General features: G+C 29.0%; 3 protein-coding genes across 5 annotated transcripts in view; 1 reads left to right on the forward strand and 2 right to left on the reverse strand.

Annotated features, from left to right (window-relative positions):
- LOC111632727 overlaps nucleotides 1-1,768 on the reverse strand; it is a 3,574-nt gene extending 1,806 nt beyond the window's left edge. Inside the window, exon 1 of the mRNA XM_023377235.1 lies at nucleotides 1,762-1,768. The gene's annotated coding sequence lies outside the window, so the exon portion shown is untranslated. The remainder of the gene's footprint in view (nucleotides 1-1,761) is intronic.
- Nucleotides 1,769-5,978: 4,210 nt separating this feature from the next.
- Nucleotides 5,979-46,348, forward strand: LOC111632717 (S1 RNA-binding domain-containing protein 1-like). The gene is made up of 19 exons (XM_023377224.1): nucleotides 5,979-6,227; nucleotides 17,324-17,419; nucleotides 17,500-17,717; nucleotides 20,892-21,009; nucleotides 21,093-21,237; nucleotides 21,313-21,409; nucleotides 23,211-23,367; nucleotides 25,755-25,963; nucleotides 26,030-26,187; nucleotides 30,232-30,325; nucleotides 30,447-30,554; nucleotides 33,192-33,283; nucleotides 37,119-37,201; nucleotides 42,351-42,457; nucleotides 42,528-42,713; nucleotides 45,524-45,670; nucleotides 45,736-45,821; nucleotides 45,890-45,988; nucleotides 46,062-46,348. The coding sequence occupies exons 1-19, from the start codon at nucleotides 6,195-6,197 to the stop codon at nucleotides 46,319-46,321; spliced, it is 2,493 nt and encodes an 830-aa protein (XP_023232992.1). The 5' UTR covers nucleotides 5,979-6,194; the 3' UTR covers nucleotides 46,322-46,348.
- Nucleotides 46,349-56,001: 9,653 nt separating this feature from the next.
- Nucleotides 56,002-72,089, reverse strand: part of LOC111632713 (secernin-2-like) — a 22,104-nt gene continuing 6,016 nt past the window's right edge. For 2 of the 3 annotated variants that reach the window (XM_023377220.1, XM_023377219.1), the window contains exons 2-8: nucleotides 65,075-65,273; nucleotides 64,811-64,998; nucleotides 64,535-64,734; nucleotides 64,246-64,455; nucleotides 58,949-59,046; nucleotides 57,284-57,451; nucleotides 56,969-57,217 (exon numbers count right to left, since the gene is read on the reverse strand). In XM_023377220.1, coding sequence (XP_023232988.1) covers nucleotides 56,969-57,217; nucleotides 57,284-57,451; nucleotides 58,949-59,046; nucleotides 64,246-64,455; nucleotides 64,535-64,734; nucleotides 64,811-64,998; nucleotides 65,075-65,254 — 1,293 coding nt within the window. In that variant the 5' untranslated portion in view covers nucleotides 65,255-65,273. Of the gene's footprint in view, nucleotides 57,218-57,283; nucleotides 57,452-58,948; nucleotides 59,047-64,245; nucleotides 64,456-64,534; nucleotides 64,735-64,810; nucleotides 64,999-65,074; nucleotides 65,274-72,089 lie in introns of all 3 variants that reach the window. The other variant, XM_023377221.1, reaches the window with a different exon arrangement.

Genomic DNA, 72,089 nt, shown 5'->3' on the forward strand with positions numbered 1-72,089 from the left:
TACAGCGGTAGGAAGTGCTTGACCGCCCTTCACTTTGGTAGCTACCCTTCCGTCCATTGACGTCATGTTATTGTTCTTGACTTCTTCCTCTGAGGTTATGTAAAGTCCCTTGTGTACGCAACACCTGTAGGAACAGTTCATGAGCTTACGGAGCGCATCTTTACAGCATTTAATACCATCAGAGGGGAGCGTGGCATCTTACAGAGAGTCGGACAAAACATGGTTCGTCGTTGCACATTATGTAACGAAGTTGGTGGTCGTCACATTGAACATTTACTCTAAAGTAGTGCAGCCACTGATTCGATGTACAGTTTGATTGTACTCTACTGTTTTGTCAATAAAACTTGTCATAAATACTGTATTCTGCTGTTTCATTCAGCATACTGACTGCAAAGTGCTGTAGAAACTTTATATCACATTTCCGGCTATGGGTTCCTTATATCAAAACGTTCAAAATTTCATCCTCTACAATCCCTCAAATTTTTAAATCGTCATTCTGATACACCTTATATATACTTAATATAATGAATTTATTCGAAATGCATTATATTAAGAAACTATTAACAGAAACTAATTAAAAAGTATATTTAGGAATACCATACACTTGCATTTATGATTTAATTGTCATTAAGAAAGACATCCTTATACATAATCTCAGTGTTAAGTCAATAATCTCACAATTTGAGAATTCGTTTCTGAAAATCAATGTTAACTACATCACTAATACACACAGAGTAATATTGATCAAAAAATACTACACTTAAGTGTGATATTATTCTATTGCGTCTGTATTAAATATTCCACAGGGTGTTCATAACTTCATGAAACATTTTAAAATTTATTACTCATAAACTTCACATCATATACTATATTTTTTAACATTCAAATAAAGGTAAACTTTCCAACTTTTTTAAATATGAGTCACAAATGTTCAATGTGTCCACTTTTGCTGATGCGGCGGATAACCACCCGATAATCCATTTCTTTCTCACAGTATATCGTGTCAGTATATCACGGTCGACCAATGCCACAGCCACAATGATACGGTCGCGCAGTTCCTGAAGATCACGACAGAGTGAAGGCACAAAGACAGTATCCTTAACGAATCTCCATAAAAAAGAAGGTTAGCCACAGTTTGTTTGTTTGGAAACAAGACAGTTTGTTTGTTCCGGTCCAGAACCTCTAGGACGAAGAGCTGTGTACAGACAGCCTTCATCCCTGAATTTCACATACCATTTCAGGATAGTGTTGTACACAAGTGGCTCCTTATGGAATTCGGCTAAAAATCATAGCTGTACAGAAACAGACGAGGTACCGGTACGTATTCCAACACACAAAATGACTTCTCACATTCAGTTAGCACCGTATTTGCTAGTATTACCTCCTAGCGACAAATCGCAGCAACTACACGCGCGTATTATTCCTGGAAAAAATTTGGAAAATTTACCTTTATTTCGATATTTAAAAATGTAGTATCTGTTATGGAGTTTATGAATATTAAACTTTAAAATGTTTCATGGACTTATGACAGACCTAGTGGAAAATTCATGTCATTCATAAATACGGGGGTCCATTACAAAGCAAACGGGCGTAAAGAAAGACTTACTTTATATTGAAAATATTTAAAAAATGAAACGTGACTCAAACAGATTTTGAGATGATTGATATAACTAAGATATATTTTCATTAATTAATAAGCCTAATTAATAGAATAGTTTAAAAAGTTTTTAAATATATTTAAACAAGTTATCTTTGGCGTACTTATGGGGTAATGTGGGTATTGATCTCCAGAGGCTTTAGGAATAAAATTTAAACTAAGAAAAATTTGTCTTAAACAACAAATCTAAAATTACATTTTATTAATGAATAATTCAATATCAATCAATTATTTCATTTCTTAACATAATAAAAAATAATAATAAATTCTCAACGAGCAATTATTTTATTGTGACATCGTCACAATGCCAGGATGCAATTTTTAATCATATTTTTATTTCTTCACCTCAAATTAGCAGTGTCTTACTCCTGTACCGTACTGTACATCATACTTTTCCTGTTAGCAATGGACCCGTGCCGGTCATCTAACTCCTTTCGGGGGAAAATTTTTAAATTGAAATAACGTGACTTTGGGTGCAAACCGATGGTCTCCTGCCCCTAATGTTTCCACGTCTTGTCTCGATTTTCATCAATCTAACTCTGTTCTCGAAATTATGAAAGAAAAGATAAGAAATTCCCACTGTTGTCTGTCTGTAGACAGTGGGGATTTATAGGTCTACGATTTTTTCAAATTGAAGTCCAATTATCAATTGCTTACTTATACAATGTGACTGTGGATATATCTATAAGATCATAGTTTGGATATCGAGTTTGTTCTCATGTTTTCTTCGTGAACATTCTAGAAGATTTGTCTAACTGGTATATAAGGGGCGCTTAATATTTCTTCATTCTGATTGTACTTTTTAGATCATCCAGATCCAACGTCCAGAACAAAATCTTAGTTACGCCATTGCTTATTATTAATTATAAGTCCTTGCTTTTCGATCATTTCATATAAATAATAATTAGTATATATTTAGTAAAATATCTATCATATTTTAAAGAAACTATATTCGTAACTTATATTAATTTGACAATAAACGTTTTATAAATTACCTACAGTAAAGCTCTTGGATTATATTAATTACTTTTATTGAGGACAGAGGGCGCATTTTTAAAATTTTTTTTTTATTATCGTCTGCTTTTAATTGCAGGAAATAAAAAAATTTTAATGTTATGTTAGTTTGCAAATTAATAACATTTTTTGTATTGTTAACGTTTTTTTAAATTAATATATTAAAACTAAAATTTTAAACTAATGTAATTTATTTCGTAATTTCTTATTCTATTACGTCTAAGCTCATAACTTTTATACTATCATTAGAAACAGTTTCGAACTTAAGATTCTATTTTGCAAATATTAAATAAGATACAGTATAACCTCCAATAAAGTCCACTTTAAAGAACAATCTGTACAATCGTTAATAGAAACGTTGTTCTATTATACGTAAAAGCAGAGTCGGTAGATTAATCTACCGACTCTGGTAAAAGTTAAATATATTCATAGGAAAGTCAATAATGCTTCGCATAGTTTCTTACAGCTATTAAAAAAACCGAATGTAAATTATGTTTTTTTTGGTTAAGAAAACGTTATCTAAGTTCTTTAATCCAAATAGTAATTAATTTTGAAAGATTTTTATATAATACATTTATTAATTTATCTTAACCTATATTTAAATATTGTAAATTTTTACAGTGGTAAGTGAATAAATATTCATTTTCAAATGGCGAAGCTTCAAATAATTTATTATACATAGTTAGGATTAAAGTTGAAGTTACGCTTTACCAATCTTGCTTCATTTATAACTAAAATATTAACATCATAAAGAACAGTATGTTACATTTGAAATTTTTTAACTGGTACTCGAGAGTCGTTGGACAAAAAATTAAGGTACTTCGAAGACAGTCAAATACATTTAACTCGACGATCTTTTCATTTCAAGATGAGAATAAAGATTACTTATTGGAATTCAGCGATCAAGCTAATGTTATTGATTTAATATGTGCAGTGCCTCGTCTAAAATTTATTCAATTACTACCTTCATAAAAGAAAAAATCCAATAAAGAGTCAAGTGGGATTATTAACATTGACATTAAATAACAAAGAAATTAAATCATGATTTAAAGTAAAAAACAAAACAAAAAGCAAAAATAGAAAAACTGAAATTGCGATTTTTTTTTCATTCAATAAACTTTTTCTACTTCTTTCTATGAAAATAAATTATGATTAAAAATATAAAACGGCAGGCAAACTGTCGAGCAACGGTGTTTCATATAAAGGTATCTGTGTTGTGCCACTGCGCTAAAATTTATAAACCCTTTTAATAATAACAACAATAAATTACATGCGAATACTAATATTTAAATGTTCTCTGTTTCTAAACGGATTTAAAAAAAACAAAGGAAAATTTTTTTTCCAGATATAGAGGAGAAGGTGGTATTATGGAACCCCTCCATTTCAGATAATAGAGGATTTCAGATAACTAATAATAGAGGCGAACTCTAGCAAATTGTGGCTTAACCGCACTAGGCAGACATCGATAGCAAGGGGAGGATGTCTTCCGCTTCAGTTATGCGGTTGGACCAGTGAAACAGGACGTTTGTGTTTTTCGCAATTCCAAACTTTTGAATGGTAAGTGAATTTAATTACAGTATTTCTAAAATATAAATCATGTAGTTTTAGGTTCACTGGTGCATGTGTCCCGTTTTAGAAGCTTAGGAGTACATGTTAGTCTATCTGATGTTCACGTTTTTAGAGTTTGGTGTGGACAGAAATTAATTTAACCCAAGATGGCGATGCGTAAAATACGGATCCCATTGGTGCTTTTAATATGGAATGTGACTCCTTTAGGGTTCCGTATTACCCACAAATTCAAACCATGGAATCATTTTTGTGAAAGTATGTGGTGAATGAATGAAAAAATAGAGGAAATGAAAAAATTAGAAATAGATACCTGAAACTATAAATAAGTAGATCTAGCTAAATTCTGAATTTAATTTAAAAATGTTCTGGATAGATAGGTGTTATTTTAAACTGATTTTTTTTTTTTTTTTAGTTTTCAGATGCCTAGAGCCAAACTGAACAAGCCAAAGAAAAACCCGAAGAGACAAACATGGAGCCAGAAAAAAAATAGTAGAGGCAGTGAGTATGGTAAGGGACAAGAAAATGCGGCTGAAGAAAGCTGAAAAATTGTACAAGGGGCCAAAAACTACTTTGAGAACTTTCTCTTTGAAAGCAAACATTCTTCTAGAGCAATTTGTGAAAAAGACACTAGGTAGAAGCCAGTTCTTCCTAAGAATATTGAAAAAGAGCTGGTGAAATATATATTGTTGATGGAGGTCCTATTTTTCTATTATTAAAGATGAAACAAAGATGAATTGTAAGTACCGTACTGTACGTTAGTTAAATTAGCGATAACACTTTCTAAGTAATGAACTCGTTATATCGTTATTTCCTAGAAATTTACTATGGTTATGAACATTTTGATTTTATATTTGATTTCACTGTTTTAGAAATTCAAAAAATTTTAAGCATAGAAAACATATACAGAAAATAAAACTCACTGCAATGTGATTTCTAAACTTTGTGGTGGTACACCAATTTATTTTTTGTTATATTTTTATATATATATATATATATATATATATATGATTTTCTATCTTTCCTTCTTTCTTTGTTCTGTGTTCCTTTGTCTATACTTTCTGGAGCTTTTGTCCAAGTGTGGGTGGTCGGTAGACAAAGGATTAGAAATAGCCCAGAGGGTAAGTGAGAGACTAAGTGAGTACTTTTGGCTTTGGACCTAGAAGAGGGAAGATCGTCAGAGAGAGGTCTTAGCCCCCACCAGTGGGCGAGTGGTCTCCGTTGCCGCTCATCGTAGTGGTGACCAGACCCTAAAGACTGGGAGGTTCGTCGTGGGTTCGCGCCACGGTCGGACAGGCTGGCTGCTTGGAGTTTTCCGGGTTTTCTCCTTGCCTATAACGACTGAATAGGAGGCCAGTTCCCCATAAAAGTCCTCCCGGAAGGCATTTATTTCCCGCGCGTACGTATGGCTGTTCGATACAGCCGGCTAATCGGTCGCCTAGCGATCATACACATACACAAGTCTACTCGGAGAAAGAGCCTACATTGAGCTAAAATCTCCATATAAACACCATCGAAGAAGAAGAGAGAGAGAGGTCTCCAGGTCGGTGTTGCTTCGACTGAAAGAGTCACGAAGAGCACGTAAGAAAGAAGTACCGCTATTTTTTTTACTACTTAAATTATATATATTTTACGTTTTTATCATTTTAAATATAAATACATTACTGTATAGATAATTGTATTACAGTAAAAATAAAAATTGTAAAAGATCTGGCAACACTGATTAACAAACGTATGAAAGTGTTTCGAAGATACAGTTGTTTTGGTATTCGACGCGTTTGAGTACAATCAATAATATAATTTCAGTTCGGTTTAATAATAATTTTATTATTATAAAAAATAAAACGTTTCGAATTCGTTTGAAATTCGTATTAAAATTTCAAAATACTGAAAATTTGTATTGTTTATAACAACAAATTACGAATTATTCGTATTTTTATCTTGTTATAGAAGACGAATGAGAAGTGTACTGTTGATTTTGAAATCAAAGGTTTTTTTTTCTTTTTAAATAAATATTCTTATAATGTACCATAAATATTAATCAAAAGACAAGTTCATATCAAATATATAATGACATTTTGATTGAATATTTTATGGAAAGATTTCATATTTTATGAAGTTATGAGAAGAGTATAACATAATAGTTAAATGAGATAAAAAGTTACAAAACATAACATCAATATTGTTATTGATTCAGTTCAAGCTGTGTATTGGCTCATCTCGCAGCTGGCAAAGGCCTCTTTCAATTGTTTTCATTGCTGCTCGCAGTTGTGCAATCTTAAGTATTGTCGAGATGGGGGAATTACCTCGTTTCTGTCTCTCCTTTGTTGGCCAAGATTTCTTTTGTCGTACGTGGGGTACATGAATTGATAGTTTGTCCCGCCAATAGTGTTTTCGCACTAATGTACGACCCTTATCTCTTTTAAGGATTTTGAGAATGTTTTTGTTTTCTCTCATAGTAGTGGCTTGGACTTTATTTCTTGATATTCCTCTCATGTTCCTCTATTACTCCTTAGTAAGTTTGGACTCATTTTGTTTATTTTGGTGTTAAGCATCGAGTTTGAGTGAAGCTTAGGTAGGAATGGCTAGCAAGGCCTTATCCAGGAGGAATGCGTGGTGCTGCAGAACCTTTTGATACCAAAACAATCGGTTTTGTTACTTTAAAATAAAAATAAATATAATAATGAATATTGCGTGATTTCAGTTGGGTAAGATTAGGTAACTAAAGTAATTATAAGGTAATTGAGTAACATTCTCAAAAAAAAAAAAAACAACAACAACAACAGAGCATATGCCTTGATCATCTCTGAATCAGTCTTGAGCAACATCCATATTCTCAAAATCCAGGATACACCACTGGTAGTCAGTATGACTATTGAATATTTTACCTTGAAGTTGAAAGGATCAAAGATTTTTTTGCATCTAGTTTTTCATGTTTTAATAGTTTTTTGACAATTCTGAATTCAGTTTCCTTGTCTGATCTTATTGTTGAATAAACAATTTGTCTTAAGTGTTTAAAATGTTCTATATAATTTATTGTATAATTGTCTTATTTTAATGGCTGGAGTGTATGGTTTGTCATGATATTTGATTTTTTTTTAATCAGCCCTGATGGAAACAGGGAAGGTATAGTTGTAGCAGCAGGAACCAAAACCTTATTGTTTTTGCCTTAGTGAATTTCTTTGTTTCTTTGCAAGGACATACGCTGTGGTGTATAACCCTGCTCATGCCAGTTTCAAGTTCAGATGCAAAAAGAGGAGGGAGGAATAAACACCTCGTTAAAAAAACTGGGTACAACTGGTCTGGCTATTTGCCCACCAGTAAGGGCTCCCACCAGAGATTACTGGTAAAGTAGAAGATGGCAGATAAACCTATAAGGAAGGTCAATGGCTCTTCTACAACCACAACTACAAGTAACGTCTGCCAACTATGTGAGGTTTGGCAGCAAAAGGTGTCTGCTCCATGTCAGAAGTGACCTTTACGATGGAGGAAGATGGTAGATGGCATGGTCCCTCTGGCTAGGCAACCATGACTGACCAATACCATCCCTGGAAGACAGAATTTATTGGAATTCTCCCTTGAACTCGTCTCTTTCATTTGTGAATGAACATGGAATCCCTTTTGCTTAATAAATAACATAAACTTTGATGGTACTATGGAGGATAACCAAACCATGGTTACAGATGTGAGGACCATTGGCAGCATAAATGAAAGGCAACCATAGAACACCTCAATTGCCTAATACTCCCAGAGGAAACATAAAGAGAAAGCCTTTAGGTAAAACTTTCAGATTATGCCAGTTAAATGTAGAAGGTCTTATCCATGCCAAAGCAGAAATCCTACGTAAAATGTGCATAAATTACAGTATTGACATTATATGCATCCAAGAAACCCATGTTTTCAAAGATAAACTCAATCCAATACATATTCCCAACTTCAACTTAATCATAGCCTAAAATCATCTAAAATATGGACTTGCTATTTATGCAAGAAACAGCATAAAAGAACAAACTATCTCTACCAAACGTGGCACATTCTACATTGGCATCATCTTTTCAAAGAAAAAATATAGAAAAATTACAAATAAAATACAATGTAGGTAATAAAATAAATTTTGATTTGGACTTGGTTCACTTTAGAATTCAACCTTCCATATATTTCTTATGGTATACATACTAAATCAAAAACTTCAATAAATTTTTGAGTTTATACAAATTTTGAAAACTTATTTTACTGTAGAATCATGCTATATAAGAAACAAAATTCTGGTATGTCTTAAACGTCAAATAAAATTAAATTATTTTAACTAAATATAAAAACTGTTGTTAAATATTAATTTTTTTTCTAAAAATTTTCATAGACAAGTAGTGTTATTGATATAGTTCGTATTNAAGCAATGGAAACACCACAGTTTGCCACCACCAAAGAAGGCAAAGACAGTTCCATCAGCGGGGAAAGTGATGGCCTCGGTTTTTTGGGATGCTAAAAGCATCATCTTTATTGACTACCTAGAAAGAGGAAAGACCATTAATGCTGTCTATTACTGTGAACTTTTGGAAAAACTGAAGAAAGAAATTGAAGAAAAGAGGCTACACAAGAAAAAGGTTCTGTTTCACCACGATAATGCACCTGCACATTCTGCCAGAATCACTGAACAAAAGATAAACGAACTTTGCTTCCAATTAGTTCCACATCCACCATACTTACCTGATTTGGCTCCCAGTGACTTCCACCTTTTTCCAAACCTAAAAAAATTCTTGGCTGGAAAGGGATTCCACTCATCTCTGAAGTGAATGAGTATTTTGCACACCTTGACAAATCGACCTATTGTGATGGCATAAAAAAGCTAGAACATCGCTGGAATAAGTGCTACATTGAAAAAGGAGACTACATTGAAAAATAAAAAATGTTTTAACATTATTTTGTTTGTTGTTCTATTTGAGGCTGTAAACTTTCCGAACAGCCCTCGTAGAGGGTGTATTAACATTTTTTACTGTAAACTGAATCATTGATTATGTCATTAAGTTTTATCTACTGCTTTTGAATCACTCTGTATATCTGAATTTCTTTCATTATCTTTTTGAACACCACCAGAATGGCTGAATGCGTTATCTGTTTTAGAAATATTTATTGTAAAACTTAAAAAGAAACAAAAGAAAAAACATTCTTTATACTAAAGTCTATATAGAGAAATTCAGATATAAAAAAAAATGTCTAGTTCAAAAATTACTAGTTATGCTAATTAACTGTAATTAATTAGCATAACTTGGTTAAAATTACTAGCTAATTATTAATGTTATTCTTAACATTATATTTCTAATAATGTTAAGTATAACAACAATAAAATATCTCAGTAATAACATTTTTAAATATAATAATTAACAACAAATTTGTTACAAAAACACATGAAATATGTTATGAGATTCCTAAAATATCCAGGAAAAAACTTAAAACATGTTTCAGTAAAAGAATGGATCTGTTTTAATTTGTAGTTGGCAGGGGCGCCGCTAGCTGTTTGAACGCCCGTGTGCAATACCGATTATGCCGCCCCCTGTTTAACTACGACTACCTACTCTGAGCTTGCCAGAAAGGCTCTTTAGTGTTATCTCCTAAGGGTGTGAAAAAAGAAAAGAAATACTAATTATTATTACTAAGTTATTTTTGTTTACTTAAATGTAAAACCATATAAATAATTATCTACAGAAATTGAACTCTTCTTGCCTTTATGTTTGCGAAATCTGATATCAATTAACTTGTATCCAAGCTGTCTAAGATTTCGTGTTCAATTGAAACTATAGCTAAATTACTTAGTCTTTGCTGGTGCATTGTTGATCTTAAATAGTTTTTTATAATTTTTAACTTTGAAAAGGACCTTTCACCAAATGCAACTGAAACCGGCAATGTAAGTACATTCCTAGTGCTATTGCTATGTTCGGAAATGTTGAAATTAAGTCATTAGTAAAAAGATATTGTAATAGGGTTTGTGGATCATTAGACTGGTTTTCTGGAAAATGCAACTTTAAAGTATTGATTTCATTAAATAAATCAATACCGTCAATGTTTGTTTCACTACTTGAATTAAGCTTCAGATTTAAATCCTTTCCAAGTTAAAATACAGTATCATTAATTATATTTAGACCCATGTCAGAAAAATTATTAACAAAATAATTGCAATTTGATATGCGATAGAATTGTTCGAATGCGTACAACTACAAATTGAGAAGGAAGGTCTGTGAGGATTCCCTATTTTCGCCAGCCTGTCAAGTCCTGTCATAGTGCACGACTATGGGTACTTGGCTTTCGGGCGCTGCCGGATAATTCAACCTGCGGACAGATGTTTCGCATTTCATCTTAATTCTGATAAATGCCAATAGAGGCGCTGTTAACGCTATAATATAAATAAGAATATAGTAACTGTGCGCCGGTCGGATTTTTTTTCTCCATGCGAAGACATTTCTTATGCTATAAGTAGAATGGGTATTATGACAATGACTTTGAATATTACGTGACCGATGGCTCGATTTTCCGCCCCCTGGACGTGCCGCCCACGTGCGGTGCACGCCTTGCACGCCCGCTTACGGCGGGCCTGGTAGTTGGTGATAATTTGTATACTTGGAGTAAGGAGTAAGCAATATATGTCATATTTTGCTTCTCATTCTGTTGTTCAGTAGCATACAATATTATACGTAAAAACTTCAAAAATAGCTTATTTTGTTTCTTATTTTAAGGTTTTCATAAGAAAATACTTGACTACTACTATTTCCTACAAATAAATCTTTACATTTCCATTACCCCACATTTAAATATGAAAAAGTTTACCTAAAATCCAAATCTATAACAAAGAATTAAAGAAGAGGAGGATATCCATACACTGTGGTGCATTCATATTCTATGATACTTGGTTAATCACATTAATTTTTGAATCAACAGATAATAGTTTCTATCAATAAATTATTATTTGATTTTAAATTTCTGCCAATAGCTAAATTAACAGACAAATGATAAGAAATATATTCAACATACTGTTTTTGCATGACTGGAAGATTATTTTTGTCTGAAATAAAAATTCTGTCTTGGAATTCTCTTGTCCTTAATTGTGACATGCATGAAAGAAATCTTTTGACATTATATTTGAATCAGCAGGGCACTGAATAAAGCTCTCTGAATTGTGGATTATATAAGAACTATGACATCTGCAATATTAAACCATATTGTCAAACACAAAAGCATATTGTCAAACACAAAACACACATAACCATATTGTCAAACACAAAAGCATGCTCTTATAGATCAAAATCAACACTATCTTTCACAAAATACCAAAAAATTAAGCAATGAGTTTGAGTAACTTCCCTGGCTAAACTTTAAGATTGTGTATGGTGTCATCTGTTGAGATTTTATTTTTAAAACTTTTTATATTATTAATTATTATACAATGGTAAAATCTTAATTTTTGAGGGTACAAGTAGTTTTATAAAAAAAAATTGCAAATGAAAATAATGAGTAAAGTCCAATCCACTTGAGATATGACAAATAACCCTCCTCTATCTCCCACCACCTTGACATTTAACCACCAAAATTTAATAGTATCAATCACCTGATACACAAACCTCATTACAAAATTTCAGAAATTTTCAACAAAAGGCACAGGAGTTAAGCTTCAGAGTGGATAAACAAAATTGTCCCAAACACACATACATTAACATCCATTCATACAGAAAAACCTGTAAAATTTTTTTGCACTTCAATGTTTCAAGGTCCTGGTCCAAAAATTAAAATTCTTGGGGATTATTTTTTGATTAATCATCTTACTTTCCCTTTATTATATACAACTGAGAAAGTAAAATTCACTATCTTTAAAAAAAAAACTTATAGTATTAGAAGAATTTTTTGTTTTTAATAATGTGACTACAGAGATATCACTGAATAATTACTAGTGGCATGCCATCCATGGAAGCTGTGGAAGTGCCACTTCCCTTGTGATTTCTAAACTATAAATACATATTGTGTGATTATTTTCATATTTTAACGTATTTTGGATTACTTAAAATTAATATTTTATTATAACCATATTATATATTGTATTACAAATTTTTATACATGTGAAAAACAATGATAAGATTGCTATTGTACATTCGAATATAATTTGTATGGTCTAAGATTTCGTGTTCAATTGAAACTATAGCTGAATACGGGACAGCTTCCACAGCAAAAATATTTGAATCGTGTAAAGCAGCCAGATTACAAGCATTTGCACATGCACTTTACAGAGCACCAATCTCTCACAGTTTAGCTCATGGATGCTACACACCAAAATATTGTATAATGCTTCCAATGATTCCATCCATTAGCCATTCGTAGGCAACTATTTGACTAAGTGCATTGTTTTAAGATTTAAAAAGTAAAGAATATTTTATGTTATTTTTATGTATGTTTCTTTACACTCATGGATGCTACACACCAAAATATTGTATAATGCTTCCAATGATTCCATCCATTAGCCATTCGTAGGCAACTATTTGACTAAGTGCATTGTTTTAAGATTTAAAAAGTAAAGAATATTTTATGTTATTTTTATGTATGTTTCTTTACAAAGGTGTATTTAATTGTAATTATATTGACCGGTTTTCAGACATAAAATCTTTAGAATTTTTATCACTTTTAGATGTTAATAATTTTAAATATTATGAAAAACACTTTTTCAAAGTGAGTTTTAATTCTTTAAATTTATGTAAATTTTATGGATTTTTTGATTTATCTAAATTACATAGTGAATTGCAATATTTATATTCATGTCCGGACTATATTTACGGTACCATCTACGAGTTCAGTTTTTCAATTATGAAGCAAATTTATACATTTGCAAGGAACATTTAGTCAGAGGAAAGATTGTCATGACTAGCATTGCTTTCAATAGAAAAAGAGCTTTTAAATGGAATCAACAAGCAATTTTTATGATAAAGTAATTAACAACTTTGCAGAAAAAATTGCTGAATAGAGTTAGTTTATAAAAAATAATAAAAACAAGTTTTTATATTTTTGTTTCGTGTCAATTATCTATTTTAGAATTAAAATAAATAAACTTATTTTTGTTATTTCCAGTATTTGTTTAAAATTTTTACAGAAATGCAGCTTCCCTATCATCATATGTCACCACATGCCACTGATTTTATATTTGTATGGACACAGCAGTGCAGTGCCAAAACAAGTTGGTACATAATTTATAAGTGCATGCTCTTATAAATGAAGCACTGTTTCACTTATAAAAGTGCTTTAACTGGGATAGGCAAATCTTTCAATTACCTATCCCAGTTAAAGCACTGGCAAGAAATATATTGACTGCTCATTCTGATTTCCCTTGTACCCTGATAAAAAAATGTTTTACTATAGCTAATGATATTATTTTTTAAGGTGCAAACATATGTAATTTTAGTGAACATTTTTAAGTAGAAAGAAATTAAGAAAGAAATACAGTGGTACTTTATACTTTGAATGCTTTAGAGTTTGAACACTAAATTCAACAAAAATTTGCTTTAGTTTAAACGATGCTTCAAAGTTCAAACTACATGTGCAATCAAAAAATGCACTCTAAACATAAACATAACAGCATCCAAGTTGTCTCTCATTCTCACATTTCACTGATGTTTTCAGTACTTTTCTTGCTTTATAATTTAACTTTCTGCTTCTATTTCATGTTTCAAATATCAATATTTAATCTGTTCAAACACCATTATTCTCTAGAAATTATCACATTCACAGATTGGCTAGTGTTTTTGGAATTTGTGGATGTGATAATTCTTAGAGAATAACGGTGTTTGAACAGTTACATATTGATATTTTTTCATTTATTTTTGGAGTGTTCTTATTTGATTTTTTTAATATTGTGTGTTATTCATTGATTTTTAACAATTTTTTCTTGCAATTTTTCTTTATTGATAGCTTTTGGGCACCCTGTATTTTTGGTATTCTTTAGTTTAAAATCTCCTGAGTGGATGGAACTTTTTAAACCATATTTGACACATTTGAAGTTCAGAAGCATCTTTCACATACACATTATGAATTTCTCTTTTACTGTTTGTATGGCATTATATCCTTTCCAAAACTCATAAAGCATAACATGCCTGATACACTTCACATCTGAAGACATTTTAATTTGATTTTAGTCAAACAAAATGTGAGGTAAAAAGTTTAAAATAAGCTAGAAGCTTATTTTAATTAAACAATGAATACAATCACACATTAGCTATAATTTGTTAGATTTTGCAATTGTTTCAATTAAATCGCACATCTGTGTTAAGTAAGAACAGCTTTTAAAAATACACACACACTTTTTGTTCAACCCAATATATGCAAAATACCTTAGTTATTAACCATGGCATCTGACAAGTGTAAGGAAGTAACAATGTCTAAGAGGATTGTAATATTGATGATTGAGATGTAAAAGAAACTTATTGCAAAGCAGAAAAGCAGTACACATATAGCAAATCTGATGGCCATGTTTAAGATGCCAAAGTTGACAGACCAGTAAATGTAATCTTTATTTCATTATACAGTGTTTATATATTATATTTATTATTTTCATGTTTTAATTTATTATTAGAACGTTTAATTGTTTTTACCTTAAATTATGTGTGTGTATTTTTAGTTCTAAGTTTATTGAAATGGGTATTGTATAGAGTCTGGAAATGGAATAATTCATTTCTATTATTTCTAATAGGAAAAACTGATTCGGACATTGAACAATTCAGAGTTTGAATACAGCATTTTCATAGTAAATGACACTGTAGTATTCTCTCAATGATACTACTTCTACCTTGGTCACATATGGCACAAATAGTATTGCCAAGAGGGCACTGAGATTGGTGGAGGGTCATAAGATAATTGCTAATTGCTAGGATAATTGACCAAGTTGAGTACATAAATGATACCTGGACTGAAATTTTCAATGGTATGTAGAGTTGCCAACTTTCAGAGTAACAAATTCCATAGTGTGAAAACAAACCAACTTGATAAAGTGAGCAAAAGAAAACCAGCAATCAAACTCAGGAGCATTTTTTCTTTCTCATGATGATAATGATGATGAGGAGGAGGAAGAGGAGACAGCTAGATGACTGACGTGATTAAGATGTCAGCCTTAGCTTTGGGGGACCAAGAATCAATCTGGGTAAACAACCCTAGGAATTTTTCAAGTGCAGTCCATTTCAAATATATCGGGCACTCATTCCTTACCACCTTGCCCCAAACTAAGGAAGCTTTTTTCAAGTCCATTGTGGACCTAGCTAAGCCTGTGATGGGCTTGAAAAAGTGTTTTTAGTAGCCACAGAGCAGAATGAGACAGATCCAAAAAAGAAACATAAACTAGAAGGAATGAAAATAATTTGAATTACAATTAGGGATGCCAACTTCTAATGAGGAAAAATGGACAATCCTAAAAAAAGAAAAGGGGGAAAAAATAGAACTCCTTGCTCATTTTTCAGAACATTTCTGAACAGTTTTCATTTTCCAACAATTTTTCAAAAAATTGTCTGGAACTAAAATTCTGAACAGCTGGCAATCCTAGTGGTGTAGAGTTTAAACTTTTATATTTACATACAAAAAACATGTAATAAAAAATTCTCATTATGGTCAATCAATTACAAACTCAGGATATGGGAGATAAAATTCTGACTGGGAATTGTATTAGTTGTAACATGATGATGGCTACCCCAATTGAAAATGAAAATTTGTGCCAGATGTGCTGCTGCATTGTAATTTTTATTTTTTTATTACCATTGCTTTCTTCTATTTACTTTTAATTTTTCAATTTATTCTCAGCATTATTCTACTTTCTTGTTTCTTTCCTAATCATTTATATACTTTATATTTACCATTGAAATACTGAATAATAATATCATTCCCTTATATAAAAATAATAATTAATTTTGTTAAGGTTTATTCATACTGATAAGCTGCATTCTCAATTAAAATTCACTTTTCCTTATTTTTCCACTTTGCAGTCATTTTCTCTCCATTATGTCATAACACATATATCTCTTAGCCATAAGCTTTTAAAATATATATACCACTTTTACATTGGTAATGACTACATACAATCATTAATGAAAACTTTCTCTGATGCAAACATTTTTAAATGTGTGAACTTGTTTTATTTATATATAATATTGTTCATTCTTTTTTCTCAAATTTATTAAAAGCATGTATTCTCCTTCTAGAAGTTTTATACAGATAAGATATATGACTTTAATAAATGTGTTTAAATAATGCAGCTTCAATGCATTTTAATGAAAAGTGTCACAAGCACATGCATCTCTTTCATTCTATGTCAAACAGTTGCTGTAATGCATCGGGCTATTTTTCAGCTACTGTTAATAATTAAATTTTAAGTAATTTGTTATTTGTACATTTCTCTTTCATTCTTTTGAGGCTTTTGTAAGAAGAGAGAAAAGAAAATAGCCACACTCTTCCTTTTTTTCTTTCTCACAAAGTATAGACCTTAATGCTTCTAGTGTGAAATTATGTTAATTAATTAGCTCATAAGAATAGTTCTATAATTTCAGCAATTTTTTAAATATTTTGAATTTGTTCTTATTACACATCACTACAAAAAAGAAAATTGTGTATTGATTATTTGAAAAACTTCCAGGGGTAAAATATACTACAGTTTGTTAATGGATAGCTGTCTTAAACAGTCTTCAGTCACAAGTGTTCATTAAACCTATGTTCTACTATAAATATTCAAGATTGCAAATTTCTATAATATTTATGATGATATATAATATAACTTTTATAAGCTGAAGATTTTTGAGATATTATTATTATTATTAGGGAATTTCTCTTTTCCAATAATAATTTTTATAAAATTATCAAAAATTTGAAAGTATTCACATAATTTTATTTTGTGGTATCTAATATTCTGTGAAATAATTGAAATTAAATGATATATGTTTTAATATAAATTAAAAACAAATAATATAATATATAGATTTTAAAAATATTGTTTAAAATTAGTTTATTTTTGTTTTAGAAGATGCTTTTAATAAATTAAATAAAATATTGTTTTTTGATATCTTGAAAATTTTATTACAGGAAAATAATGATAATCTAACAATTACTATAGATGATGATGATGATGATAATAATGATGACTGTATAATAATAGAAGAATCAAGTGATGAAGCAAAGGTAAGTATACTTTACTATACATATAATATTCATAAGAGAGTTTATTTTAATAATAATACTATTATTTATTGTAAATTCAGAAAGTGAGATCATCTCTTGGCGACAGTAAATGTTCTTGGACTGTTGATAACTTAATTTCAGAATCTGTTTTGGTGAGTCCTAATATTGCAAGAAATGTTATAAAACTTTTGGATCAAGAATGTACTATTCCATTCATAGCTCGATATAGACGAGAACAAACAGGAGATATACCTGTTGAAAAACTAAGAGAAATTCAAGAAACTTATGAAACTGTAAAGTAAGATATATAAAATGCAATATTATTTTTTATATTTTTTTTTTTATTTTACAGAAATACAAATATTTAAATATTCTGTTATTAAATAAAAAGTAATATTGTATATAACTTACATAACTAAAATTGGATGTATGTGTAAAACCCATGAATCAGATAAAATTAGAATTAATTGATTAATGTTAGCTTTATGCAAGTCTTTTGGTTAAAGCAAGTAACAGTCTATTCATTTTGAATTTTATAAAGGATGCTTTATTTGATCACAACATGCTAAAACTGACATTATCCAAAAGTGAATGGATGATGCAAGAACTAAAACTTAAAATTTGGGCTTTATCCAGATAAAATGAAATCTGTTCATTGTTGTTTGGATAGAACTGAATATAGATGTTGCCTTTTTTTCTATAACCATAAGAGTTTTGTTTTTACTCACTACATGAAAAGTGAGAACAGGGTAATGTATACACAGTGTATAACATGTCTTGCAATTTATCATCAAATTTCAAGCCAATTGGCAAAATGGCAATAGTTTTCTGGTTATTTTTCAAACCTGTGATAAACTTCTTAAAAACTTGTAAAGTCTAAAACTACATTATATTAACAAATACAGTTGAAAACAAACACAAAAGTAGGTGTCGTAAAAGTTCTTAAAATACACACATGAATATGTAGAAACATACTGTGACTCTAACTTATATGAGACGAAATGCCACAGAAAAATGCAAAAACATTAGAAGTTTTGCCAGAGGATCTTTTTTTTTATTTTTCCCAATTGTATTTATTACTATAAACAACTCTTTATCATTTAAAATCTAAGCACAGTTTCTGTAAATCATAGTATAGGGCAAAAATGCAAATTTGGTTTTTGGGAAAAATTTTTACTTCAAAATTAAGCCACTAGGAAAAATTTTTCACTCTGTATTTAAATATGCTTATTATCTACATTTCTTAATTAATTTTGCATATAAAAAGAGTCACAAAACATTTTAACAATTCTTTAATATATGAACAATCATGATGCTTACTTTGCCTGATTATGCATTACTTGTTAAACTCTTCTAATTGCCAGTTCCACATTCCACATCTGTACTTGTAATAAAATTATTGCACTTTGTTTCTTAACTTCCTAAATTCATTAGAAAATGTAATAATATACACATTAAGGAGACAGCAGTGCAAAATTTTATTCTTAGCAGCTGAGATTTTAAGTAAGATTTTTTACAAAGTTTGAAACAGTATACTGAGAACAGTATGTATTCCAAATTTGTTTGATGTTGTATTTGTCCAATAGTTTTGATTAGAAAGCTCTATTTTTGAATAATGTTAGCTTTATAGGTTATGCTTGTGACTTGGATAAAGCATGCTTTATATGGACAAAGTTGAAAATTAATTGATTATTAAATGCATTAACCTGTTTTATCTCAATATTATATTTTTCCATTTTACATATTTTATAATTACTGTACAATAAACTCTGCTAAGTGAAATAAAACATAAACAACATTTTAAGGTTTAAAATGTTCTAAACTGTATACTGGTAAGTGTCATGCTTTTAATGATCACTCCAGAAATCCTTGCAAATTGTTTTTGTTTTGGTATTAACATATCTGGTACACATTAAAACTTGCTCAATACTGATATATCTTAAATTTTGTCCACCAGTACAGCAAAACACTTGGCCTTGTTAACATTGTCAGCAACTTTTCTCAACAGATAACATTGCAAGCTTCTAATAAGACTGAGATACTTATAACCCAGTCCCTCCAAAATACCATATAGATCAACATCATCTTTTGCTCTATAATAAAGCACTGCACAAAAGTTTCCTTTGTTCTTTTGTGGTTCTCTGATGTAGATATATTATCAGAATCACAATGACCACAAAGCACCAATTTCTGCCAACCATGTAATAATAATGCTTCTATTATAGGAAAAAGTTTTTCTTCTGTTTTCTAATATTTGTTGCTGTCCCTCTGAGTTTTTTCTATTGACAGTTCAGATCTTGTCCATGTTTGTTTAAAATGCTCAGTATTAGCAACACAATTCATATGAATATTTTAGGAAAGCATAACAAGTAAATGTTTCTATTGCTTTCTTCCAGTTTGTGAAACCTTCCTTCACCATAATACCAAGTTTTTGTGAATCAACACCCAGATCCGCTTCTAGCAAATAATATACAATATCTGCAATAGGCTCCATTTTCTTTTGCTGAATATACTAACAAGAAAAAATCTTCAGCCAATGATGATGAAAACATAGCATCGGTTTTTTTTGTTTTCACTACTATTCACTACTTAGATTGTATGTACTCTGTACTTGGAAAGATAAAATCTTCAGACAATATCCATATATTTTCTAGAATTATCAGTATTTCTGAGAGCAGTTTTGGTTTATAAACAAACTGGAATCATTAGATTTGGACTCTCTGTTGGCATTTGTGGATGCTACCGGTATCAAAGTATTTGTGGACTCTGTGTGCTTATCAGAAGCATTAGCAATTTGTTCTTCAATGTTTGTCTCTTGCTTTTTTATAAAAAAAAAAAAGTTGATATGGGAAGTTGTCATTTGTCCCTTTTCACAGCCAGTTTTTGATTGAACATGATTTTGAACATCAATGGCTCTATCACATCAATTAATCATCCATAATTCACAATTCACATACAAGTTTATGCAAATAGTGAATTACAATTTCACTTGTTGCTTGTTTATTGCTTGGATCTCTATTTAGTATTAGACTAACTCACTGCTGACAAATGATCATCCCTTATATACTGGCTAGACAAATATTCTAGAATGTTCCTGTACATCTAAAAGGAAACTTTGAGAATAAACTCAAAAATTCAAACAATGATCTTTCTTCTAGAACAATCCACAGTCATTTTGCATGTAAGCAACATAAGCAATTGATAATTGAGCATTCATTTTTTTATTATAATAATAAATGAAATAATTGATTGATATTGAATTATTCATTAATATATTCCTAAAGCCTCTGGAGACCCAACACCCACATCACTCCCCCCATAAGTATGCCAATCTTTGTTGAACTGTTTTACTTTGTCGTTCTTCCTTAAAAATGAATAAGTTTGTTTATGGTTTTGCATTTAATTTTTAAAGTATTTTATCTTTATTGTAAATTTTACTTTTACTATATATTATTATTCATGTATTTACTAGACTTGTTCAGAAGAAATCAAAATTAGCCTTACATTCACTTGCCAAAGAAGATAAACTTACTCCTTCAATTGCTGTTTCATTATTAAATGCAAAGTCACTTTCAGAAATTGAATTAATTGTAAGTCATTTTAATATGTAATTTTTTAATACATCTAAAATATTTGAAAATTGATAATTTAATAGTAAATAAATTTTTAATAGTGTGCTCCTTTCAAAACTGGTGGAAAGAAAACACTTGCAGAGCGAGCTAGGAAACTTGGACTGGAGGAATCTGCGGTAAAATTATTAAATGGTGATGGCAGTTGTTCAATGTTTATTCCAAATATTATGAATCCAGATATTAAAGGTAATTCCTGTTTAAATTACTTATCAGGTATCAAAAATAATTAATTAATTTTAATTTATAAATTTTATTAAAAAGGTTTGACAAACAAAGAAGAAATAAAAACTGGATGGCAGCATATTATTGCTGATATAATTGCCAAGGATAGAGATGTTTTGGATACTATTCGCAAAATGTATGTATTTATTAAAGAACTTTTACTTTATAAATCATCTGTAGGATTATGCAATCATGGTTTTCTTTTTGGTGATTTAGAAATAAACTGAAATCCAAGCAGAAAATTTATAGTAAAACCTATCCTATAAAACCTAAAATAAAATGTGACTGAACTGGTCAAAATTTTCCACTATAGCAAGTTTTTGTTCTGTTAATGCAGAAAAAGAAAAACATCAAGTTAGACTGAACATAGAACTTTCCAATTTTTATCTAAAAGTTATTGTTATATTGTCTATAAAAAAATAACAGCTCTTGGAAATTAATTTTTATTATCATGTCAGTAATACAGTGCTTAAGTTTAACTGGCTCTAAGAAGTTCTAAGAATTTTGCCAGGTGACATTTGTTGCTTCTTCGTTTGCTTAGCTAATATGGAAATGTTTTGTTTTAAACTTCTTTCTGTAATTATTTGATAACTTTTATTTTTGAAAAAGATGGGAATACATGAATTAATTATATTTTAACATATGATTTTTTCCCAAAATGTGTATAATGTGAGGTCTGAAACCCCCCTCACTTGTTTGTGTGTTTTCATGCTTTTTCTCTGTGAAAAACAGAGTTGTAAGAGATGATTTGTTTGTGCCAAACTCAAAGTAGGAGAGACAGTGCCATTGTGGGAAAATAAATCAAGAAAGCTGATGAAGTCAAAATTTGTAAACAAGCAACTTCAAGTTTAAATGCACAAAGGAAGAAAAACACTTTAAACATCAAGTGGGATCGATCAGTCACAGATAACCTGATTCTCAAGTGGAAAAACATCTCCTTCCGTAGTTATGGGCTAGCACTCTGGGGAGTTTACAAGTAAACATTAACTTACTTATTTACTTTATTTATCTTCCAATACTGCCAGAGCATAATCAGGTTAAGTACAGTGTTACATAAATGAACAGATATACATACATGCATAATTACAGAGAGACATTGTTAAAAAAATATGACATTAGTGAAAATGGTCTGAACAGATGAAGAGAAGTGATATATACAGTACAAATATGGACAGTGAGCAAATGATGATAATGAAACAATGACATAAGCATATGATCAGCTTAATGTATGGCTGAATGCATGTGATATTTATGAATCTGGACTCCAGAACCACTTTGAGTGACCAGCTGTACAAATTTATAAGACATTTTCAATCAAAATAAAAGCAACTATTTTAGAATCTTTGTGTATGTCTCTGTGTCTGCCACTGCTACCCCCTTATGTCTCCATCCTCTTACATCATTGTGATGGAAATGTGAGAGTGGTGAGTAACCTGCTTTCAAACTTATTATAGGGGTATTAACCAACAAGGCATCGGATATTTGCTCACAATAATTTTGAAATACTCACTAATCTCATGAAACAAGTTAATTAATTAATTACCCCTAAGGTATGCCGACTAGATGCTAGCTGACTCATTCTATATCTCACCCCTACAGATGATTAGTAAAGTAGTCCAATGCCTAAGGGGAGTGCCTTCCTGAGTTGGTCAGACTATACTTTAATTGCTTAATTTAATACTATTTTGTGTAATATATATTTAGAATTTGTTATTTCAGTTTTATTTTTAATATCATAGAAACAAGCAAAATATAAATAAATTACAAGAGCTGATTTCCCAATGTTTGTAATTTATTTATTCAAGATCAGAAGATATATCAGAAAATAATCTCTTTTAAAAACTTGTGCCACATGCTAATGAATTTGTGTTTAGCTTCATTTTAGTATAAAATAATAATTAATGCTATATTCTAATAGATGAAAATTTTATTTATAGATGTGAACCTTCAACTATTACTTTACATTCTACAAAGTCTGCAGCTGCTGAAAAAAATGATAAGAAAGCATTTGTGGAAGGGACAGAAACAAAAAATTATAAATTTGAAATTTATTTTGATTTTACTTGTTCAGCCAAAAATATTAAACCTCATCAAGTTTGTATAATATTAATTTCTACAATTTATAAATTAGTGTAAGTCTTTAAAGATAAAGGATTATTAAAAGGAGTATAGATATATAAGGTTCATGTTATTTAAATATACAAATCAATTGTAGTAAGGGAAAATAAGATAATTTTTATTTTGTCAGTCACAAAAAAATTATTTTTCATTTACATAGACACAAACTATTAATATTGATCAACTTGGAACAAATACTTTAACAATAATTATTTGCACATTAATGAAAATTTCCAGTAAGTTAATTGTTATATAACAACAATGTACTATATATGTAATGTTATTAAATGACATATTGATTACATAATATATGTAGTGTATAACAAATAATATTTCTGATTGTTAATACCAAACCTAGCTTTAGCATTTGGTAGAAATTGCAAGAACAAACTTCTTTTAATTAAATTAAATATGATAGCATGAAAGAATAAAATAATATATTTTTATTTTTCCATTGGGTCTTTAAAATATTTTTATTTTAAAGCTTGATAAAGTCTATTATAATTATTTTTTGACAAATATAAATCTTAATAACAAAATTTTATATGATAGAATATAATTTGTGTGTAAGTAATTAACAAGCATTTTTGTTTCATCAAGTTGTTTTGATTGATTAAAAAAAAAACTAGATAATGAAAATATTGGCTAAATATCATTTTACCTCTTCTTATGTTAGATGTTAAGAATAATTTTAAATAAATTGCAATAGTTAATTCTTATTTAAAATTATTGTTCCTATACATCAATTTTACTTATTTTCTATTTACACAAATTACATTAATACTAAACATCTTAGAATTATTGTAGAATTAGTTCTTTCTTCCTATGTTTCATTTACTCTGTTTTTGAATTTAATTGGATATTATATGTATTCAAAAATAAATGATTATAAACAATTTATTATTATTATCAATAGATAAAGTTTTATTTGAACTGTTATAGTTATATAAATTAAATTATATATTGTAAAAATATCATATTATTTAATATAATTCAAGCCATTATGACATAATATATGAGTGGTTTTTTTAAAGTAATATAAGTCCACTTTTTCTTGTCTTGAGATATTTAAGGATTTGTATTTTAAGGTATTTAAAATATTGTTAAAAGCTAATATGCCTTTTTTATTTTTTAAGTCTTAGACATATGCAATTTTATTATACAATCACTTTTATAAGTTTTGTCTAAGTAAAATAATGTTTTTATTAACTGAAAATGGATTTATATTAAATTAATTTTGAATTTGAATTAAAGTAGAATATTTTGAAATGTAGTTTTAAAACTTGAAAATAATAATATATTTTAAATGCTGATATTTGTTCATTTAATGTAAATATGTAAAGTATTAATAAATAGTTATGATAACTATTTTTGAGAATTTTGTCATAAAAAGTTTAAGAAAAAACTAATTGACATAATATATATTATCATTTTAGAGATAGGAAATATTAGTAATGTTTGCTCGTATTTTATTATTTATTTTGCTTCTGAATAAGTTTCTTGAAATATTTAAGATGGACAGGAATGTATACATAGAAAGCAATAAACTCTTCAGTCAAAACTTATTGTCATCATATTTAACTGATGTATTATGTCTAGAACTTTTATATAACATCAATAATGGAATTTCTTGATCAAAACTTACAATTGTTGCCCCAGTTATTATTCAATATTGGGAGAGAAGAAAACAAGATGTAATTTACAAATTCACTCAACTGAAAAACAGTATTACCACTTATTTGTGTATAAATCAGTATTACAAATGGTTTCTTAATTCATCTAACATAGTATACCAAAAATAAATTGTTGAAAGTGGACTTATATCACTTTCAAATAGAAAAAAGACTCATAAAGATATATATAATAAACATATTCTTTAAATAAAAATATTACATTTTATTTTATTTTGGAAAAAAAACAATACTTTTAAGTTTGATTTTTATATGAATTTTATTATATGAGAATAATATTACTATTCATATTTGGATATAATTTTCACGAGAAAAATTTATTTAGGCGTTTAATTTAGTATATGTATATAAGTTTCTAAAATACAATTTGAATAATTTTTAAGATAAACTAACTATAACTTACTACTACAATAATAATAAATAGTTTATAAAATTATGAAAATAATTTATGTCGGTAATTCTCTATTTGAAAATGGAAACTGTGTGACTTTTTCTTATAACATTGTAATTTTTTCAATTAGTTCTAAAAACAGATAATTAATTTTAAAAAGTTTTTCTTAATGTTTTTTAATGAAGTTTAAATAATAATAATAATATATAAAAATTATAATTGAGAACTAACTGAGAATAATTAACAACTGACTAAATAAATGTCTGATATATTTACTATAGGTCTTAGCTCTGAATAGAGGAGAGCATCTTAAAATATTGAGTGTCAAAGTTTCTGTTAACTCTTATGCTAAAAATGAAATTATAAAAATGATCAAAAGAAAGTTTTTATTTAAAACTAAAAGAGATAATGAAACATTTCAAATGATTAGCAATTGTATAGATGATTCATATAAACGTTTAATAGAAGCATACATCTGCAGACAGACAAGGTAATTTCTTTTTATTACTGTGTTATTCTTTGTAAATAAAATTAAAAAATTTTAATTTAAATACAGATCTGATCTTACAAAGAAAGCAGAAAAGGAATCAATTCTAGTGTTTTGTACAAATTTAAAACACCTTTTACTAACTCAACCAGTAAAAGGTAAAGTAGTGATGGGTATTGATCCTGGTTTTCGGCATGGATGCAAATTGGCTGTTGTATCTTCTAAAGGTAGGATAAATTTTAAAAAGTTATAACATTTTGCTTTGTTTAAAATTATTACTGGGATATTGCTTATGCTAATTGAATTCATAACTTTTTAAAATCTTAATAAAATTTTAAAACTAATAATAAAATATTTCAGTGAACATTTTAGTAATTAAAATAAGTTGTTTTAAAAAATATTAACATTTTAAGCAGACTTTATTAAGAAAAGGCCAAAATTTATCATTGAACAAGTATTAAATTATGTTTTCATATTTCTCTTATAAATGAATCAAAGTTTCTTTAGAGAGTTAATTCCCAAAATAAATTATTATAACATTGCACAATGTATCCTGTAAGTAACATAAGTAATAGAGTAGACATAACTCTTTGTCACTACAGTCTGCAAAGGAAAGGAAAATTAACAATATAAGATTGTAATTTATAAACTTTTCTATTAAATATAAATATAACATGTAGGAGACAGAGATTTTTTCCACTTAAACATTATAGTCCTAAATACAGAGTGGTAATAAAGTTATTTGACTGACTAACAGCAATATTGGGAGTGCAGAAAGCAAAGAATCCATCAAAATTTTTACAGGATAAGTGCTGGGTGATATGTGCACTTGCAGTTCATGAAAATAGGAGAACATGTTTTCCTATTTCCTATGGTTAACATAACTATAACTCAAAAATTTTCAATGCAAACACTGGAAATTCATGATGTCATGAGATTCTGTATGAAACATGAATGGCATAAGGCATTGAAATGGTGGGTGTAAAGCAAAAAACAACAGATATATCAGTGTTTGAAAAAATGGAAAACAGGCAAGCCAATACCCATGGCAGAAGACCCATACAGGCAGGGTTGACAAGAAGGGGCATGATAGGGTAAAATTCCCCAAGTCTAGATCTCACAAGGGCACTGATATCATCCTACAGTTTGTTCTTATATTCTAATTAATTAACTGAAGAAGGACAGTGTAAATTTTTCTCCCAAGTCCACAACATCTTTTGACATTCCTGCATACAGATTTGCAAGTGAGGCAGCAACATTGTAGCTGAAGCTTACTGTAACAAAAGTTGCAAGACATAAAAGCATATGTCAATCAGAATTCAGACAAAACATTCATTCTCCTGTTTTTGCATTTGTTATGCAGAAGAATGGGACTTGCAGAAGCAGCATGAACTTGTGAAGCTGTATTACATGAACAATAGCAATGTTGTGAGAGCATTACACCAATTTCATTAGATCTATAATGTACGTAGGAGTCCATGTTCAAGACAAGCTATTCACAATTTAATCAGCAAGTTCAAAAACAGAGGTTGCACATGTGACCAAAAACAAAGTGGCTGCCAATGGATGTTGCAGTTGTCATAGAGGTTTGGCAGGCCATTACTTAGGATGACAGGACAAGTGCCAGACATGTTGCAAATGACCCTTGTGCCACAAAACCCTAAATCCAACCAACCAAATCCATGAATTCTCTGGACCAATGAGAAACATTTTACCTTGATTGAGCAGCTAAACATGAAAAACTGTGTTTATTGGTCTGACACCAATCCTCGTGACTTGTTGCTGACATCATTGCGCAACGTAAAAGTGACTGTATGGATTGGAGTGACAGCTGATTTCCTCTTCAGTCCATGATGTTTTGAAAAACCCTCACCTACAAATTACCATGCACTGTCACAGCCACAAGCTATCCATCAATGCTGTTCATGCATGTGATCCCAGAGTTATGGCCACATAATGCTTTGAAGAATGTCATTTGGATGCAGAATGATGCCCCACAACATTTGGTCAGGAGTGTGAAACAACTGCTTCAAGATCATTTCAATGATTGCATCATCTATCATTTGCTTGGCCTCCATGCTCCCCTGATTTAACATCAATGGACTTCTGGCTATGGGGTTATCTGAAGTCCAGGATCTACCAAAATAATTCCTAAACACTTAGTGGCTTAAAGGAAGCATCATGATGGAATAACAGAGCTTCCTAGCTGATGTGTGTTGTGCTGCTATTGTCTCTGTCATTGGCCATATGCAGTGTGTCCTTGATAACAATGTTGGGCATATATGTAAAATATTATACAGTGATTTAGTAAATAAATATTGAACATTTGTAAGCTTTTGTCTGTAATTAAACTTTTTTTCCTCACCTTTACAGTTGTCTTTTGTTTCATTTTCTGCTTGTTTTCTGTTGCTTTCACTGTATTATTGTTACATGTTTCAAACACCAATATCTCTGTTGTTTTCATTCTTCACACACCATTTTAACACCTTATACTATTGTCTGTCACAGAATCTTGTCACGTCGTGAATTCCTGGTATTTGTATTGGAAATTTTCAAGTTATGGTTAATGTAGCCATAATTCAAATGTAATGTAACCATGACACATGATCTACCCCTATTTTCATATATCGCAAATGCGTGTCACCCTGTACTTATCCTGCAAACATTTTGATGGATTCTTTGCTTTCTGAGATTCCATTAGTTAGTCAATTTATTTTATGACCACTTGTGTATTTAAACAGTAATATATTGTCTATAAAGGTATAAACATTCAGCTACAATAATTCTGCTAGAAAAGAAATATAATTAGAAATTTAATATACAGGTTGATGCAAAAGTAAGTATAAAGTTGAGAATCTGAGAAATACACATGTTCGGTGTTCATTATTATTATTTTTATTATCTTTTATTAATTTGTATTCCTTATTTGTAATTTAATTTGTACATAAAAATAAATATTTTTTCTTCCTATTTTCTCCCTGTATGTTTTTTTTCCCATAATAACAACTGTATACCTACTTTTGCACCCCCCCTCTGTATATATTAGAGAGTTTGCAGCTGAAGTTCAAACATTAAACTTGTGCGACAAGCAGAAATACACATTTGACATTTGAACTCAAAGTAAAACACCTGCCACACATTCACATCATGCACTGACTCATGGGATATTGTTGAAAAATGGCAGAAACGTTTAACAACAATGAACATTACTAGTGAAGGTAAATAAACAAATTAAACTATTTTAAAATATTTATAGCATGTTTAATAACACTAAATAATTATTTTTGGCTTTAATAATTAGTGTTACGTCACCTACCATACGATAATATAATAGTAGGACAATGTGTTTTACCTGTTCTTACGACATACTTTTGTTGAGGGAAGTAGTGGCTTATGTAAATTTGAAAGCAGCTAGGGAAATTATTTTTAGAAAATTTATGAACATATTACACTGTTGATGGTGAAAGATGCTGTGAAAGAACAAACTACTACTACTACAGAATTATGATAAACTATTATGAACACAAATATATGTAAATTCTATAGGCACTTTACATCACTTGCAAAAAAATTGAATACTTAAATAATTTCAGGATTAAAATTGTCTGTTTCTTTACAATATTATTCATAAATGCTTAATCATTATTTTAATAAAATACATCATAATTTTAACCCATCCCAAACACAAAAAAAAAATGAAGAAGTTTAAGCTGAACTTCTGTTCATTGTGCTAGACGTAGCAAACACCATTGTCAACCTTCTAGACTTGCCAGATGGCAGCGCTCGACATCCAACGTTCACGTTTTCATGATGAAAACATTGGCCATAACCTCTCTTTTATCCAAATAGAATATTAGGATTTTGTGAAATATTCAAATAGTTATCAATAACAACTTTAAGAATCTCTTTAAATACAGTAGAGCATTGATTATCCAAAACAATTTGGAACTGGAGTTGTTCAGATAACTGATCATTTACAAAAAAAATATATTAAACACAAAACTGTACTGTATATATTTTGAATCATACATCTTACAAATTCATACCTTACATAAAGTACATTAAAGTAGGCCTATAGTTCAGGTTGGCAGGGAGCACTCTCTGTGCTGCAACACCACAGCACTAGTGAAAATTTGAATTTGCCAATTGGAACACTTTTGGTTAACCAATGTTTTAGTTGATCGGTATTTGGATAATCGATGCTCTACTGTAATTACTTTATGGTTTGTAAACACATAAATAATGTACATTATTTCAATTTTTCTTTACAGGAACTGTATTGGAAACAAGTGTCATTTATCCTTTTGATGCAAATAAGTCCAATGTTGCAAGAAATATTCTTAAACAACTGATTGAAAAACATGGGTATATTAGTTATAAAAAGAATTTATAGTATTTAATTTGAATCATAAGTATTGCTTTAACTTTTATTATTTATTTTAAAAATTAGAAGCTGCATTATAATGAATTATAAATAATTTTACAGTTGTGAAATTCTTGCTATTGGAAATGGTACTGCTTGCAGAGATACGGAAAATTTTTTGTCTGGTCTTATATCAAAAAATGCTTTTCATCCACTTCAGATAAAATACTGGTAATAATTTAAATAGTTTTCTTCTAGGTAAAGTCAATAATACTTTAATTGCTTTAATAAGAAAATTATTTTAATTTCTATCTTTTATTTTTAAGTAAATTACCATATTTAATTTCATAATTTCATTATTTTCATTCATTTCATAATTCATTAATTTCATAATTTCATATTCTAAATCCCACAGGCAAGTTTGAGACAACATGCATGCTTGCTTGAATAAAAAAAATCAAATAACAGAGTTTACACTTAAAAATTGTGAAAATTTGTACTGAAGATTTCCCAAACCATGTTAGAACAAAACCAGAAGTCATGTTGTGTGATGGGAATATCCCCAACTTTCAAACCATGTTGTAAAAGTACTATGTTATACGAGAAATATCTGTATTTGAATACTTAACACAAGTTCTCTGGAACAACAAAAACTTTTTAAGATCAAATAGTTCTCAATTCTTGCATTCAAATATGCCTACCTTTAGTTATCACTTTGAATTAAGCCTAGTAATAAAATTGTTTTATATATATGTAAAAGTGACTCTACTATAAAAAGTGAACGTAATTGTCTGGTGCAATATAAAGATAAAAAACAAGGAATAAAATACTAAATTCTTGTTCAAAATGGAAACCTGCAAAAACAGAAAAAATAACTCTGGTTTACACATATTTTACTGTATTTACTTTCACATTTACACTCAATTTTAAAGAAATTTTACATTCACAACAATATTCTAAATTATACCTGTTATAAATCATAATTCTTAATTGTAATAATACTAAAAAAAGAACTTGCATTATTAATATCATAGAAAAAATTAGTTTATTTCTATAATTTAAAATAATGTAATTACATCAATGTAACTTCTTATTTATTCTCTGATAAGAAGCTTCAAGACAAATTACAAACATTATAAAACATACTGTTTTCACAATTCTACTGTTTATGTATTACTACTGCTTTATTGTTAGTTTATATATTTGGATTCTATTTTGGGAAGGCATCCTTATCACCAAAAAGTATAAGCATAAAATTTTGAAAAATGAATTTTTAAAAATGGAAAATAAATTACAAAAGTAAATAATAAAATAATAAAGAAAAGTAATATTTCTTTTATTATTTCACAGACAACTTGATAATGATACAATGACAATTTGAAGTTAGAAGATGAGATAAATTAGAACAAGATATTTATAGAATATTAAATATTTAAGCATAAAATTTTTGAATAATAATTATCCAACAAATACTAATAGATAATTTATATTTCCATATACATTTTCTTATTATAAACATGGTATATATTACTTACACATATTTAATATTTTTATAAGTTTGCTTACTGTTATGTAATGTGATGTACAGTAGAGCCTCGATTATCCGACCCCCGATTAACCGACCGTCCTAGTTGGCAAATTTCAAATGTCCGCTAGTGATGTAGCGCTACAATATTTGGCTATGTCTTGGCTACTTTAATATTATTTTTACGTGTTTTAGCTGGCAACACTCATTTGACCATGAAAGGGAGCCAGTATTTAAACGAGGCTTAATTTTCTAATTTTTAATGATACAATAGCGACGATTATTATTTTAAAAAATTTTTGTTAGGCTTAACATTGATGAAAATTCAATGCAAAGTAGATTAATAGTGATATACTAATTACATGGGATATAATAATATACTACACTAATAATGGATTTTTTCATACTTTTCGGTTATCCGACTTTTCAATTATCCGACCAACCCCAGTCCCCAATTGAGTCGGATAATCGAGGCTCTACTGTATATAGATTTTAAGAGTAACTTAAACTTGAACAGGGATACATTCATAAAGTCAAAGGAATTAAAACAAATATTTACTTAGCCAGTCATAAAGAACCAGTAACAGTGATAACTATAGTATTTTAACTATAAATAATATAAAATATTGTTTCAATAGCCCTAGGGATGTGGCTTTCACACATTTGTTATAAGTGATATGTAACGCCTGTTGTGACAAGGTTTCCACCCCTATTATATATCAATATTTTATTATTAATTATGCCTTTTCTCACTGTACAAAGATTGCTGCATGTAGAGAAGAATGGAATTTTGTTCTAAGCATTCTGTGAACCTCAAACTTTCTATAGGAGTGTATCTTATTTAGGTCACTTTCTAATTAGCAATAAATTTTATTTCAGTTGATTAATAGAAAGATTATAAAAATAGTTTTATACAAATGACTTCACATGCTTTCTTTAGGAGTACAGAAAACATCAAACACATTCACAAAATTCTGATAACTCAAAAACTTTCAATAGTTACAAACACTTGAGACTTAAAAGTTTAAATGCTATGGCATTGTGGCATATCAAGATAAAATTTGCTTACCAGCCAGAAAAAAACAGTATGACAATAACCAAAAGGTAGTTTTATACATCTTAAATATTAATGAATATTATATAAACATATCTAAATTATTTTGAACAATGTTTAGAAAATATTTATTATTAATTTCATGATTTTAAAAATTACTTAAAGCAATTTGAGTTTAGTTTAAATGCTACGATTTAATCTTATAATTTTTTATCATCATATTTTTTATGTATGAATTATTCTATAAAAATGAATTTAATTTATTTGCAAATTTTTGTGCATTTTTCAGTATAGTGAATGAACATGGAGTTTCAATTTATAGTGTTACAAAAGAAGCTGCTGCAGAACTACCGGGAATGGATCCAAATGTTCGAAGTGCAGGTGAATTAATAAACATTTTCTTTAATTTTTAACATGTCAATTGTTAGAAAATAATTTCTCATTTAGCTGTGATAAGTACACTAGACCCCCCTATAATTACGGTCCCTATAATTACGATTCCTATAAAACTGCGAAAAAATTGCAACGGTATCCATAAAAACCCATAAAAAACTCCTATAATTACGTAAAACATAATTATAAGAGCCGAACTACTTTCCCGCCATCCGTAGCGCCTCGCTACGGAGAGATTACTATCATGGTAAAGTCAATAATACTTTAATTGCTTTAATAAGAAAATTATTTTAATTTCTATCTTTTATTTTTAAGTAAATTACCATATTTAATTTCATAATTTCATTATTTTCATTCATTTCATAATTCATTAATTTCATAATTTCATATTCTAAATCCCACAGGCAAGTTTGAGACAACATGCATGCTTGCTTGAATAAAAAAAATCAAATAACAGAGTTTACACTTAAAAATTGTGAAAATTTGTACTGAAGATTTCCCAAACCATGTTAGAACAAAACCAGAAGTCATGTTGTGTGATGGGAATATCCCCAACTTTCAAACCATGTTGTAAAAGTACTATGTTATACGAGAAATATCTGTATTTGAATACTTAACACAAGTTCTCTGGAACAACAAAAACTTTTTAAGATCAAATAGTTCTCAATTCTTGCATTCAAATATGCCTACCTTTAGTTATCACTTTGAATTAAGCCTAGTAATAAAATTGTTTTATATATATGTAAAAGTGACTCTACTATAAAAAGTGAACGTAATTGTCTGGTGCAATATAAAGATAAAAAACAAGGAATAAAATACTAAATTCTTGTTCAAAATGGAAACCTGCAAAAACAGAAAAAATAACTCTGGTTTACACATATTTTACTGTATTTACTTTCACATTTACACTCAATTTTAAAGAAATTTTACATTCACAACAATATTCTAAATTATACCTGTTATAAATCATAATTCTTAATTGTAATAATACTAAAAAAAGAACTTGCATTATTAATATCATAGAAAAAATTAGTTTATTTCTATAATTTAAAATAATGTAATTACATCAATGTAACTTCTTATTTATTCTCTGATAAGAAGCTTCAAGACAAATTACAAACATTATAAAACATACTGTTTTCACAATTCTACTGTTTATGTATTACTACTGCTTTATTGTTAGTTTATATATTTGGATTCTATTTTGGGAAGGCATCCTTATCACCAAAAAGTATAAGCATAAAATTTTGAAAAATGAATTTTTAAAAATGGAAAATAAATTACAAAAGTAAATAATAAAATAATAAAGAAAAGTAATATTTCTTTTATTATTTCACAGACAACTTGATAATGATACAATGACAATTTGAAGTTAGAAGATGAGATAAATTAGAACAAGATATTTATAGAATATTAAATATTTAAGCATAAAATTTTTGAATAATAATTATCCAACAAATACTAATAGATAATTTATATTTCCATATACATTTTCTTATTATAAACATGGTATATATTACTTACACATATTTAATATTTTTATAAGTTTGCTTACTGTTATGTAATGTGATGTACAGTAGAGCCTCGATTATCCGACCCCCGATTAACCGACCGTCCTAGTTGGCAAATTTCAAATGTCCNCGGTGTCATGCTTGTGCTCACACAGCATTTTGTGAAGGGAGCGTTTGGTTGAGCCCACATAAACCAAACTGCTGTTAAATCTATCATCCCAAAGGGGATAGCATATACCCCCGGTGCATATTTTAAGTCAATTGCATCTTTCCCGTTGCGAAGCAAGTTGTAAACTGATCTGAATTAGTCCATTAAATCAAGGTTTTACTGTAGTACGTTTTTAAAAATATTTCTGTAATTAGGAAAGCAGATCAGTCTTTACACTTTTTTCAACTGAAATGGAATTAAACCAGGAACACACATATGTAAAATACATCATAAATGCAAATTAAAACAGAAAGCATATTTTTTGAAGTTTCTGTCAAAATCAAACATGAAATCAAGTAGAGCAAGTTTACAGCACTTTACAGACTGAAAAATTTTCTGTCTAAATTTTCATGTCAATAAAGAATTTCAATAGAAGTCTCTCTCAATGATGATCATGCTAGTCAGATAACAAATTAAAAGCAGAAATGTAACATATAACTTTCCATTCACATATCACACAGGGTAGAAATTGTATGAAGGTCATTCTAAAAGTGAAGAACATTTGTTTCTCTAGATATTTTTATTTAAGATAATGAAACAAAACTTACTTTACAACACATATGATATATTAGCTATTTTTCTATAGTTGCCATACAAATTTAAACATTTGTCATAGTGTATCACCAGCTTTTTTATGCCTTCTGCACACTCAGTTACTGCCAAGTTCTTGAATCAGTCATTAACAGCTTCTTTCAGTTTGTTATCACTTCCATAGTGATTCTCAGCCAAAAATCCTTCAATTTTGGGAAAAGATGGTAATCAATTGGAGCCAAGTCTGGGCTATAAGGAATATGTTCAAAAACTTCCCACTTAAACTGCTGAAGCAAATTCTTCATTAACGCAGCAGCATGCGAACGTGTGTTATCCTGAAGAAGCACAATTCCTCTGGACAACAATCCCCACCATTTGTTTTGAATGGTGTGGCGTAATCATTGAAGGGTCTGACAAGAGGCCACTGCATTTATGGTCTCCCCTCTAGGCATGTAATTGACAAGTAGGATGCCTTTTTGATTCCAAAACACTGTAGACATAACCTTTTTGTTGCTCAGAATTTGTTTGGCTTTTTTTGGTCTTGTTGGGGATCTGGAATGATGCCATTCCATTGACTAGCACTTTGTTTCTGGAGTTTTATGCAAAATCCAGGTCTCATCACCAATAACAATGTGGTTCAAAAACTCCTTGTCATCCTTGTGTACTGACTGAGAAAAGTCAGTGCAGCTCCCATCCAATTTTGTTTGTGTTCATCCATCAAAAGTTGAGGAACCCACCTGGCGCACACTTTTCTGTAGCCCAAACACCACTAACAATGTCATAAAGAACTGTTCTTGAAATTTCAGGAAAGAATGAACTGAGTCCATCTATAGTGATCCTGTTGAATTTTTTCCTTGATCCTTGATTTGAGTTAGTCAGTCACAACTGAAAGTAGGCCTGAGCATTCTTTATCGTGAATATTCGTTCATCCACCATTAAACATGATGCACCATTTTCAAACTGAAGCTTTATTCATCACATTACCGTAAACCTTGGTTATCTGTCTGTAAATTTCAATAGGGCGGACTTTTTTCGCATTCAAAAAGCGTATTATACTACAAACCTCATTCTTGGCAGGATTAAGTTATAATTTTGTCAGACATTTCAAAGTTACACTATAAACACTAAACAATCATTGCGGCTATCTGTTAACATTAGACTGGCACAAAAAAATGGGAAGGTCCATGATGTGGTGGTGGAGGATGGTAGGAGAACTGCACGGCTCATCAGATCAAAACATTCTTTTCTTTTAGAATGACTCCTGTATCATGAATATTTATCTATATAAGGATAGCTATTGTCATCTTAAAAAATTTCAATGCTTTATTTTCACAATACACATGAAACATGAATCTCTAAATAACTTCAAAATTTTACTTCTTTAATATAATCCTTCTAGTTATTAATTTAAAAGTACTTTATACAAAAATTATAGAATAAAAATTAAGAAATAAATAAATAATTAACTTAATCAATAAATATTTTAAAATTAAAATAACTACCTAAAATAAATTTTGTGATACTAGAGTTTAAATTAATTTTTATTATTAAATTAATATATTTCAAATATTAGTGTCAATTGCACGTCGACTTCAAGATCCTTTATTGGAGTACATCAAAGTTGAACCAAAACATCTTGGTATTGGAATGTATCAGGTAAGAATATACCAGATTTAAATTAAACAGAGAGAAGACTTGTGAAAAATAACACAAAAAATTGGCAAAGTCATGAGCCAGCATTGCCTGGCTGACTAGCCACATATGACCAATTCCCAACTAAGGTCAGTTCAGTATTATTATTTAAATTAAATGTTTTAATAATTGGAAATGTCTTACACTATGTGATAGAGAATTTCATAATAGAAAGTTACATAAACTGCATTAAAGGCTATCAAAAATTAAAGTGACAATTTATGCAAAATTAGCTGTGATTACAACGATATAAACTTTTAATATGTAACAAGTAAGAGTTGTCATAAACAAAAAGTTATTTCAGGAAAGACTTTAAGATATTCAGAAATGCTCAAAAGTAAGTCTCATAATATATTGAAGGCATGTATCTTAAGATCAGATTATCTTGCAGTTCTATTTCTATAGAATTGCAAAATAATTCAAAAAGAAAATAATTAGATTTTGATCTTATAAAGTAAGGATTCTTTTTCAGCCTATTATTTATTTAACATTTGAAGCTGTAAAATAAATATAGGTATTCCTTGAATAGCATGATTAATTAATCCCTTGATGCTGCCACAAAGGATTAATTAATTAAATATCAAAATTACATTAATAAAATACTGTACCTTCGTATTCGACCAAACAATCACAACCCCCTAGAACAAATTTTCAGTTAATAACAAATATTTTTATTTTTATTTTGTCATTCATAAGAAAAGTTTTCTATGATAAAAATGAGTAACTAATTCAAAAAGTAAAAATGAAACCTTAGAGCTTCGTCAGTCAAAATTATACTCAATCCAGTTTGGTTTTTTCACTTAATGCATGTGGAACACAATTATTGTCAATGATACACTAAGATTTGTTCACGTTCACTAGTTGTTACTCACTGATTTTTAACAATTTCTTCCTGAAATTTCTTTGTCAACAGCTTTTGGGCATCTCATATGTTTTGTATCCTTTAGTTCAAAATTTCCTGAACAAAATTTTCAAACCACATTTGTACGTTTAGGAGCATCTTTCCCATACACTACAAGTATTTTTTTAAATGTTTGTATAGCATTATATTCTTTATGAAACTTAAAAGCATATATAATATACATAATAATAAATACTTATTTTATCTGCAGATATTTTGATTTGATTTCACACACAGAAAATGTGAAGTAAAGTTTTACAATTATCTTCTAAACAAAGAATACAATATCACATTAGCAATAATGTGTTAAAATTCACAACTGTCATAATTAAACTACATATCTATATTGGAAATCACCCTCAGAACAAAAATATAAAATTTACCAACACCATATTTTCTGAGAAAACATATTTATGTTAAGTAAACATGGCTGCTAAAGCTGCATTAATTAAAACCTCTGCAATGTATTTAAAGGGATTGGTTAACGCACAATTAATTTTTCATATTAATCAAATCCTGCATTAAGCAAGGGATACCTGTCAGTTATTTGACCTACTTTCCAGACTCACTCAATAACATATTTAGACAGTATTTTAATTTCAGTGGAAGCTATCACATTGATTTGTTTGTCACAAAGTTTAGATAAAAATGGATATTGTTCATTTGATAAAAATGTTGTAAACCAGATGAATCAACAAAATTATTTATCTTAACAATTACAAAGGGAAAGAGTAATATGAGATCAGACTAAACCTTTAGAACTATAATTTATTTTGAATACGAATTTATTATAGATTTTCTAAATGTAGATTTATTTATATTTTAAATCTTATTGGCAACAAAATTAAATGTCTAAATTAAAAAGGTTTGTCATAAAATGATGAACAACAGTTGTTGACAGCCTTAAGATTTTATGCTACTGGAAGCTTTCAGAGGATAACTGGTGACTTTATTGGAGTTTTTTTTTGACATCACAAATAAATAACCTGATTGATTGAATATCTAAAAGAGGAAACTAATAGTGAAAAGAGTAATAGCCATTGTTTTGTCAAGGTTCATTTAGAAATGGATGATCATTGTCTTTGCAATGCATTTCAAACCACAGTGCAGCAAGCCAATATCTGTCATTTGGCTGTTAATTATTGTTTAATGTAAACTTTGTCTCTGCAATTGACCAATGAAGTTTTCCAGGTTTTCTTTGTGTTTCAGTTTCCCTTAGAAAGTCCTTCCAGGAGGCAATTTCCCTTCGCAGATTGTCCACGTGTCATGTTGCTATATGCAAACAAACAATGCTGACCAAGTACCTTAAAATTATTACCTCAGTATTCTATAACTCATTGTGTTTAGAATTTTCAAAATTATGTATTTCTTGTTTGGAATTGTGTGTAAGCAAATATCAAGCATGCCTAACATTTGCTTACACACAATGATAGTTTCTAATAGGTCACATCAGAGAAAAAACAGGATGGTTGTTTCTCTGAAATGTCTGTCATTTGAGCTGTTCTGACTTAACTATGAGGAAGTGTTGGGGCACTGAATACATAAGGAAACATACATGGCAGGCTAGTTCTGGATGTCCATGACAGACCACCAGAAGAGATGCTCATGAGACAAGCATCAGTTGCAACAGTACCTTTGTCCACCATCTAGAGATACGTAGAAGCTTCATCACAGAATCCTCTCTCTTCCTGGACCATTGGCAGGTAACTAACACAGGCACATTATTTTGCATGCATAACAACCACAATGCATCCTGCCATTTTCATTGGCCTTGTTTGTAGTGATGACATTACAGAGAAGCAGAAACCATTACAGACTGGCAGCATATTGTCTTTATTGATGAATCCTGGTTATGTTTGGGAATGTATGGCCACAGTGTTACAATGTGAAGAACCACTGATGAGCATTTCAATCTTGCCATTACTGTTAAATAGCATACTGTCTGCTTTGTTGGACTGGTATGAGAAATCATCTCACATGACAGTTGATCACCTCTAGTAGTATTAGTAGTAAGTTTGGGAATCATTTGCTCTCATGTCACTTTTCTTGGTAGAACTGTAAGCAGCCATTTTCCAGCAAGATAATGCTTGGCAGCACAGAACTAGGGTTTCCCTGGATAGATCCTGTTTTGGCCTTCTTAGTCTCCAGATTTGTTGCCTGTTGAGCATTTGTGAGACCAGATGGTATGCTGCTTTTGGCAATCTACAACTGTGAGGGATCTGGCATATATATAGGCATATCTGTCACAGGATAGCATATAGTGCCTGTATGTCTCCATGTATGACTGTATTATCTCACCTACATGTACTCGGGCAAGAGAAGTATACTGTTTTTTTCCACAGGAAATTGTTTGCTATGATATTGTAATCACTTATTACTGTTGTCATTACATTCAGACTATTAAAGTTTTATTCAATTCCAATGTCTTCCCCTTAGTGCATAACTTCTTTATCAATGAATGTATTTAGATAATCAAACTACTTAAAGAGTGGGTAAAGCTACAATTTTAAGTGTAAATGAGCAGTTATTTATTGTGCCATCATCACAATGCTGGGTTGCAATTTTTATTCATATTTTTAATTTATTTAATTTAAAATTTGTGCTCTCCACCTCAAATTAGTAGTGGCTTGCTTCTAAACATCGTACTTTCCTTCAACAATAGAATTGTGCTGGTCATCTATGTGACACCTTTTGGGGGAAAATTTTTGAATTGAAATAACATGACTTCCAGTTTGTATTGGATGTTTGTATATAGTTAATTGAGGCCTCCTGCTCCTAACGTTTCCATATCTGATCTCATCATTCATCTATCTAACTCCATTATTGAGTTTAAGGAAAGACAGACAGATGGATGACAATAGGGATTTATAGGACTACAATTTTTTTTTCAAATTGTAGTCCAATTAAGATGTAAACAAGTAACAAGACTATGGCTTTGGAACAAGAATATGTCTCAGAGACTCACTACTAAGCAGGATCACTTTGATGCTCACGGCGGGTCTCATTCTCATTCTCCAATCTTCTTTGGTATCAGTTTTGAGTGCAATTGTTCAAACTTCGCCGGCCATGACCACGATGTAGTCCATGATGCATTTTCAGTGAAATTAACCTATCCAATGTTGAAATTTCTCTCCATTACATGTCACCTCAGGTTGAATTTTTGTCGATGGCTAATGAAAATTTCCCATTTTTGAAAAGAATAATTATCACTATTGTATTGTCCAAAATTATTTTTCTATTTTGCACAAACAAAATAAATATATTAATAAATGTAAAAACAAAAAAAAATTGTAACAATCCACAAAACCTTTTTATAACAGTGTTGTGTCCTATAACAATCTTCACAAACGTTTTCGACCTCCACCGAGGTCTACTTCAGGTGGTGACTAGACGTTCGTGAAGATTGTTATAGGACACAACACTGTTATAAAAAGGTTTTGTGGATTGTTGTTACTCAATGCAGTGTTAGGATTAGTAGTCGTTTTGTGTTAAAAAAATTATATTTCAGAAGTTAGTTTTAATATAAAATTATAACGACTAGTGCTGTCTAGTTTCAAAAACGTTTCAATGCTGAAATGAGATATCTCAAGTCAACTGGTCAAGATCAGCAGGTCACGACCAGAGATATGTTGGGAATAACATGGGACAGGTAAATGGGTTTTTTTTCAGATTTGTTTGTCAAAATTCGATTTTGCAACATTAGCATTTCCAAGGAGCAACGCATGCACAAATCTCACACACTCACCTGTTTGTAGAAAGATGTCACCATTTTGTATTTTATTTTGACTCATTTCTCGGTTCCCTGGTTTGGAATGTATGGCCACAGTGTTACAAGTCTGGTTTTTTCTATGTGCGTATTATTTGGGCACCAAATTCTGTGCCAATTATCAACTCTTGACATGTACTCCTTCATACCTCTGAGGCATGAAGCTGTAACAGCACTGCAATTTTATAAACAAGACATAGTCTTGTCAATTATATTTAATAAAATGGTGATGATAATGCTTAGTGATCTATGTCACCAGATACTTTTTCCTAAAAATAAACAGAATATTGTAGCCCTAAGGACTAATCAGTATGTTGCAGAATGTGGAGAACAATCTTGCATATAAAATTAAAAATTTTTAATAAAGTGATATGTTATCTTGCTTTACAAGTTAATTGCAGATGTATTTGGAATTTAATAATCCAACAAACTAATTTATGTTGTAGCATGACATCCCAGAAAAAATGTTGAAAAATGCACTTAATGAAGTTGTCATTGAATGTACTAGTTTTGTTGGCATTGATTTAAATGTTTGTACAGAACAAATTTTAAGGTATGACATTAATATTTCTTTTAAACTTTTTTGAAATATAATTCATCTGATTCTATCTTTTTTTCTTTAGTAAAATTGCTGGATTAACTCCTGCTAAAGCAAAAAATATCATCAAATGGAGGACAGAAAATGGACCGTTTCAGAATCGGCTACAACTAAACTGTGTTAGAGGCCTTGGCCCCAAATCATTTGAACAGTGTGCTGGATTTGTTAAAATATTACCTGAGACTTGTATGATAGACCATTCTAATGATATGTGAGTGTATATAACTTACATTTTAATATATATATTTTATAATTTAATTATAATTTAAGTTTTACATTTCTAACATATATGACAAATATGTTAGAAATATAATAATATAATGCAACAAATCTGAGTCCTGCAGGCCTTGATTCATTTCCAAATTATTAGAGATCAATTGGGATTGAACAGAAATTTTTGGCAAGAACATGGTCCTAATATTTTGTCAGCAGTCAACCTGATTGAATAGTTGCAATAAATTTAAGTTACAGTAGAGTCTGCTAATTGTAATCACATTGAGATTACCTATACTGTTAACAATAAACAGGAGTAAATAAATAAGGCTAGAAGTAACGGAAATTCTGGTTTTATTAATTATGACATTAAAAGGACATGTTAAAGCAATTAAAAATTACACAATGTATATATTTATTAATTGTAGTTATTATTAATTAATTAATAGTAATTAATCCAGCTTTGTTTTGACTGCTGCTTTTTTGCTGTACTGTGTTTGCCAACAATAGTTATTATTAATTAATTAAGATAGTTTTGGAGGAAAAAAACAAAATAGATTGTTATTACAATAATAATAATAATAAGGTTAGATCGGGGATGCCTCTTTGGGGAGACGGAAGGGTTCATGATTGCCATACAGGATCAGGTCATAAACACTAAAAACTACAGAAAATACATACTCAAAGATACAACACTCACAAATGACACATGGTAGATTGTTATTACAATAATAATAATAATAAGGTTAGATCGGGGATGCCTCTTTGGGGAGACGGAAGGGTTCATGATTGCCAGGATCAGGTCATAAACACTAAAAACTACAGAAAACACATACTCAAAGATACAACACTCACAAATGACACATGCAGAAAATGTCAGTNTATTAATTAATTAATAGTAATTAATCCAGCTTTGTTTTGACTGCTGCTTTTTTGCTGTACTGTGTTTGCCAACAATTTAAATTATTGCTGTAATTGAATGCCAACAATTTAAATTATTTCACTATAAGCAATTAATGATTAACATTTAAAGCACTGATTAAGACGACAATAATTGTGTATTGTTAGTTATATGTTGAGGTTGATAACACCAATGAAAACTTTTTGTTACTATAACTAAACTCTGATAACAATAAGAAAATTTCTAACTTATATGTTTTAAAATGTGCCAATTCTAATAATAATAAATAACTGATAACAATATTTGTAATTACAATAACTAAATTCTACTATATTTATATAATAGGAAAATTAAAAACAATGTTTTTTATACTATCTTTCATAAAATAAACAACAATATAAATTTTGAATTTTACATTGGTTTCTATGAAACTTAAATAATTTCAAATTATGTCATAGACAAAATTTATAAAGCCAAATCATCAAAACTTGAAAATTATCAGAATAATATTAATAGTGATATAAAATAAAACAAAGTGTGAATTACCATTAAAGAAAACAAATGTTCTCAGACAATGATTCTCATACATTTAATTTTGTGTTGTCTTTGTAATAACTTTTCTCTCTGTAGTCAAAACATTTTATCTGCATTTGTGTCTGACATTAATTCTAGTTGATTTTGTAGTTGTTTAAGTCATGATGATTACACTTTGTGACATTTTAGAATATGTGGGTGATCGAAAAAGATGTCTTATAGAAAGAGAGGAAATGCCAAAACTGATAACTTCATATCTATCCACTTCTTTCTCAGCAAATAATTCAATTTCAGTTTCACTAACAACTAATTTTGCTGAGCTTATAATTCTTTTATTTTTACAAACGTTTTCAACCTATCTGATATGGCCATCGTCAGGTTTAATATTATAAATGTTCCAAAATGGAACATATTTTCGAATATTTTGCTTATTTAAAATTCAAAAAGTAATTTAACTTTAAAATAAATTGAAAGAAGNCTTAAAATTCTTTTATTTTTACAAACGTTTTTAACCTATCTAATATAGACCATCGTCAGGTTTAATATTATAAACGTTCCAAAATGGAACGTACCGTTTTTGAATATTTTACATATTTAAAATTCAAAAAAATAATTTAACTTTAAAATAAATTGAAAGGAGTGTGTATATTAAATAAATAAAATAAATAAATAAATAAAACATAGAAAACAAAGCTAATTAGAAAGAAACATGATTTAAGGGTTTTTTAAACCCCATTCTTTTTTCTATTATATATTTCCATGCTGTTGGAAGCATTAACATCCCTAGCATTTAGGCAATGGTTTTTCATTTTACTTTTATAAATGTCCACCTTTTCCATCTCCAGCGCAATGGATGGAGAGTGCACCGTTTTATTTTAATGACTTTCGCCTTTTCTCATTTTACAATCGCTCCTTCAGTCTGTGCCATAATCACTAATATCATGTTGTTGTGTCCTTTGTCAATGTTGTATCTATGCTCTTGCAGATGTACTGCTAGGTTTCTTCAAGTCACACCCACATAATCTTTTTCAATTCCAAACTGTTGATTTTCAAATGGTATTTTATATACCCAAGCTTTCTATTCCTTTCTTACATTGTCTTTATCGTTCCATAGCAAGCTATAGATATTGGGTGACTTTTTCTTATAAAAACTCAAGAATGGTCTATAAAAGAGATCATTCTCAAGTTTTTTATACAGATCACAGACTATATACCCAAGCAGCCGCCATTACGTAGTTTGTGCTAATACTGCTAGGTGTCAGTTCTATTGTTGGCACAAGCAAATTTTACTGCATTAAATTTTATATTAAAAATACTTAATGTGATTAATATTTATTTTTTCTTTATAACATTGAATATCTTTTATTTTTTAGAGAAATAATAGAAATTGAAACAGATACAAGAAAGAGAAAATCAGCCAGTAAAACAACAAAATCAAGAAAAAAAATGAAATTATCAATAGAAATAAATCCTCTTGATATGACAGTTATACATCCAGAATCTTATGATACTGCTGAGAGGTAGTTTTTAGAAATTAAATAATGTATTTTCCAATGTGTACTATACTTACAAATATTCAACTTAGATTTTTAAAGAAAATAAATGCAAATGCAGCCGATATTGGAAAATCCAAACTGATAGAGAAAATAAAAGAACTAATGAACAATACAAGTAAGTATAATTTCATTTTTGTATTCTGTGGATAATTAATTCAGAAATTAATTCCATGAGAATTTTAGATATAGAACAGTTATCAAACGAATTTAGTGTATGTTCTCCTACTATGCAATTGATTGTTGATGCATTATCACAACTTTTGGAATATGATATTAGATCTGGTAAGAGAATTCAGTTTCAAATTCTTGCATAAACTAATAAGATATTAATAATTTAAAATTTTTTGTAATATAGGATATGATAAACCAATGTTCAAAAGTGGAGTTATGTCCATCAATGATATTACTTGTGGAGAAGTTTTAACAGGAAAAGTCATCAATGTAACTCATTTTGGTGCCTTTGTAGATATTGGACTGGAAATAAGTGGACTTGTGCATGTGTCTAAAATGGGTGGGAAAAAACTTTCATTAGGAAACCAAATTAAAGTTAAAGTGATTAGTGTTGATTTGAAAAAACGGAGAATTGGCTTACAATTTATTGAACAGTTACAATAAAAGATGCTTATCTTTAATATATAAAAATTCCTTTGTTATTTGTTATATTTCTAAATTATTAAGGTCATCATGATATTTGAGTGTGCTGTTTGTGCCTCAGTAAGCTGCAATAGCATCTTTCTCTTGTAGGTGCCATGAAGTTATCACTGACAATGTAAATGCTGATCTAGTGGATAAGCAATGAGCTTCATAACATTTTGTAGGGTCTAAACCAGTTCTTAGTAATTTTTATAATAGAGGAGGAGGTGGTAATAGGGAACCCCACTTTGTTTTGAGCAATTTTTTAATTTATGGCATATTTAGCTTTCTTATTTTACTGGCTACCTATTCCTAATTTGAATTCATAGTTTTTCATTTACAAGAAAACTTATATAAAATACCATTAAAAAATAAAATATAAAAAACTGGTGGTACCAGCTTGATAAGTAAAGCTCAGCAAAAATGTCTAAATAAAGAAAGCTTTTGAAAGTTGTGGCATAAGAATATTGGAAGCATATTTCAGAATAAGATTCAACAAGTGAATAAAGTGCACATTACACAGACTACAATTGCAGTAAGTTTTGGATAAAGCAATGTCACCATGATAAATCAGGAAAATGAGCATTGTCACAGAAAAGGCTTTGAGCTTTATGCCTTAAAGTTCCTTCACTAATATTGCTCAAAGGTACTGTAATGTTTAACCATATTATTGTAGGTGCAATGACTTTCAGACACAAAGTAAAAGCTTGAAGCCTTTTTCTGTGAAGATGCTTGTTTTCTGAATTTATTATCATAGTAACATTGCTTCATTCAAAACATCCTGCAGTTGTAGTCTGTAATGTATACTTTATTCATATGTTGAGTCTTACTGTGAAATCTGCTTCAGTATTCTTATGCCACAACTTTCAAAAGTTTCTTTTATTTAGACGTTTTTGCTGAGCTTTACTTTTCAAGCTGGTACCACCAGTCTTTTTTTTTTTTTTTTTTTACAGGATTTCAAGTATTTTTCAGTTATCAATTCCTTCATAATAGAATAGTTTTGATGATAATTCTACATTCACCTGACAGTCATATGCCTGCAGTTTATTGCAACATATTAGTCAATTGTCACATTACAGACAATTGACTAATATGTTGAATTTAAAAATGGGCTATTGTTTTATAAATACTTAATATTTTTAAATAAAGTCTTCAAAAGGGAAAACAGGTGGTGGTCAGCTCTTGAAAGAGCTATTGAACATATGCAGACTCCTTTCAGATCGTTCAGAAGCTTACTGTTGCTATTCTCTCTCATTATAAATCTAAGCAACAAAATGTTGATCATGTATGTCCAAAATGATCCAACAAATTTATTCAAAATTTTTCATAGTACTCATCATGGACACTAAATATTATAAATTTTATCCAAATTGATTCATTGGTCATGGCGATATTAAGGGTCAAAGTTGGCACTTTAACATTATACATGTGACTGAGTTTTACTGTAGTGTGCCATACTCTATGACAATTGAAAAAATACATGAATTTCTAGGTGCTGGAAATATGGACTCCATTCTTTTTTGCTGTTCAGGAAATTTAAACAAACTCACAAAATGTTGAATAAGTATTTTATATATTAAAAAATTATTACAGTAAACTTAGATCTGTACAGTACTTTGTTTTCATAGTATATTGTAGAACAACATTAATAAAAATTTGACAGAGAATTTTGATTTTTCTTTCATCTGTCTGCAAAAGTCACATATACAATCTATTTTTCTATAAGCTTGTCTTTGTAGAGATGAAAGATCCAGATGCTATGTAATGTTGCTAATTGGTAAGCTATTTTACATAATATGGAACGTGGGTTGATATTACCAGCACAATAAGATTCAATATTACAACTCTTTCTCAAAAGTGTAAAAACTTTGTCATTGAAAATATGATATTGGTATACAAGTGAAATATTATTTATACATACAGAACTCTAACTGTCTATTTATTTACTTGATTAAACAAATAAATAATGTTCAAAATTCATTAAATGTTTTATTTCAAAACATTTCAATCAAAATATTTATTAGATGAATCACACTTGTCTCATAAATTTAGAAATGCAAGAATGTGCAGATTATTTTACATATTTTGTTTAGTAATTTTGTGTTGAACACTTGCTATTGTGGTTCTTACTTCATTATGGGCAAATCTAAGCAGCTAACAGGAAGAAAAAAGTAAGATTTCTGACAGGGCTGTGGAGTCGCGTAAAAATCTACCGACTCCAACTTCGACTCCGACTCTGGCTAAAACACCAAAACTCCACGACTCCGACTCCGACTCAACAGCCCTGCCAGGGCTGTGGAAGTCGCGTAAAAATCTACCGACTCCGACTCCGACTTTTCCTTACCATCTGACTCCAACTCCGGCTAAAACATCAAAACTCCACGACTCCGACTCCACAGCCCTGATTTCTGAACAAAAGTAATTGAGTAAATTATTAGAAGATATTGCCAAAGATTTAAATAAATCAAAATCGGATCTTTCAAAGTGTTTGAAATGAATACATGAAGACAATGAAATCATAACAAACCCAACAAAATAAACAGGAAGTCCAAAAATAACAACCAAATGTGATATTAACATATTAAAATGGAATGCACTGGAGAAGAGATTTGTGTCAACAGCTAAAATCATGGAAAATTGGATTTAAAAAATTTATAAAAAGATATCAAGAACAACTACTTGACATAGATTACAAGATTTAGGATTCCATTCCAGAGTTCAAAGATTAACTCTTCTTTGTTGTTTTGTTAAATGAGATTTAGAGTTCAGTCAGCAAAGGCTCATCTAACTTGTAGTGATGAAGATTGAAAAAGTGTGATTTGGAGTGATGAATCCAATCTTAATTTTGGAGATCAAGGACCATGTGTTATTAGAAGAAATGATGAGGAATTTCAGCCTAGCTGTATAAAACAAGATGTAAAGTCCCTAACAAGATTCACAGAGTGGGGATGTATCACTTCACAAGGATCACAATATATTAATATCATATTTGGTTGTTATTTTTGGACTTCCTGTTTGTTTTGTTGAGTTTGTTATTATTTTATTGTCTTCGTGTATTCGTTTCATACACTTTGAAAGAGCTGATTTTGATCTATTTAAATCTTAAATCAATATCTATTGATTTACTCAATTACTTTTGTTCACAAATATCACTTTTTCTTTTCTTTGTTAGCTGCTTAGATTTGCCCATAATGAAGTAAGAATAGCAAGTGTTCAACACAAAATTACTAAACAAAATATGTAAAATAATCTGCACATCCTTGCATTTCTAAATTTATGAGACAAGTGTGGTTCATCTAATGAATATTTTGTGATTAAAATGTTTTGAATTAAAACTTTTAATGAATTTTGAACATTATATATTTGTTTAATCAAGTAAATAAATAGACAGTTAGATTTCTGTATATATAAGTAGTATTTCAGTTGTATATATCAATATCATGACAAAGTTTCTAAATGTTTGAAAAAGAATTGTACAAATATCACCATTTTGAAAACACTGTTTAAACACATGAAGTTGTTAGATGACATTTAGGTAAAGTGTCTGGTTCTAGAAGTTATTTGTTAATCATGAACAAAGTTTTATATACCTTTCAAACATTTGAAAACAGACAAAAGACAAAAACATGTCTTTTGTCTGTTTTCAACCACCATTACAAAACTAGTGACTCTAGCCCTTCTATGACTCTTAGGGTGACCTAGTAAACAAGCTCCTGCTGTTACTACTAGAGTGCAGAGTAATTGTTCTTCAAATACTGAAAGGCTTCATATTACAATCCTTTCCTCTACTTTTTTTGCAGCTGTTAAAGAACTACCTTCAATCATTCTAAACAGTGGAGATTAACTTTTTGTTTAAAGCAGAGCAAGGCTTTTTTGCTTAGTCTGCTCTCTGGGCAAACTAAGGATTTTGTGGCTTTTGACAGGAATTGTTTGTTTTTTTATGAAGATTTAACTGGCTTTGGTCACCTTTATAAACATATGTACTAATTGAAATGTTTCTCCTCATCCCTATGTTGCTTTTTTAGATCTATTAAGCAATCTCCTCTGCATCTCATTTGTGAGTGTGCAGAACTTTGCTCAAGTATACTTGTTCATCTGGGTTCTACTTTGTTGAGCCCTGTAACATTCATCAGCCTTCCTTTAGAGGTCTACTGTCTTTTTTTATTTAAAGAGATTAGACTTCTGAAAGGTTTATTGTGTATCTCTCGTGGGGTACACAATGAACTTTTTAAACTGAGGTGCATTTAGTTTACTGCTCCTACTTTCACAATAACAATAACAAGGTCATCTTGTTACAATTTTCACAAATTACAATTTAGTCCTGTTATATTTATTTGTAATTTTTTGATATATGCTTGCAAGATTACAAAAGTAAAATCTATAATTTTCTATTCAAACAATTAACTTCAGTAGCTTTATAAATAATTTAAAATTACAGGTATACCTCAAGTTACTTCATTCTCGATCCTACATTGTTTGTCAAAAAATATATGGAAAAATAAAAATAAAGTTTAAGCCATTTTATTCAACTTTACATCTGTCCGCCACAAATATTGAAGTCGTAATATCACTAGAAAAGCGTTAAAGCACATAAAATCATATTAAAATATATACATTTACAGTAAATGTTAATATAATCATCATAAATCCTAGAGAACGAAACATGAAAACATTTGTGTTTCTATGTTGTCGTTTTATTTAGCTGTCTTTAAGTGCTCAATATTGGTGTTTTCCATGGTAGCTCCAATATCTACTGTTTGGCGGCGTTGTCAGCGCCACTTGATATTGGTAAATTTAATATAAGTTAGTTTATTTTATACTGTCGCAAGATAATTTTAATAACTGTATTTGTTATTTAACCTTACAAAATCATCTTATTTTATAATGTCTTAGAGCAAACCATGTTCACAAATAAAGAGTCTGCAATGTACTGTAAACATCACCAAATTGTAAACATGAACATTTACAAGTATGTACTGTATGTACAGTACATGAATTCGTAAATTTAGATTACTTTTTTCTGTACTATATTAAAAACTAAAATTTATTTGTTTGTAAGCTTAAAATAGATTCTTATTAACCATATATTATTAAAAATTTATTTATAAATAAAATACAAAACTGGGAATGGTTATTTGTGGTTTAGCCTAGTGACAAGTAAATTCAACTTAAGTCGCCTCTCCTGGAACCAATTACCGATGTAAGGCGAGGTATACCTGTATTTACAAGAATATTTAACTATTATTAGTAAAATAATTAGTGTGTCATATTTTACTAAATGTAATGATATTGAAGACAAAATTATCTGATTATTCAGATTGATGATTAACAAATGCATTGCATTGCAAAAACTGCAATGCAAAAAAATAATTTAAAGCTTGTTTTTGAATTAATCAAACATTACTTTGTTTTGATGATGATATTTTATCAAATATTATCATCAAATAAGTTAACGTTTATGTTACAGATAGTGCAAATCTATAAAATGAGAAATAGATAGTGATTGATATTTACTACATGAAATCCTACTATAGTATAATACCTGGGTTTAGTGGAAATGCACAAGACATGATCAAATCTACTGAAAGATTGCAAATAATGTTTTTCAAAAAATTTTATGTGTCATTTTAAACATAAAATTTGATATGTACTTTGAGAATAGTTGTGTATTTTCAAGTTAAGTGTATATTGAACTTTTATATTTCATTGTAAATATTTCTATTTTCATATAAATCTAGCAAATGTAATAATTTCAAAATAAAAATTAATGACAAAATGTCTAACAAATGATGAGATTATAGAAAAATTTATTAACTGTCATCTATTTGTATCATTTAGCATGTTGCAACTAGAACTAGACATAATGCATACAGATTTGTAAATGCTATTACAATGTAATTTGAGCCTAGAGTGTTTCAGATTATCAAAAACTAAATAGCATGGAATTTTTAATACAAAGTGATCAAAAAATACAAGAATATTATTATAAAAATAAAGTTTTACGACAATTAAAATTTGTATTGTCCCAAAGTTGCCAAAGAAAAGACTAGAGCCTGTTTTAAGTACCATGCATTGCCTAGCCAAGATTCATGAAACAAAATACATTTGACAGCTTTTTTGCATTTGAATTCTACTTAAATTTTCCATTAATTAATGTAGGTTTCAGAATTTTGAAAATTAACAGATTTATTATATACAATATATATGTGTATATAAATTTTCTTATGATAAAAAAATAATAATAATTATGTAATAGAGATATTCTATTACTATGTGGACATAACAGGACAATAGCCCCCCTGAATAAAAACCTGACAATAACTCCTCTATGTAAAAATAAAAGCTCCTTCCAAAACTACAAGTTTCTTTGAAAAATATTTAACACAACAAAATGCTGATGTAAATTTTTAAATAATATTAAAAGTTAGTTTGTTTTTCTCTGAAACATGCTTATTATCAATTACAGTAATTTATAGTTGAAATATTGAAATCCCTGAAGAAAAAATTGCAATTTAATATTATTTACATATTATTAGTTAAAGATTGTGTGCTCTGCCATGTAGATAGTCCATAATGCTGCAATCACGGATCAGTTATAAACAATGGTAAGAATCTATGCATTTGAATCAGCATATTTTTTCTTGAAACTTGTGTGCAGATGACTAGCCAGAATTTGATTACAGGAAACTTGTGACACTTGTTCTCTGAAGAAATCCAATAAATTTCCAAATGGTGGACTGAAAACTTGTGTCATCCCTTCCACTGAATTGTCTGTTTTTGGTAATTCATCTTTGAACCGGTGATACTTATTCAACATTTCAATGTCATAATTTGTCTGCTATTATCCATGATATTATGGTCTTCCAATATAGGAATCTTTGAAATACCCTGACTGGTGTGATTTCTTGAGATAGTAATTTTGAGGAATTGTCTGAATTTCTGACAATTTTTTCTGTTAGTCTGACAATTGCAAAGTTGGAATCTTCTTGATAATGTTATTGCAGACCATTCTCTTGAATTTTCCAATAATGTTCTGACTTACAAGGAGAGGGTTAGATGTTCGAGTCTCTGATTTGAACAAAACTTGGTGAGTGTGTAAAGTGTGTAGCCGTGAACATAAACAGCTCCTTATCCAAATAATATGACCAACTCTCAATTTTCAGTGGCCCGATTTTTGAAAATGCTTGAGTGTTTAGCCTATAAGGCTTGTTAGTTTCATATTTCCTAGAAACAGTGATAGCTCATAGACAAGACACTAGGCAGTGGAAGAATTTTATTTATATATTTATTTCTTTTTTGGTGTAACATAATTATTATTTTACCATATCATTAGCATTATTATTATCGTCATTATTCCTGAAATTTAAGCTTATAAAAAAAATCAAATTGAATATGAAAAGTTGGAATTAAAAATGTGTATTCTGTCAGAAATTTCATAATGACAAAAATGTACTTTTGTTAGCACAAAATAAGACTTTTATTCCAAAAATTTGGTTTGGGTGACATTAGCAATCATATTTAATCTACTGACCTTTAAAATTGGGGTTTATTGTCAGGATTTTTACTAGAACCTTATGTGACATCTAAGATTTGTCAGGAAAAAAATTTCAAGCACTTAATCAGTCTGTTATCCTAATACAGTAATACCCCACTTAACGCAGGGGATGCATTCCTAGACAACAAAGCACTAAGCGAAACAGCATTAAACAAGGTCATTTTAACATAGAGTAAATAAGGAAAGAGGAACAGGTGACCAAAAATAAGCAAATTTTACTTTAATTTTAAGTTATATTATTATGCAAATCAATATAAAAATATGTTAAATAACACACAAACATATGCACACTGAAATCTAAAGTTAATTTTTTGTGATGAAAGTCCCGATTTTTCTGAAATTCTTGTTTTTTTGCAATAAAGTCATGTAGTTTCATTTGTCTCTTTTTTTCCTTTCCTTAAGCAAATGTCGGTAGCAGAAGATTGCATCCAAAGTTTGCTTTTGCACTCCTTTCAAAATCTGGATCATTCACTACAATTTGATCAATGATTTCGGTTATTGTTACCAAACTTTTACTAAGAAATATGTAGCAAGTTCTTTGGTTACTTCATTTTCAGAATCTGTTTTCCAGTTCCACATGGATTCCTTGTTCTGCCAGTTCTTGAAGTCATCATTGGTAAGGCTCTTAGCAGAAACCTGCAGTAACTCCCGAATATCCTGCTCGTCTACATTACATCTCCTGTATTGATTAATTAAAAGTTGACAATTTGGTCAACATAGTGATACAGCGATAGGCTCTTCTCGTTGATAATTCTTGGATACCTTCAGCCATAACTTCTTCCACACTTCGTTCCTGCATTTATCAGTTAATTCTTGCCAAGTGAAGTTAACATTTCCTATGGCATCCATGATGTTATATTTTTTCCAAAATTGCACAAAACAAACATAAATTTAAGGAAAGTACAGCGCTATGACAAATTTCCACCTTTTGCTGATTGGTTCGTGTTTGGGAATAATCATATATATGAATCAATGAAATACTGTGTTAATTTGAATCAGCGTAAATTTTGAGCGTTTTTTTAGGCATCAAGCAGACCGCATTATATTGAATCAGCGCTAAGTGGGGTTTTATTGTATTATAATTAATAAATTCTTCAATGTTCAGTTAAGAAATGAAGTGAAGTGAAAAACTATTCACTCTTGCATAAAATAAAATTATAGATTAAACTAGGAACTGTAACATTTGGCAGATGCCATGTCAGTAACTGAAGATATTTGACATAATACATTTTTTCCCTCAAAAATTTATGAAATACCTACTGAAGTGGTCACTTTATGACTACTTCAGTTATAATTTTTACAGGGGAATTTCAGGGGTGGCCACATAAGTTTTAAGATAAATCAAACTCCATCTTGGTAGCCACTAAAGTGACAACATAGGCAACTGTTGGCCAGGTAAATGTCCTAAAGTGACATTTTTTGCAATAAAGATAAATCAGGAAAACTTAATTCCTAAACTCAAACTATTATCTAAAGCATTTTAAAAGAACTTTGTTGCTATGGTTTGGAACAGTTTGTCATGTATTGGGGATCTCAGCATTCAAGTAAAACCTTTTACTTTTGTAAATTTCATCCAATGGAGATTATTATTATTAATAAAATTAAAGACAGTCTGCCCAAAAGAGACCACTATTTATTTCTTGTGTTCCAGACTATACCTTTTACTACCATTTCATAAACATTGATTCAGTCTGGCTACTAAAACCCATAGACAGAAATGATAGTAAAATATTTAAACACTATTTTAACAGAAGAATTCAGAAAAAAATTGTGTGAACAATTGTTGTATTGTCCAGTATATTATTATGGATACTAAATACTTGAAATGCATTCACTTGTATAGTACATGTACTCTTGTAAGCTGTTTGCAATAGACTTCAATACTATTAATTCAATGTTGATGCATTACTCTGTGTGAAAGGGAATTTATAATTGTATTAACCTTTTAGCAAGATTCAGAATGGAACTGTGTCAATTTTATAATCCCACTGAAGTGGCCAGAAACTATATCCTGAAGGTTGTCGTACAAGATTTTATTGTATGAAGTTATCCATATTTAGTAAATATTGGGTGTGTGTTTATAGAATTCTACAAAAAGAGAATTAAATCAATTGCATCAGTGCTTTTATTAACCACAAATTTCACAAGCACATTTTGGTATCTATAAAAAAGAAACATTGTAATCAATCAATACCTATTAATACTGCAAAATTCATTTATAGATGTGAAAATCAAAACAAGTTACAGCATATCTTGCTGTACTTTGAAGTAAACAAATAGATTTTTTTTCTTATACACATTCTTAAAATACATACAGCCACTATGTAGCTTGTTAACGATCACAAGATTATGTACGTCAATATGAACGATCTAATGGGAGAAAAAGAATTTACAAATATAGCAAACCTCAATTCGGAAGATAATTACGTAACGGCAAATGTTTTACATCCAGGCATATTTTTGGTATGGCCTAAATCTAAAATTAGCTCAGTTACAATGCATGGGTTTACGTCCGATGTTCTGTTCGAATGACTAAAACAACAGTACAGATGCGGTCAAACCACGACTAGACATTAAGCAACAAAATTAGACCTCAATGCAACATAAATAAATCCCTTAAAAATCATGTTACAACTATCAATATTTGAATTGTTGACATAAAAGCATTAAATAAATTATAATAAAAAAATATCACAATTTTAAAATCAATCACAGCATCAAATTATCTTAATCATTAGGGTCATAAATAAAATTTTCTACCAACTTTTTACAATTTAAAGACATAATATACAACAGACCAGTTTTTGCATATGCAAAGTAAAAAAATTTTATGCTGTTAGCTACTACATTCAATCTACAAATGCTAACAACAAACATCTTTGGTCCTGCAAATGACATTCGAGTGGAAATAAAGAAGAAGACATCACATTTTAAATATTGTCGTGGAGTAATTACTCCGAGTTAGAAAAAAAAGAACACTTTTGTTCTTTAAACGATATATATCTAGTCGAATAACGGCATCAGCCAAGTGCAAGGCAAATGAGCAGATAAGTTACAATACGATACAAATCATATTATTTGTAAAATTTCATTTCGGATTCCACCAGATCTTTAAATAAGTCTTCTGCATCCTTAGAGTTTTCTACCGAATATCCATCTAGGAACTGTTCCATTTCCTCAATGCAGCTTGCTTCCAGTCGAAGCATAGTATTTTTCAATTCTTTCCCTTTGGGACTGTCGCTGGTCATAAGAGAGTAAGCTTTCTCGTGATACTTGTATAAATTGTGCCTGCGATCCACAGTTTTTTGGAATCTTGGTTTAACCTATTAAAAAAAATTTAGAATTAATAATATAAAATGGTAAAAATGTTAATAATGAATGATACTAACTTTTGCTGGATCCTCGTCACTGGGGAAGACAGGAGATATGATGTGAGGAGAAATCCGAGCATTCGAACAAAATACAAAAGGCTTAAATACAGAGTGACGTGTGTCTGGAGTTCCAGTGAACCAGTGACAACAGGGCCTTGAAGAATCTAAAGATGACAGTACTGATACCTATAAATTTGAAAAACAATTATAGATCCTCAAATATATCAGTAGTAATCCAAGTTTATTTTGATCACCTTTCTTTTCTTTATAATAAAATTTTGTTTTATAAGTTAAATTATGTACGTACCTAGAAAATTAAACTATATTATGATGAATTAATGGATTTAGTTTCTGAATAACAATGCTGACATGATTGTCTTTTTGATATGATACTTCATATTTATCATGTTAAACCCTAAACACAGTTTGTTAAATGTTTATAAAATATTGATTATCATGCAGATGTAAAAGCAAACCAAATACTAACACATCTATTTACAATTTTGATTTTCTACATTTTCAAAATTAATTTGCTAATATTGTATGTTTGAAATGCAGTTAAATGAACCAAATAAAAAATGTTTTATATTGTTTGATAGCAAAGAGAATATTTTGTTAATTTGGTGGGAAAAGTAAAAAAATCTTTTGAATTGAGTTAAAAATTAAATAGAACTTTCACGGTTTATTTAAAAAATACACTCAGAAATTTTGAAACAGTATTTTACGAACAAAGGAAATTTCATTTTAAAAAATTGCCGGGACAAATTTACTTTAACAGAAAAAATTATATTTCTTGAGACTACCATATACAAGATGAGTCAATTTCTTTTGGTCCCTTCACACACTGTTGAGGTAATAACAATTCCATGGCGGAGTCGACCTTTTATTGTAGAGTACTCATCCACCATCCAATCCAAAAAAGTTAAAATAGTCCTCTAGTGGTGGAACAATGATAAAATTAATAAATACCTTTTTAAAAAGTATCATTGTGCCACAATTTTAACTTTTTTGCATTGGATGGAAGATGAGTAGCCTACAATAAAAGGTTGACTCCGCCGTGGAATTGTTATTACCTCAACAGCATGTGAAGGGACCGAAAGAAATTGACTCATCTTGTATGTGTAGTCTCAAGAAATATAACTTTTTCTATTGTATGGCAAATTTGAAATTTCCTTCAATTGATTATTTGAATAGCTCAATATATTTTGTTTCATTAATACTTCTCAATTCCTTTTCTGTTTTGGAAATGCATAAAAAAAACTATTAAACAATTAGTACTCTCATAAAAACATCTTTCATATTTTGATTGTTAATTCATATTACATGATTAAAAATATGAAAAAATTTCTTTTACATAAATTTACATTATTAAATATTTTTGCTATTGTTTTCTAATAAAATATCATATAAATAAACATTCTTTTGTATATCTGAAACTACTTATACATCCCTGCATACAAACTATCTACTATTTTTTTTATAAAAGATTTTTAAAATTATTTGATATGCAATTATATATGCAATATGAAGAAAATGAAATTCAGTTTTGAAATTTTCTGTTCATAACACTTCAATGAACAAATGAAAAAAAAAAATTTTACCAAAAACAGAAAATGTTAAGTTATAGTTACTATATATCAACTTTAAAAAACAAAATTTATAATAAAAATTATGCTGTTATACCTGACTGGAAGCCGTAGGACGTTCATGATCTTTTCCTCTACAAATGCCACTTTCTGAATCCCTGAGAACTTTGAACATAGCCAAAGTATCAAATTCACCTAAATAAAATTTGAAATATTTAAGTTGTATATTAAATTTCATAATAATTACAAAATCATGTAAGACAGCCACTTAATAATCACATTAGAAGTTACTTATATAAAAGAATTAATAAATTTATCAATTTCTAAAATGGACTACATCATATTAATAGTATTCTTTAATAAAGAATAAACATTTTTAAATATTGTGAAAAAATTATTGAAAGGTTTCATAATGGTATACCGATAAGTGTTCTGTTCAAAAAAAGAAGAAAATATAAAAATGTTTTGGAATTACAGAAATTCATTTATGTTGAAATAAAAATTTTTTAAAATTAATTATTAAAAATATATGTTGTTTCTGTTTTGTATTAAATTTTTGTAATTTCAGTAATCTTAAAAAGTAATCCCTAATTAGCACAAGGAAATCATTGATTAGGTTACAGATAAATCCTTATTAAAAAGAATAAGCAAGAAAATTTCTAACTGAACAGTCATTGTTCAAAAAAAAAAATCTATAAACATCCAGGCACTTTTTTCGTTATGTTTCATGCTAGTGCACTTTTCCTGTAGGTGGGTTTATCACACTGTACAGTCACAGAATTTAATGGACTGGGGAATGTAAACAGGACCAATTTAATCGTTAACATGGAAAATGTGCAGAACACTCAAGTCTCACAAGATCAAAAACTTAAAGTGAAAAAGGACAATCTTTTTAAAAAATTCAAAAAAAATTTTTATTAACCCTAAATTAAGCAAAGCATAATTAAATATGATGATGTTACAATGACAACTTATTTTCATTTAAAAATTGTTTAAACAATAGTTAAGGCTGATAAAACCAAACAGTTCATTATAATGGAAAAACAGTTATGATGAAATAATACATGAATTAATAAATCAAAATAATTATCTTGAATTACTAACAGATCTGACACACAGCATAATTCAAAGCTTTAAAAAAGTTGTTATAGATCTAAAGATCCAAAACAAAATACAGTGGGTGATCAGTGAACGAACATAATCTGTTCCAAGACTTTGTTCATTATCCGAATTGTTCGTAAAAAACCTATGGTAAATAGATAATCGGTTATGGGAATTTGATTAATTCGCTCTGGAGACCCCCCAAAAAATATATATATACTTTCTTACTATGTTTATTCACATGTAATAATAAAAATACATATATACACGGTCTTGCATTTTTATTAGTCGTGTTTTTTCCGTTTGTGGGAGTTAAAGAATCTGTCCAGTGCCGGTTGCTTTTCTGTCTTCTTCATGATTTTTCAGAAGTAATTAATACCATTGTAATTGTAGAGATCTACAGGCCTATTAACCGCAACCTAGTTTGGATGCCATTTTAAGACCATTGTTCTGACATCCTCCCACTTCTTCAAAAGATCTTTAATAGCAGATATCGGTATAAATCTGCTTTTTTCAGAGGAAAACGTAAAAGAATTGTTTCTGTCAGAAATATAAAATGCTGGAATTACAACGGAGAGTTTCAAAGTTCGAGGGAATACTACCTGATCAGTATATACTGGGTTGAACGTCGATGTCAATGTCGAAGTCTCCCACGCTCCAAAAAGTTTCGGATTGTTGCCCGAAAACAAAAAAAAAAAAAAAAAAATCCGGTATTCGTTATTTTACATCGCTTCTTCTTGTGTTTGTTCAGGGAAGTATTCTTATCCAAACATGTGTTCGTTGTCCAATCATAAAAATCTTTTGTGAAAGTGTTTGTTATCCGATCTGTTCATTAACCGATCACCCACTGTATATGAAGACAAAACAAAAAACATTTTAAAATTGAATAATAGAACACCAAAATATTCCTTTAGAATAAAAAAACAAAAAACCCAGTAAGCTACAGACTACTGATCAATATTAAAAACTACTACTCATTTACAACTTAGAATTATTTATTAAGAACTAAAATAATTTGATGTATCATACAATAGCATACCAAATACTGATGATTTCCTGGAAAAGATAAAGAAAATCAATGCAAACACTAGACTACCATCACTAGAGGTCAAGAATATGTATCCATCCATCAGTAAAAATAAAACAAAAATTAGGAAACATTAAAAATTAGTGATGTAACGAATATTCGGTTACTATTCGGTATTCGGCCGAATACCGAATATTTAATCACTATTTGGCCGAATACCGAATACCTAAACGCAGGAGTAATAAATAACAAAAACACAGTAAATTAATCATTTTGTTATTTAGATTTAATGTTATCGAGTTAGTGTTGTTTGTTTATATGTATTTATAACTTATAACATGCACAAAATAAAAAAGAAAATAATATTAGTCACATGTATTCACAATTTATAATTACAAAGATCAGCACAGGTACACGTCTATCATTGAAGAATTCTCGCACATCTGAGGGTCTGACCCTGCCTATCCTTTTTAAGCACTCGTCTTTGCTCTTCTTTTTCTCTTTCCTCTATCACTCTAATCCACGTATGCCTGTGCATACATCATAATAAGTGCTCACGATACTTTCGATTCGTCACTTTTCCGTCATAGAGTTTCCATTTTACAATTACGTGACTCAGCCTGGTGATAACGGGGAAAAGAGATAGATAGGACGTCGATATAAGTCACAGTTATGATTTCACAGATTCGAGACAGCTTGATAGCCTGAACGGCCCCAGGCTTTCGCCTGTGCATGCTAAGTGACTTTCATTACAAGCATTTAGCTTTCCGAAGTCTATGACAACAATTGTTTGGCATTGACGGCCATGAATTTCGCGCCAATAAGCTGCCTCGACTCGTTTGATTATGTTATCAACTCAATTTCTTATTTATTTTCACATTTTCACTTCGCGGTCCTTTTCTGTTCTTTTTTCCGTTATTTACAAGTGTAGGTCATTTGATATCATAATTTATCACATACTTCCATGACACTTGTCTGTCGGCTACAACTGCCAAGAATTAACGCGATTGGCGAAGCGTAGTGACAGCGGGCCAATAGAGAGCAGGATCCTTGCCATAATGCGGTTTGCGCGCCAATTTTCGTACGTGCATTAATCGAGCCGAATAGTTTGGCCGAATATTCGGCTATTCGGCCACGCTCCTGGCCGAATATTCGGTATTCGGCCTGAGGCCGAATATACTATTCGTTACAACACTATTAAAAATCCAAAATGGTTAAATGAATTAATAATGCTAGTCTTAGACAATGACTATTGGTATAAACAAAAAGATGGCATCCCTATGGGTACATGTATAGGACCTAATTTCAACAACTGTGATTCAACAGATATTACTTACCTGTTGAAGTCAAATAGATTGAGAAGAGAAAAAGAAGAATCTAAAGTATTTAAATATAAATTAACAAATAAATAATAAAAATTAAATTATTCCTTGACATATTTAATATAATTCAAGAAATATGAAAAATAAGTAAATTATAAACAGAAAAATTAAAAATTTCATGGATATAACTGTAATATGTACTGTTTAAGTGTTTTGAAAGTGGTGTAAGTCCATTTTTTCTTCTTTTGAAATATTTAAAGATTTACATTTTAATTGATTCAAAAATATAAATAAAGCATACTAAGTTTGGCAATGTTTCTATTACTTTATAAATATGTAAGTTGATTACATAAAGACTTCTATGTGAATTTAACTAAGCCAATATATTCTTTCTAGGTCATAAATAGACTTGCACCACTTTCATAATTACTGAACTATAAAAATCATTAAATTTCAATTATGTAAAATTCAATTTCACTTGAAACACATTGTTTTATTCTGATTTTGTTTATAAATAATAACAAGAAATAAAATAGTGTTGTTTATTCTCATCATTAAAAATATTTACTTATTGTTAAACTATTTTATAAGTTTATCATTATTATGACCTTATCATTAGACACTGCTTTTCATTTAGGCTTCTTATGTGGATTTTTTCATTCCATCAAACTGTGCTTTTGTTGGTAAAATTCATAGTTTTACTCCTTTCTTATAAGGGGCTGTCCATAATTTATGTCCACACTGGAAAGGAGGAAGGATGTTAAGACAAGTCAGACAAGGGGGGCTGAGTTTTGGTGGACATTCATTTATTTCATTTTATATACTTTATGCATTTTATCATATTTATTACAAAGTTTCTTGTATGTTTCATTACTACTTATGACATCTATCATTCATAAAGTGATGAAGGTTTTAACAGGAGTTGAGTTATGCTGGACATCTGGAGAAGGAAAAGGTTACAGAAACTTGGACAAACTGGGACAAGAGGGGGGTAGTAAAAATTTCAAGAAAAATGCAGACAATTTATGGATGCCTATAAGTGGTTAATTAGATTGCGAAAAATGGACTTACACCACTTTTATAATCAATGGTTATGCAATGTCATTTACTGACAAATTTTTAATTGATCAAAGTATGTGGTTATTTTTAAAATACTAAGTGTGAATTGTTTATAAATAAAAAGTTCACACTAAATTATACATAAATTATGTGACTTCTCAATTTTTTCTAAAACTGAACTTACACTTTCAAAATAAACAGTCCATATACTGATTGAAGAATATCTTAAATGATAATGCATTCTATTACATTGATGACATGATTATAATCTTAAAAAAAATTCACAATATGTTGATTATTATTATTTGTATTTATATAAAATAATAACCATTTGTTTAAATAAAACAGCTTAAATATCTGTTTTTCTAAAATGAAAAAGAAAATACATGAATTTATCAATATGAATATCATATTAAAAATAATCATATTTAATTAATTAATTAATGTCATCTTGAAATAAATGGTATATGAATGTATTTTCATATATAAATTTATATTCTTTTACATATTAGTTGTTACACTAAAATGCTTGTATCCTTTTCAAAAAAGTGTTAATCATCATTCAACTTTACATTTCAAAAAGTTAAAAGATACATGGTTTATTGACCATTTCACTTTTAGTAGTATCATTTCTCTCTCTAATAAAACAAATTTGATAATAAATATGCATATGAAATAATGAAAATTTTCCACACTGTTTTGTAAATAAGAGATTGCTTTCAATTAACAGAAATTATTGTCAGCAAAAGTTTTTATTATGAATAATAATGTTTTGTTTAGCATAAATGCCATCATAGTTGTTTATGTAGTTGAATTAACATCTTTTGTTTTCTTATAAATTTTATTTAACTTTAATATACATTATAAAATACAAGTAACAGTTACCTGAGGCAGACAGTTTCAGCAATAATTCTTTTCCACAATTATACCGATGTCTTGCATTTTCATTATTCTCGCCAAATACTTTAGCAAAATCTAAATCTCCCTTACTTGGATCCCAAAGTCCTTTTGCTTGAGCTTGTTCCTTTAAATTATCACACATTAGATCTATTTTGGTACCAATTGATAAACAGTTTGATATATTTCTGATACCATCTGTTAAAAGTTAATGCATGTTTATCAAATACATATTTTTATTTTATTAAAAAGAAAGATTCAAATAAATCCTATTTACCAACTATACATTCAGCTGCCCAAAGACTGCCAGCTGTTTCTAGCACCCATGCTTCTTTTCGATCAGCAATTAAGAAACTATTATGGTAGATTAAACTAGGGTTTGTGTCTGAACAACGTCCACCCTGACCGTGCTGTTCAAGAAGTGCTCCAATAATCTTGACTGCTTGACGAGAAGTTGATGCTCTTTCAAGTCCTAGCCTAAGAATATTAAAATTTACTTGAAGATAATCAACAATTTAAATCAAAAATAACAATACAGAAAATGTAAAGTTACCTAACTAAATCCATTCCTAACAGTTTCTCATTTTCATCATCAGGTCCATTCAATTTGGTATAAACAGCTTCATTACCAATGCAAACTCCGTGTTCATTAGCACCCATTTCCGCTCCCCACATCCATGCTGGTTTACTTAGGATAACAGCATAAGTATGATCTACTTGATCAATTTCAATGTAAGTACACTAAAAAAATGTTTAATGCTCAGTTTTGTAAGAGATGATAATTTAATGTGCAAAACATTATTTCAAACCTGCATACCTGCACTTTAGCTCCAGCTTCATGGTCTTTGGCATTCACATAAATAATTTCCTGCACCTCTTCAGCTGGTCGATCCGAATTTTTTCCAAAAATAATACATCCCTTTGAAGACGAAGGAGGAAGAACAACAAAAGTGTCACAAGATTGTAATGCTATTTCTTGTTCGTTTTCTTCAGGCATGACAACTGCCTTATTTTAGCTATCAACAAAAATTTTATATTTTTTGAATTTATTTTTTAAACATTAATATAAATTTAAATTATTTATATTATTATGCATTTTATTCATTTTGATTTATTAATAATTGTTTTTTGTAATGTATTTATTTATTTATTATGCAAAATATATCTTTTCATTCAAACAAGTGATAAGATATTCTCAAAAGAAAAATTTTGTTTCCTAACACATGCATACATACTGATTACAGAATACAAATAATAAATATTTATTATAAGGGAGAAAAAAATATGCATTATTTCAAAGAAATTCAATTATCCATAAATAAATCTTATATAGTCTGTTAATTATTCAAATTTATGCCACCATTCATTCATTTTTATTTTAAAAAAATTCAATACATAAAATGATTTCTAATTTATAGAAAATGTTATAACTAGATAAAATAAAACTATATAAAATTAAAATAAATATCCAAAAAGATTGCATATTAAATAGAATAAACAATTATTTATTGTGACATCATCACAATGATGGGCTGCAATTTTTAATCATAATTTTCAATTTAATTTAAAATATATGCTCTCCATCTTAAATTAGTACTGGCTTGCCCCTGTACATCATACTTTTCCTTTAACAATAGAGTCATGTCAGTCATCTTTCTGCTTTCAGAGGAAGTTTTGAATAGAAATAATGTGACTTTCAGTTTGTATTGGAAGTTCATTTGTAGTTAACGGAGGCCTTCATTTTCCATATCTGGTCTCATCTTTCATATATCTAACTCCATTCTCAAGATTAAAAAAAGACAGATGGATGGACGACTAGGAATTTATAGGTTTACAATTTTTCAAATTGCAGCCAAACAATAGCACAAAAACTGTAATCCAAGAGATTTTTGAAAACATCAAAAATGTTTATTTTCTGTAACTTCTTGCAAATTTCTTAACTTCCAAAACTCTTAATAGGATCACTATAAATTTATAATATTTATACTATATATATTCTGAAATGTAAAAAAAAAAAAAAATACAAAATAGATTTTATACTTGTGAAATCTAGAAAATGAATTTGTAATTCTAAACTTTTGATTTAGTAAGTTATTCTAAAATAGATTGTAGTTATTATTCTTTTTGTATGTATTTTGTGTATAACATAAAAAGCAATAATACTTTTAACAATGTTTACGATGTCATAAATTGTAAAAACTAGATTATTCTAAATTTTATAATTTACTTGAAACATTAACAGTTAGTCAATATTACATTAATCAAGAACATTCCATTTGCTCTTATTCTCAGAATAAAGACAATACTCAAACACTATTTAATCAACTGCAATTTATACCCTAGCAAAGAATATATAAATAAATATAAAAATTAATATTGAAATATTTGGTGCAGATTACACAAAATACAGAATGTTAAAAGACAATTTATTGGATTATATACCATATGCACTCAAATATATCCACTGTGGGTCAATTTTTTTAAAAATCGACTTGGCATGTCTTTTTTTTTTCAAAATTAATTTTTATATGTGTTTATGTGAGTGGCCACAAGACTTGTTAAATCAAAAATAATTCTAAAAAGTAACACAGACAACAAAAACATGATGCAATACTCAATTATAATTTTGAACAGATTGTTTACAGTAACCCATAATGAGGTAATTTAAACCTGTGGGTCTAATTGAGTAAATATGATATGTGTGTGTTTGTGATTATATAAATTTTGTTTTTTGATTAATTTTAACTTATGCTAATAAATTTCTTCATGACTATAAAAAAAATTCAGACTAAAAGATTATACAATTTAACCATACCAATCATTTTAATATAATTAATATCTTTATGTTCAAACTAGCAGACCCCGCCACGCCTTGTTGTGGCTCAAAATGTATCTATTATAAATGCATAACACTTCCCCCGTGGGGGAAAATTTTTTGAAACATTTTTTCTTAGTGTACATTCTCTTGACGTACCCTATTAAAACGCAATCAAAAGCGCAAAAACCCGCATCTAAAATAGTATAATAGAAGCCAAGTTTTTCACAGTAAGCCTTAATCCTGTCCTTCTCCCCCCGGGGGGAATATCGAAAAATCCCTTCTTTGTGTACATTCTGTTGACGTACTCTATTAAAATGCAATCAAAAACGCAAAAAACCGCATCTAAAATAGTATAAATAGAAGCAGAGTTCTTTACGGTAAGCCTTACGGGGAAGGCTTACCGTAAAGAACTGTCCATCCCCCATGCTTAACGGAATAATATACAGCCTATGTCCATCCTGAAGTTCCATTCTAAATATTGGTGAAAAAATTTTTGAAATCGGATGAGTAGTTTTGGAGGTAGCTGCATCCAAACTTACATACAAACATTACCTCTTTATAATATTAGTATAGATATGAGTATAAAATATATAAATACATTAAATCTACAACATGTCTTCATTTTCTGTCATTCACAACACCAATAAAATCTTTATTTTGTAATATCAAAGACAATTTTTTTTTTATCACATTAAAATTTGATACTATAAATTGGCAGAAAATAAGAGTATATTTAATTTTCAGTTAAGAATTCTAGATTTTAGAAGATTTTTTATCTTTTAAAATCTAAGAAAGATTTTATGCATCTCGAAAAGATGATTATATTATTTGAATACTTATATTACAACAACATGCATGCTTAGAATTCAAAAATTGAAGTTCCAATTTCTGAATCTTTTTTTCTTTTTTAGCTATTTCTAAATTTATTTTTCCAAATACAGTATACTGTTAATAAATGATAATATATTTATATGCAGACTAAATTATTCTACTCATTAATTCAATTTTTAACAAATTTTTAGTCAATGCTTTAAATCTCTCAAAACTTTTTATACAAAAAAAATTTTTTTTAAAGTAATTGCAAATATGTTAAAAGAAAAAACTACACAGAAAATAATATTCAGAAATTAAAAAGTTGCACAGTATTATATGTTTGAGTGTAGATATCACCACAATAAAGCACACCCAGTAACCAAACAATGATATGATAAAACTAGACAATTTTAGAGAGCCTCAAGCATTTGAATCAAATACTATACTTTCATGTACAGTACATGGTAATTTCTATAATTATTAATGTACTCTAATTCTTATCATATGTTATATATCTGTTAATGAAGAAAGCTGAAAAGCTTTTGTGTGTTTATTTGTAAATTTTTTCCTCTAATATTAGAATGGTTACAATTTCACTAATCTTAAATTTATGCAGAAAGGTAAAGAAATAAATTATATTTTTTAAAATGTTTCTTCTTTTTCATAACTGACATGAAGTCATAAGAAAAACATTTTTCTTATATTAAAACTACTTAATAAGATAGATTAATTTCAATAGATATCAAATAATGGAATCAAACCTTTAAAAGAAATAAAAATAAATGTGGTTAAAGAAAGATATTGTTTTGTATATAAAAGCAAAAAATATATTTCTATTTCAATACACTGTTTTAATATACATTTTTTTTTACTGCAAGCAAAAAAGAAAAAAGTGACTATATTTACAATATAAATTTCTTTCTTAAACAAAATTCAACTGGTAAAAAATCACTTTTTTGTGAATTTATTATTTGAAAAAGTAATTTTTCAACATCAAACTACTATAAAAACAAACAAGTATTCATGATTTTATTTGTTCATTACATATCTATATAATGTTTTATCATATTTTTAAATAAAATTCATTTTTCACTTTTTATTTCTACACATTACATATATTGCAATTAAAATAATTTTTAAATTAAGAAATAATTGATGTCACTAATACAAAATAATTTTAATAAAGTCATTATGAATGAATTTAATTACAAATCTTTTTGAACAACAAAGTAACTGCTACACTTTCAAAGGTTTTATACATTTTTTTTTTAAATATATTTTACAATTGTTGAAATAATTTACAAGAATATTTATTTTATATAGTTTTCTTATATTATGAATAATACTTTGATGTATACATACATTTAATCACAATATATATCAATTACATTACAAAACATTAAATTCACCATACAATATAGAATAAAATACAAATCTCTCTAGTTATATAAATTTAATTTTTATTTAAAAGTACTATTAATATTAATTTAAAAAAATTTAAATCAATAAGTAAATACAGTAAGACCCCGCTTAGCACTGCCTCGATTAACACTGATTCAATTTAACGCAGCATTTCATTGATTCGTGTATAATATAATTATTTCTGAACACGAGCCAATCAGCAAAAAGGTGGCAATTCGTCATAGTGCTGTACTTCCCTTAAATCTACGTTTGTTTTGTGCAATTTTGGAAAAAATATAGCATCATGGATGCCATAGGAAATGTTAACTTCACTTGGCAAGAATTAACTGATAAATGCAGGAATGGAGTGTGGAAGAAGTTATGGCTTAAGGTATCCAAGAATTATCAACAAGAAGAGCCTATTGCTGTATCGCTATGTTGACCAAATTGTCAACTTAATCAATACAGGAGATGTAATGTAGACGAGCAGGATATTGGGGAGTTACTGCAGGTTTCTGCTAAGAGCCTTACCAATGATGACTTCAAGAACTGGCAGAACAAGGAATCCATGTGGAACTGGAAAACAGAGATTCTGAAAATGAAGTAACCAAAGAACTTGCTACATATTTCTTAGTAAAAGTTTGCTAACAATAACCGAAATCATTGATCAAATTGTAGTGAATGATCCAGATTTTGAAAGGAGTGCAAAAGCAAATTTTGGATGCAATCTTCTGCTACCGATATTTGCTTAAGGAAAGAAAAAAAAGAGACAAATGAAACTACAGGACTTTATTGCAAAAAACAAGAATTTCAGAAAAGCCGGGACTTTCATCACAAAAAATTAACTTTAGATTTCAGTGTGCATATGTTTATGTGTTATTTAACATATTTTTATATTGATTTGCATAATAATATAACTTAAAATTAAAGTAAAATGTGCTTATTTTTGGTCACCTGTTCCCCTTTCCTTATTTACTCTATGTTAAAATGACCTTGTTTAATGCTGTTTCGCTTAGCACTTTGTCATCTAGGAATGCATCCCCCACATCAAGCGGGATCTTACTGTATAATACTTTTCCCAATCTGAAGGTAAGTTTATACATAAAATGCAATAGAGTTAATTGATCAGACACTTTTAAAGATTTATTGAGTTATTTATAAATTCACATCTTATAATAATAAATTGCTTTTACTTCTATTTTAATAAAGTTATCATTCTCTTAATGTCTTTTCTTCCATCAAACAGTTTGTACATTGAACTAATTGTTTAAAATGTAGACAATAATTTAAAACCAACTACATAGAAATAAATTGTCATGAATTGCTAAAGGAAAAGAATTTTAAATCAAAAGATTTTAGTAATCAGCATTTGATTTATATTATTCCTATTTGATATTGTTATTTGCACTTAATATAGACTTTATTAAAAATTTCATAATTTGCAAAATTTAATTTTAAACCTACATATAATATTTATTTAATTAATAATTGATGATAAAAAGATGATAATGAACTCTTGTTCAATAAAATTTAGTTACATGATTAGATATTATTATTGGTTTAAATTTGTCTTTTCAGCTGCAAAATATAAATAAATATACATATAATTTATTTATCAATAATTACTAATAAATATCTAGCAGATATGCAATTGTATCATAAAATGATTAATAATTTTAATTACTTCCCATAGATAGAAAGATATAAAAAATAATAGGAAAAACAAATTAAAATTTAAAAAAAATATAGCATTACGCAAAAACAGAATATAATATAATATAATCAAAAGTGTAAGAAGTTTTCTAAAATAATTAAAGATATCACCATGGAAAGCAAACAAAATCTCTAAAGGATAAATCTCAAGAGGAAAAGAAGAGTTTGAAGTAAGAATCAATTTAATGAATAAAAATGATAAAATGGAATGATACCAAAAATAAAACAGTCTAAGTGCAATATGAAATCTTAAAGAATAAGTGATATAACATTAAATAAAGCAAAAATAATTAAATTCAAAATAGAAAATACCAAAGATACTTTCATTAAAAAGAGTCAAAATATAAATGCAATTCATTAACTTCAAAAGTAATTAAAAAAATAAAAATGCAATTAGCTGGATAAAAAGAGAAAAAATTTTATAGGAATTTACATGGAAAAACCTCAATGTTCTTAAATAGATGATATATTGGTTTAGGAATAAAAAACAAAAAAAAAAGAGGAATAACATAAGAATGCTGATAAGATACATTTAATCTTTAAAAAACAAACATTCTATAGACAAAATGCTTTCAAATAACAAACAGAAAAAGATAAGGATATACAATAAACATATTTAAAATAAAAACGGAAAAGACAAACAGCTGAATAACAGAATATCTGAAGAACAGAACTGAACAATAAACATTATGAACTGGTAATCAAGAAAATTGAGCACAAAAAGAATTTAGATTGATATAGAACTCAAAATAATTTGTAGATATCATTTAATAATGCAAGATACTATCTTATATAACTTTCTTAAATAGAAAATTGTCTATGTTTTACAGTTTTAAATAACAAAATTATTATAAGAAATAACTTAAGAAATAATAAAAAAATAAAAAACTGAAACTGAAAATTGATTATCATGTTTAATTTATCTTGTATGATTAGTTTTAATATTCTGATAATTTAACCTTGCAATAAAATATGATGGAATGAAATTAAGATAAGAACAATAACTTTTCAAAGCAGTCTGGTCTGATGATAAAAGGTTTTCATTTAAGTATAAAAACAGAAAAAAATTTAATGTATTTGAGATAAA

This window comes from Centruroides sculpturatus, unplaced genomic scaffold (assembly GCF_000671375.1).
Source record: "Centruroides sculpturatus isolate CEXI.00-Female unplaced genomic scaffold, Cexi_2.0 scaffold839, whole genome shotgun sequence".
In the NCBI taxonomy this organism is placed as follows: domain Eukaryota; kingdom Metazoa; phylum Arthropoda; class Arachnida; order Scorpiones; family Buthidae; genus Centruroides; species Centruroides sculpturatus.

Bases quoted from the DNA above. Each gene is read 5' to 3' on its own strand.
- LOC111632717 (XM_023377224.1), top strand. From the start codon at position 6,195: ATGAGAAGTGTACTGTTGATTTTGAAATCAAAG. The intron at 37,202-42,350 runs GTAAGAATATAC...TTTATGTTGTAG, and splicing joins TTGGTATTGGAATGTATCAG to CATGACATCCCAGAAAAAAT. The intron at 45,989-46,061 runs GTAAGAGAATTC...TTTGTAATATAG, and splicing joins GGAATATGATATTAGATCTG to GATATGATAAACCAATGTTC.